The sequence below is a fragment of the Triticum aestivum genome, chromosome 2A (assembly GCF_018294505.1).
Source record: "Triticum aestivum cultivar Chinese Spring chromosome 2A, IWGSC CS RefSeq v2.1, whole genome shotgun sequence".
In the NCBI taxonomy this organism is placed as follows: domain Eukaryota; kingdom Viridiplantae; phylum Streptophyta; class Magnoliopsida; order Poales; family Poaceae; genus Triticum; species Triticum aestivum.
In genome coordinates this window covers 655,213,814-655,285,598 of record NC_057797.1, presented here as the reverse complement: position 1 = coordinate 655,285,598, position 71,785 = coordinate 655,213,814, and the positions used below count along the sequence as shown (strand labels likewise).

The 71,785-nt window shown below is 43.7% G+C and overlaps 4 protein-coding genes across 4 annotated transcripts; 2 read left to right on the top strand and 2 right to left on the bottom strand.

Annotated features, from left to right (window-relative positions):
- The first annotated feature begins 17,481 nt into the window (after positions 1-17,481).
- LOC123190012 (ankyrin repeat and zinc finger domain-containing protein 1) lies at positions 17,482-21,862 on the top strand. The gene is made up of 7 exons (XM_044602555.1): positions 17,482-17,831; positions 18,860-19,323; positions 19,906-20,020; positions 20,174-20,806; positions 20,898-20,996; positions 21,277-21,399; positions 21,494-21,862. Exons 1-7 carry the CDS (start codon positions 17,535-17,537, stop codon positions 21,764-21,766), a joined length of 2,004 nt encoding a protein of 667 aa, XP_044458490.1. The 5' UTR covers positions 17,482-17,534; the 3' UTR covers positions 21,767-21,862.
- A 141-nt stretch (positions 21,863-22,003) lies between these two features.
- Positions 22,004-24,442, top strand: LOC123190013 (guard cell S-type anion channel SLAC1). Its single transcript, XM_044602556.1, has 3 exons — positions 22,004-22,922; positions 22,997-23,802; positions 23,894-24,442. Exons 1-3 carry the CDS (start codon positions 22,386-22,388, stop codon positions 24,276-24,278), a joined length of 1,728 nt encoding a protein of 575 aa, XP_044458491.1. The 5' UTR covers positions 22,004-22,385; the 3' UTR covers positions 24,279-24,442.
- On the bottom strand, positions 24,419-27,725 carry LOC123190014 (4-hydroxy-tetrahydrodipicolinate synthase 2, chloroplastic-like). The gene is made up of 3 exons (XM_044602557.1): positions 27,465-27,725; positions 26,471-26,551; positions 24,419-25,536 (listed from the first exon to the last, which is right to left on the bottom strand). Exons 1-3 carry the CDS (start codon positions 27,587-27,589, stop codon positions 24,609-24,611), a joined length of 1,134 nt encoding a protein of 377 aa, XP_044458492.1. The 5' UTR covers positions 27,590-27,725; the 3' UTR covers positions 24,419-24,608.
- A 2,248-nt stretch (positions 27,726-29,973) lies between these two features.
- On the bottom strand, positions 29,974-38,859 carry LOC123190011 (ankyrin-1). Its single transcript, XM_044602554.1, has 11 exons — positions 38,722-38,859; positions 38,583-38,648; positions 38,309-38,485; positions 37,131-37,262; positions 35,818-35,957; positions 34,262-34,348; positions 34,062-34,184; positions 32,807-32,950; positions 31,705-31,806; positions 30,671-30,930; positions 29,974-30,294 (listed from the first exon to the last, which is right to left on the bottom strand). The coding sequence occupies exons 1-11, from the start codon at positions 38,741-38,743 to the stop codon at positions 30,243-30,245; spliced, it is 1,305 nt and encodes a 434-aa protein (XP_044458489.1). The 5' UTR covers positions 38,744-38,859; the 3' UTR covers positions 29,974-30,242.
- Positions 38,860-71,785: the final 32,926 nt, after the last annotated feature.

Sequence of the window (71,785 nt, the reverse complement as noted above, 5' to 3'; positions counted from 1 at the left end):
CAGCTATTTTGGTTTGGTGCAGTGACTTGTCGATGCAGTGCCGCATATCGACGCTGTCAAGCGGTCGGCGTGCATAGAAGGTGCCCGGATGGCCTTCGCCCGCGTCAAGATGTACTGGACAAAGATGAAGGCCACCGATGTTGCAGCTAAGGGCCCACCCGGAGGCAAGGACCATCGCACGCCGGAGCATTATTTGGAGGACGCCCCAGAGGGCGCTCGCTTGATAGAGGGTCAGTGCTCGAAGGATATTATGTTCGAATAAATGCACCGGAATTGTGAGAACAATATTATGATACATTAAGGTTGTGTTATATTCGTTTCTTTGCCTAAAAGTTATTTCCTCCTGTGCGATCGTCTTTTGTAATCTGAAAGTTTGCCAATCGTCGGCTTCGGCCCCCTCGTATATAATGTGGGGGTGTTCGGAATAGCACCTAATTACTCTTGACCCAATGTCTTGGTCCGTAACGGAGGTGTCAGTGCGGCGAACTAGGCAATTGGACTATAGGGCTTTAACACTTTCACTTAGCCATAGGAGTTTTACGGTGGGTCTACTATGTAGCCCCTGGTATGTACGCGGTTATCCTAATACGGTCGCGTTACATAGGTGACCAAAAAATAAAGAACGGTCCTTCATGTAGCATGGAAGAAATCGCAAAAGATTCTAATAAGTCTCCGAGTGGTTGACCAGCTCTCGTTGCATCATGACAGTCAGTTTTCAGCTTTCTCTACTAAGGCGTTTAACCAGGTGAACTGGAAACACAATCGCAGTAGTTCTCCCTTTACTACCCTAGCCAATAAGACAAAATGTAAGGTAGTAAGCACAGGAGCCGGGCAACCCAACTATTGACCAAAGACATGATTCGGAGCTGATGCATATAATGTCAAACTCGTGACGCCGAAGTATGCCATAGAGCTGTTCGGACTTTTTGGTAACCCATATGTTGCCGTATCAAGCCCCTGGTGATTTGTGTCGAGGTGTGTGCGTGAAACAACCGAAAAATGCAGTTCTATGAGGAAAAGCAAATGCTGAAGACGGATTATGTTCATTGGAATCTGATTGATACGTCGAACACAATCTTACAGATTATAACACCACTACCTAGGCCATTTTATATGCCAGGGGTCGAAGGCAGAGGAAAAAGGCTCTATACCGGTTTTAAATAGAGTGTTTGGTCTACAGAAAATCTTTTGGACCTCCTGTCGCACGTCTGCGCTGCCATTGCCTCAGCGAAAAGTATTCCTTAAAAGGAGTAATCTTTGGTTATTTGTACGAAACCGGGCTCAAAAAGAGTCCGTGTAGGTCAGTAGGATGAACCGTTTTTGATTCACCTATGGCAAGAGATAAGATATAGTTAGAAAATAGAAAAAGGTTGTAGGAGGGCGAACCGCATTATAGGCCTGCTCGTATTGTGCCTCCGCCGATGACCAAGGTATTTAAAGTGCATAATTATGCATGCACGATACGAACTTCGCGGGTATATGTGGCGAACGGAGGCAGAACTGCTAATCCAACTCTAGAATTGGCCGGTCCTGTGTAATAGAGGCCAGCGGCTTAATGGCCGATGAGATATGCGGCTTGACGGGGCCGCTTTGTACTTCAGCTGTGATGGCCGCGGTATGCTCCTCGGCATGGAGGGAGCATTTCATGTTTCCGTTGATCGTGATAATGCCGCATGGACCGGGCATCTTAAATTTTAGATAGGCGTAGTATGGGACCGCATTGAAACGAGCAAAAGCGGTCCGCCCGAGCAGTGCATGGTAGCCACTGCGGAATGGGACAATATTGAAGATCAAGTCTTCGCTTCCAAAGTTGTCTGATGAACCGAAGATGACTTCCAATGTGATTGAACCCGTGCAGTGAGCTTCGGCGCCAGGTATTACTCCCTTGAAGGTAGTTGTGGTGGGCTTGATCCTTGAGGGGTCAATGCCCATCTTGCAAACAGTGTCTTGATAAAGTAAATTAAGGCTACTACCGTCGTCCATAAGGACACGTATGAGATGGAATCCATCGATAATTGGATCGAGGACCAGAGCTGCCAAACCTTCATGACGGATATTGGTTGGGTGGTCCTTGCAATCAAAAGTGATCGAGTAGGCCGCCCATGGGTTAAATTTTGGGGCGACCGGTCTTATGGCGTAGACGTCTCATAGTGCGTGCTTGCGCTCCCTTGTAGGGACATGTGTCACCAGGGACGATTTCAAGGAGGGGCGAGCGGGGGGGGGGGGGGCGAGACCCCCCCCCAACGATCATGTTGGCCCTTGATAGCGATTAGGTTGCAGTAGTTTTTTGTGTACGCAACGATTTGTGGCTTATGTCGCCCCCCTGTGCCTCCCATAGTCAAAGCCCATGTAGACAGCAGGTCAAAGGCCCAAATACAAGGAGAAGGAAAGAAGAAAAACAGCCCACCGTGAATGAGAAGGACACAGGCTCAACCATGATGCATGCACACAGCAGTTGTTCTTTCTCCTCCGGTTGCTTGGTTTCCAATCTATTAGTTCCTGCATCGGAAACAACCTCCTCGCTGATGCCGCCCATCTAGTAGATTGTATACTGTCGAGAAGGGAAGGAGACACGCAAGAGCCGTTGCGCCGATCCACAGGCGCGTTTCGACCGGCCGGCGACACGGATGAGCGCCCCAACAAGAAAGAAAAGGTCAGTTTATTTTCAGGATTAGATTACTTTCTGCCTTATAATGTAATTGTAGACATTGCAAAGTAATTAAAAAATTCAATTGTATAATTGTATCTATGTAGAGATGAAGAGGAAGAGAGGGATTGGGGGAAGCACGGTCACCATGAACGACCATGGATTTAAGGATGCATGAGCATGACCGTCCTCTATGCCTCCATGGTACGCCAATTTTTTTTTGCCTAACATGAATGATCATTGATTGATGGAGATGAAAATTGGATTGGAATCAATTATTTATACTACAGTGTAGCGAATTTGGCTATATAAACTAACAAACTGAATATGTCTTGGCAAAGATTGATAATTTGGTAGTCTTCTTCTGGTACATACTAGATTGATGAAAACATGATTTCAGTTTAGGCCTTTTTCATGGTCAAAATGTTTTATGGTTGGGTCAATCAAGTGTAGAACTTGCCCCCCCCCCTATACCAAATTTCTGGCTCCGTCCCTGTGCGTCACATATACTTCGTTTACTGTTTTGACTTCCTGGGGAAATTGCTTCTGTCCATCGTTCTTTGGTTGGCGAGTCTCTTCGTCTTTGTTGTCACTGGGCGACCCTTTCCCTTTGTGTTCGGCATTGAGCTTGCTGGCTTGTTTGAAAACCCAACAATTTCTGTTGGTATGGTTAGCGGGTTTGTCAGGGCTGCCATGAATCTGACAAGGCCGATCCAGTATCCTGTCTAAACTGGATGGACCATCTCTGTTTGCCTTGAATAGCTTCTTCCGTTAACCGGATTTGGGGCCATTGAATCCGACATTGACCGCCGTGTCTTGGGTTCCTGCAGTATTGTTTCGACGCTTGTTTTTATTGCGTCGTGGCTTGCCGTTGCCTCCTGGCTTTAGAGGTGCCGGGATTGAAGGAAATATGCCCTAGAGGCAATAATAAAGTTTTTATTTATAGTATTTCTTTATATCATGATAAATGTTTATTATTCATGCTAGAATTGTATTAACCGGAAACTTAGTACATGTGTGAATACATAGACAAACAGAGTGTCACTAGTTTGCCTCTACTTGACTAGTTCGTTGAATCAGTGATGGTTATGTTTCCTAACCATAGACATGAGTTGACATTTGATTAACGGGATCACATCATTAGAGAATGATGTGATTGACTTGACCCATCCGTTAGCTTAGCACGATGATCGTTTAGTTTGTTGCTATTGCTTTCTCCATAACTTATACATGTTCCTATGACTATGAGATCATGCAACTCCCGAATACCTGAGGAACACTTTGTGTGCTACCAAACATCACAACATAACTGGGTGATTATAAAGGTGCTCTACATGTGTCTCCAATGGTGTTTGTTGAGTTGGCATAGATCGAGATTAGGATTTGTCACTCCGATTGTCGGAGAGGTATCTCTGGGCCCTCTCGGTAATGCACATCACTATAAGCCTTGCAAACAGTGTGACTAATGAGTTAGTTGCCGGATGATGCATTACGGAACGAGTAAAGAGACTTGCCAATAACGAGACTGAACTAGGTATTGAGATACCGACGATCGAATCTCGGGTAAGTAACATACCGATGACAAAGGGAACAACGTATATCGTTATGCCGTTTGACTGATAAAGATCTTCGTAGAATATGTGGGAGCCAATATGAACATCCAGGTTCCGCTATTGGTTATTGACCGAAGATGTGTCTCGGTCATGTCTACATAGTTCTCGAACCCGTAGGGTCCGCACGCTTAACGTTCGGTGACGATCGGTATTATGAGTTTATGTGTTTTGATGAACCGAAGGTAGTTCAGAGCCCTGGATTTGATCATGGACATGACGAGGAGTCTCAAAATGGCCGAGACATAAAGATGGATATATTGGAAGCCTATGTTTGGACATCGGAATGGTTCCGGATGAGTTTGGGCATTTTCCGGAGTACCGGGAGCTTACCGGAACCTCCGAGGGAGTATATGGGCCTTATTGGGCTTTAGGGGAAAGAGAGAGGGGCTGCCTAGGGCAGGCCGCGCGCCCCCCAAGTCCAAGTCCGAATTGGACTAGGGGGAGGGGCGGCCCCCCTCCTTCCTTCTCTTCTCTCCTTCCCTTCCTTCTCTCCTACTCCTACTTGGAAAGGGGGGAATCCTACTCCCGGTGGGAGTAGGACTCCCTAGGGCGCGCCATAGTAGAGAGCTAACCCTCCCCCTCCTCCACTCCTTTATATACGGGGGAGGGGGGCACCCCATAGACACACAAGTTGATCATTGATCTCTTAGCCGTGTGCGGTGCCCCCCTCCACCATAATCCACCTCGGTCATATCGTAGCGGTGCTTAGGAGAAGCCCTGTTCCGATAGCATCATCATCACCGTCATCACACCGTCGTGCTGACGAAGCTCTCCCTCGACACTCTGCTGGATCGTGAGTTCGTGGGACGTCGCCGAGCCGAACGTGTGCAGATCGCGGAGGTGTCGTACTATCGGTACTAGGATCGGTCGATCATGAAGACGTACGACTACATAAACCGCGTTGTCATAACGCTTCTGCTTACGGTCTACGAGGGTACGTGGACAACACTCTCTCCTCTTGTTGCTATGCATCACCATGATCTTATGTGTGCGTAGGAAATTTTTTGAAATTACTGCGTTCCCCAACAGTTGCATCTGAGCCATGTCTATGCGTAGATGTTATATGCACGAGTAGAACACAAAGGAGTTGTGGGCGTTGGTATATACATATTGCTTGCCATCACTAGTTGATTCTTGATTCAACGGTATTGTTGGATGAAGCGGCTCAAACCGACATTACGCGTACGCTTACGCGAGACTAGTTCTACCGACGTGCTTCGCACACATGTGGCTAGTGGGTGTCTGTTTCTCCAACTTTAGTTGAATTGGATTCAATGAACATGGTTCTTTCTGAAGATCGAAAAGCAATCATTATACCACGTTGTGGTTTTTGATGCGTAGGTAAGAACGGTTCTTGCTCAGCCCGTAGTAGCCACGTAAAACTTGCAACAACAAAGTAGAGGACGTCTAACTTGTTTTTGCAGGGCATGTTGTGATGTGCTATGGTCAAGACATGATGCTAAATTTTATTGTGAGATGATCATGTTTTGTAACACAGTTATCGGCAACTGGTAGGAGCCATATGGTTGTCGCTTTATTGTATGCAATGCAATCGCCATGTAATTGCTTTACTTTATCACTAAGCGGTAGCGATAGTCATAGAAGCAATAGTTGGCGAGATGACTGCGATGCTTTGATGGAGACCAAGGTGTCAAGCCGGTGACGATGGTGATCATGACGATGCTTTGGAGATGGAGATCAAAGGCACAAGATGATGATGGCCATATCATATCACTTATATCGATTGCATGTGATGTTTATCCTTTATGCATCTTATTTCACTTAGTTCGACGGTAGCATTATAAGATGATCTCTCACTAAATTTCAAGGTATAAGTTTTCTCCCTGAGTATGCATCATTGCCATAGTTCGTCGTGCCGAGACACCACGTGATGATCAGGTGTGATAAGCTCTACGTTCACATACAACGGGTGCAAGCCAGTTTTGCACACGCGGAATACTCGGGTTAAACTTGACGAGCCTAGCATATGCAGATATGGCCTCGGAGCACTGAGACCAAAAGGTCGAGCGTGAATCATATAGTAGATATGATCAACATAGTGATGTTCACCAAGGAAAACTACTCAATCTCACGTGATGATCGGACATGGTTTAGTTGATATGGATCACGTGATCACTTAGATGATTAGAGAGATGTCTATCTAAGTGGGAGTTCTTAAGTAATATGATTAATTGAACTTTAATTTATCATGAACTTAGTCCTGATAGTATTTGCATAACTAGGTTGTAGATCAATAGCTCGCGGTGTAGCTCCCCATTTATTTGAATATGTTCCTAGAGAAAAAATAAGTTGAAAGATGTTAGTAGCAATGATGCGGACTAGCTCCGTGATCTGAGGATTATCCTCAATGCTGCATAGAAGTATTATGTCCTTGATGCACCACTAGATGACAGAACTGTTGCAGGAGCATATGCAGACATTATGAACGTTTGACAAGCTCGGTATGATGACTACTTGATAGTTTGGTGCACCATGCTTTACGGCTTAGAACCGAGACTTCAAAAATGTTTTGAACGACGTGGAGCATATTAGATATTCCAAGAGTTGAAATTGGTATTTCATGCTCATGCCCGTGTCAAGAGGTATGACACCTCTGACAGTACTTTTCCTACAAGATGGAGGAGAATAGCTCAACAAGTGAGCATGTGCTCAGAATGTTTGAGTACTACAATCACTTGAATCAAGTGTGAGTTAATCTTGCCGATAAGATAGTGATTGACAGAGTTCTCTAGTCACTATCACCAAGTTACTAGAACTTCGTGATGAACTATAATATGGAAGGGATAATGGAAACCATTCCCAAAGCTCTTCGCGATGCTGAAATCAGCGAAGGTAGAAATCAATAAAAAGCATCAAGTGTTGATGGTTGACAAGACCAGTAGTTTCAAGTAAAAGGGCAAGGGAAAGAAAGGGAACTTCAAGAAGAATGGCAAGCAAGTTGTCACTCCCATGAAGAAGCCCAAAGCTAGACCCAAGCCTGAAACTGAGTGCTTCTACTGCAAAGGAAATGGTCACTGGAAGTGGAACTGCCCTAGATACTTGGCGGATAAGAAGGATGGCAAAGTGAACAAAGGTATATTTGATATACATGTTATTGATGTGTACTTTACTAGTGTTTATAACAAAGCCCTCGGTATTTGATACTAGTTTAGTTGCTAAGAGTAGTAACTCGAAACGGGAGTTGCAAAATAAACAAAGACTAGTTGAGGACGAGGTGACGAGGTGTGTTGGAAATGATTCCAAGGTTGATAAGATCACCATCGCACACTCCCTTTACCTTCGGGATTAGTGTTGAACCTAAAATAAATGTTATTTGGTGTTTGCGTTGAGAATAATATGATTGGATCATGTTTATTGCAATACAGTTATTCATTTAAGTAAAAGAATAATTGTTATTATGTTTACATGAATAAAACCTTCTGTGGTCATACACCCAAGGTGAATGGTTTATTGAATCTCGATCGTAGTGATACACATATTCATAATATTGAAGCCAAAAGATGCAAAGTTAATAATGATAGTGCAACCTATTTGTGGCATTGCTGTTTAGGTCATATTGGTGTAAAGCGCATGAAGAAACTCCATGCTGATGGACTTTTGGAATCACTTGATTATGAATCACTTGATGCTTGTGAACCATGCCTCATGGGTAAGATAACTAAGACTCCGTTCTCCGGAACAATGGAGCGAACAACTGACTTATTGGAAATAATACATACTAATGTATGCGATCCGATAAGTGTTGCGGCTCGCGGCGGGTATCTTATTTTCTGACCTTCACAAATGATTTGAACAGATATGGGTATATCTACTTAATGAAACATAAGTCTGAAACATTTGAAAAGTTCAAAGAATTTTGGAGTGAAGTGGAAAATCATCGTAACAAGAAAATAAAGTTTCTACGATCTGATCGCGGAGGCGAATATTTGAGTTACAAGTTTGGTCTTCATTTGAAACAATGTGGAATATTTTCGCAACTCGCGCCACCTGGAACACCACAGCATAATGGTGTGTCCAAACGTTGCAATTGTACTTTATTGGATATGGTGCGATCTATGATGTCTCTTACCGATTTACCACTATCGTTTTGGGGTTATGCATTAGAGACAGTTGCATTCACGTTAAATAGGGCACCATCTAAATCCGTTGAGATGACACCATATGAACTATGGTTTGGCAAGAAACCAAAGCTGTCGTTTCTTAAAGATTGAGGTTGCGATACTTATGTGAAAAAGTTTCAAACTGATAAGCTCGATCCCAAACCAGAGTAGTGCGTCTTCATAGGATACCCAAAAGAAACTGTTGGGTACACCTTCTATCACAGATCCGAATGCAAGATAATTTGTTGCTAAGAATAGATCCTTTCTAGAGAAGGAGTTTCTCTCGAAAGAAGTGAGTGGGAGGAAAAACTTGATGAGGTAATTGTACCTTCTCCTGAATTGGAAAGTAGTTCATCACAGAAATCAGCTCCAGTGATTCCTACACCAATTAGTGAGGAAACTAATGATGACGATCATGAAACTTCATATCAAGTTACTACTGAACCTCGTAGGTTAACCAGAGTACGGTCCGCACCAGAGTGGTACGGTAATCCTGTTCTGGAAGTCATGTTACTAGACCATGACGAACCTACGAACTATGAGGAAGCGATGATGAGCCCAGATTCCGCAAAATGGCTTGAGGCCATGAAATCTGAGATGGGATCCATGTATGAGAACAAAGTATGGAATTTGATTGACTTGCCCGATTATAGGTGAGTCATTGAGAATAAATGGATCTTCAAGAGGAAGACGGGCGCTGATAGTAGTGTTACTATCCATGGCTTCAGAGGTGCCGGGATTGAAGGAAATATGCCCTAAAGGCAATAATAAAGTTGTTATTTATATTTCCTTATATCATGATAAATGTTTATTATTCATGCTAGAATTGTATTAACCGGAAACTTAGTACATGTGTGAATACATGGACAAACAGAGTGTCACTAGTTTGCCTCTACTTGACTAGCTCGTTGAATCAATGATGGTTATGTTTCCTAACCATAGACATGAGTTGTCATTTGATTAACGGGATCACATCATTAGAGAATGATGTGATTGACTTGACCCAACCGTTAGCTTAGCACGATGATCGTTTAGTTTGTTGCTATTGCTTTCTCCATAACTTATACATGTTCCTATGACTATGAGATCATGCAACTCCCGAATACCCGAGGAACACTTTGTGTGCTACCAAACATCACAACGTAACTGGGTGATTATAAAGGTGATCTACATGTGTCTCTAATGGTGTTTGTTGAGTTGGCATAGATCGAGATTAGGATTTGTCACTCCGATTGTCGGAGAGGTATCTCTGGGCCCTCTCGGTAATGCACATCACTATAAGCCTTGCAAGCAATGCAACTAAAGAGTTAGTTGCGAGATGATGCATTACGAAACGAGTAAAGAGACTTGCCGGTAATGAGATTGAACTAGGTATTGAGATACCGACGATCGAATCTCGTGCAAGTAACATACCGATGATAAATGGAACAACGTATATCGTTATGCGGTTTGACCGATAAAGATCTTCATAGAATATGTGGGAGCCAATATGAACATCCAAGTTCCGCTATTGGTTATTGATCAGCGACGTTTCTCGGTCATGTATACATAGTTCTCGAACCCGTAGGGTCCGCACGCTTAACGTTTGGTGACGAATTTGATCATGTGCATGATGAGGAGTCTCGAAATGGTCGAGGGGTAAATGTCGATATATTGGAAGCCTATGTTTGGACATCGGAATGGTTCCGGATGAGTTCGGGCATTTTCCGGAGTACCGGGAGGTTACTGGAACCTCCCGGGGAGTATATGGGCCTTATTGGGCTTTAGGGGAAAGAGAGAGGGGCTGCCTAGGGCAGGCCGCGCGCCCCCTCCTTCCTTCTCTTCTCTCCTTCCCTTCCTTCTCTCCTACTCCTACTTGGAAAGGGGGTGGAGTAGGACTCCCTAGAGCACGCCATAGTAGAGGGCCGACCCTCCCCCTCCTCCACTCCTTTATATACGGGGGAGGGGGCACCCCATAGACACACAAGTTGATCATTGATCTCTTAGCTGTGTGCGGTGCCCCCCTCCACCATAATCCACGTCGGTCATATCGTAGCGGTGCTTAGGCGAAGCCCTGTTCCGATAGGATCATCGTCACCGTCATCACGCCGTCGTGCTGACGATGCTCTCCCTCGACACTCTGCTGGATCGTGAGTTCATGGGACGTCACCGAGCCGAACGTGTGCAGATCACAGAGGTGTCGTACTTTCGGTACTAGGATCGGTCGATCGTGAAGATGTACGACTACATCAACCGTGTTGTCATAACGCTTCCGCTTACGGTCTACGAGGGTACGTGGACAACACTCTCCCCTCTCGTTGCTATGCATCACCATGATCTTGCATGTGCGTAGGAATTTTTTAAATTACTGCGTTCCCCTACAGGGATCGCTGGTGCTATTGCTTCTACGAGCAAGCCAACTATCTTCTCCCGCGCAAAAGCGGGTCATCAGTGAGGTAAGAGCTGCCGTGGACTTAGGTTTTTCTTGGCCGAGGTGACGGGCGAGCCACTTATCTCAGATGCTATGTTTAAAGGCCGTGAGGGCTTCGGTGTCTGGACAGTCGACAATTTGGTTCTTTTTAATTAGGAACCTAGTCCAGAGTTTCTTGGCTGACTCTCCGGGCTGCTAGATGATGTGACTGAGGTCATCGGTGTCTGGGGGCCGGACATATGTACCTTGGAAGTTGTTGCGAAAGGCGTCTTCCAAGTCTTCCCAGCTGCCAATGGAGTTCTTTGGGAGGCTGTTTAGCCAGTGCCGGGCTGGTCCCTTTAATTTTAGTAGGAGGTATTTGATGGCATGGATATCATCACCGCGGGCCATGTGGATATGGAGAAGAAAATCCTCAATCCATACTGCAGGGTCCGTTGTTCCATCATATGATTCAATATTCATATGTTTAAACCCTTCTGGGAATTTGTGCTCCATTACTTCCTCAGTGAAGCACAGGGTGTGTGCGACGCCTCTATAACGGGCGACATCACGACGGAGTTCGGCGGACGTCCCTATGTGGTTTTCACCCTGAGTGAGGTTGTGTTGATCACACCGGGCCTGATAGCCGTCCTCTCGTGTTGGGGGCACATCCCCTTGACCCGTAGATTGATCTGGCTAGGCCTACCTTAGTGTCCAGGTTCTGTTGTAGGTCGTAGGTGTAATCCCAGGCCACTATCTCCCTGCCTTTATGATGGGGTAATGTGGGCTGGTGTTTGGCTTGGGTAGCCGTTCTGTCTTGGCCACGCGGTGGCCGATCTGGTTTATCGGTTGTGTTACGCGCTGATGTTAGGGGCTCCCGCGCCTCAACGTCGAATTGGGGTAACAACTTGCGCTTCGGGTAGCTTTTGGTTGGTCGTGCGAGGCCGTATTCCTCAGCTGCCAGGACATTATTCCATCTGTCGTTGAGCGTATCCTGTTCGGCTTGAAGCCGTTGTTGTTTCCTTTTTAGGCTCCTTGCGGTTGCTATGAGTTGTTGCTTAAAGCGTTCTTGCTCGAGGGGTTCCTCTGGCATGATGAAGTCTTCGTTGCCGAGGTTATTTCGTCTTCGGAGGGTGGCATATAATTGCTGTCCTCCGAGTCCTCATTTCTGACTGGCTCGTCAGGGTTACCCTGCCCCTCCTCCCTATCGTCATGTTCGGATGTTGGTTCGGCGGGGGCGTCTGGGTCTTCGGCATTCTCCAGAGTGTTATTGTTTCCGTTGCCGGTATTGCTTTCTTTGTCGCGGCGTGATTTTGAACGGCACCGCTGGTGCCACCGCTTTGATGGTTCATCAATGTTATTGTCCTTGATTGGATCCTTGTTGCCTTCATCGCCATCCTCTTTTGGCGTATCCACCATGTATACGTCGTATGTGGAGGTGGCCGCCCAACATCGGGTATGCGGCGGGTTTTGGCTTTGTTGGTTTGTGGCATCGACGTCCATACCATAGATGTCTTCGGAGGTACGGTCAAGCATATCGGTTAGATCCTCGATAGTGGCTATGAAGTGGGTGGTGGGTGGGACGTAAAACTCCCCGCTCTCAGCCCCTAGTCTAGGCTGGGCGTAGTTCGGATGTTGCCCCTCTATAATGATGAGGGATCGCATTAAGTCTAGAGCCTCGCTTAAAGGCGAGGTTTGGCTAGGGAGAAGAGAGTCCGTGGAGTATGGCGGGAAGGAAACTCCTTGACCGAGCTCACACGATGCTGACTCCGAGGGTCCGGAGCCAGTGTTCGGAGAAGAGTCCGGCTTCATGATGATTGCCGGTGACACTACTTCCTCCGGCTCTCCCATACTAGGCTCAATAGCCGCAGGGAGTCCGGCGGGCTCGGACATCCCGTCTTCGGACATGGTAATGCGCTCCAGATCTCAGGCCAGAGCGGAGGTTGGGGTCGCGAACCCTTGGAAGACCAAATCTCCTCGGATATTGGCGACATAATCTAGATTTCCAAAACTAATCTGGTGACCTGGGGTGTAGCTATCGATTTGCTCTAGATGGCCAAGCGAGTTGGCCCGCAGTGTGAAGCCGCCAAACACAAAGATCTGAACGGGGAGAAAGTCCTCCCTCAGGGCTGCATTGTTGTAGATGACTGATGGGTCCATTGATCCTTTCGATGACGACACAACGAAACTCTCAATGAAAGCACCAATGTCGGTGTCAAAACCGGCATATCTCGGGTAGGGGTCCCGAACTGTGCGTATGAGGATCGAAGGTAACAAGAGACAGGGACACGATGTTTACCCAGGTTCGGGCCCTCTTGATGGAGGTAATACCCTACTTCCTGCTTGATTATCTTGGATGAATATAGGATTTACAAGAGTTGATCTACCTCGAGATCGTAATGGCTAAACCCTAGTCGTCTAGCCTATATGATTATGATTGCCTCTACGGACTAAAGCCTCTGGTTTATATAGACACCGGAGGGACCTAGGGTTGTACAGAGTCGGTTTACAGAGGAAGGAATCTTCATATCCGAATGCCAAGCTTGCCTTCAACGTAAAGGAGAGTCCCATCCGGACACGGGAGGAAATCTTATGTCTTGTATCTTCATGGCCCATTAGTCCGACCCACGTCACATAGCCCGGACGCCTGAGGACCCCTTAATCCAGGACTCCCTCAGCCTCCCCCTCCCTCCTTTATATATGTGGGGAGGGGGCACCCTAGAACACATGAAAGTTGATCTTGACCGTGTGCGGTGCGTCCCTCCACAGATTTCCACCTCGGTTATATCGTTGTAGTGCTTAGGCGAAGCCCTGCGTCGGTAACTTCATCATCACCGTCACCACGCCGTCGTGCTGACGAAACTCTCCCTCGGCCTCAGCTGGATCAAGAGTACGAGGGACGTCACCGAGCTGAACGTGTGTAGATCGCGGAGGTGCCGTGCGTTCGGTACTTGATCGGTTGGATCGTGAATACGTTCGACTACATCAACCGCGTTTCATAACGCTTCCGCTTTTGGTCTACGAGGGTACGTAGACATACTCCCTCCTCTCATTGCTATGCATCTCCTAGATAGATCTTGCGTGATCGTAGGAATTTTTTTAAATATTGCGTTCCCCAACAATAGGTGTCCCTGTTGGATGGCAAAAGTGATCCGAACACTACAGTCCAGATGTATAGGGGAGGTTTGAGGGTGAGATGCCCTAAAGACCATTTAGGGAAGCTAATCACAGATGGATGGGTTGTTCTTGGAGGATGTGCACGATAAGGAACTTGGGGGGTATTATTCTCAGTGCATGTCGTCATTTATTGTATTGCCATGAAGCTCTTGAGGCTGAACTATGTGCTATAAGGGATGGTTTCTTGCTTTTATCAAAAAACGGAGGGTTTCTTGCTTGCATTGCAATGGAGTGATCAACGTGCTGTCATTGAATCAGGTTGCCAGGAAGCCACTAAAATGTTGATGAAGGGAGATAAGGATAGATCTTAGCGTGGCCTCATTGTTTGTGAGATCAGACAACTCATGGAACAATGAAATTCTTGTATTGCTCACGTCCTGTAGACCGAATTTTCTGTAAGCCATGTGATGACATCTTATGGTAGAACTAGTGGTTGTGCATGGTATGACTTGGTTGAGGGCCTAATGAGGTCATAAACCTATGTAATGATGATTGTAGCAAAATGGGTGATACAAGTAATTTTCACCAAAATAATAATATGGATAGCACCGCGAATGCTAGACCCCCTTAGGGATCTTCTTTATGTTGTTCACATCCATCCTACAAACATCTATTTTCACTATATTTTAATTTGTTGATCTTCTTTTCCATTGATCCCACCCATAACAACACCTTATGGAAACTTCAATTTCTAAATAGTTACAACCCACTAGCTATTTTTACTAGACATGCAAGCATGCCACATAAGCAAGTTGTGCATGTAAGTAAAAACAATATATTGTTTTTGCATTAGTCTCTATGCGTGCAACACGTCACATCATCAATTCATGCATGTTAGTCATAAGTTATTTTTTCGTTAGATTTTTGTATTTGATATGTGGGTTGGGTGATTGCAACATACATATGTAGTTAACCCTTCATATTTTTGTTAGAAATGATATTCTTGAAACGTAACTATAGTTCTTTCCTTTATACCATTTGTGTTTTATTTTTTATTCTTTAAGCTTACATTTGCTTCCCACTAGTTTTAGATGTTTTAGTAACTTTCTTGCATTCTCTTTTTAGCAAGGTACCCGCATCAACACGCGTGGCATCATTTAGTTAGGGCGCCTGCTAGGCGTCATCCGGTTGATAACTTGCAGTTATAAGCCGCATTATCTACCGTCCGATATGATTAATCAAGGCCATCAGTTTGTATCCCCGCATCACAGCACGCCCACAGCCCCGCGACATTAACTGATACAAACCGTTCAATGGCAGACGCTACCGAGATCAGAGCGAGCAGCGCTTGTCGTCGGCCGCATGCAACACGGTCGGTGTCGTGGTGGAGCTGCAATGGAACATCGCTGGAGGTCGCCGCTGCTGTAATGGAGCATCACTTGGCTGACGGTGCCGTGGTGGAGCTGCAATGAAACATCACTGGGGGTCGTCGCTGCTACGGTGGAGCGTCGCCGGACTGTCGATGTCGTGGTGCTGTGATGAAGCATTGTCGAACCGCCGACGTCGGCGGTGCTTCATTGCAACCTCACCGGAGCTTCCAACGACCGCCGCGACGCTTCACTGCAACCTCGTCGGAGCTTCACTGCAACCTCGCCGGAGCTCCAACAACCGCCGTGGCGCTTCATTGCAACCTCGCCGGAGCTTCATTGCAACCTCAGTGCTCCATGGTAGCACCCCGACGGCCGCCGGCGAAGCTTCATTGCAGCGTCACCACCACCACGCGGTCGTGCTCCATCGCAGCACCGCTGCCCGCCTGCTCTGTCAAAGCTCCACCGCAGCACCAGACGGGTGCTGGCGAAGCTTCAGTGCAGCGCAACGCGATGGCGTCGAGGTGCTGCGGCGAATCAGGCGACCACGATGGCGGATGTTGTGACACAACAGTGCGGCGAGCCGGCGACGGCGATGCTGCGATGCAGACGCGGTGGCGACAGAGCTCTCGAGGCCCGATGTTGTGATGCTCCTCTCCTCAACCTCCTCACTGCAGCATGTGCGGCGAGTGGTGACCCGCCTCCAACACCATCGTCTTCTGCAGCTCCGGTGGCCACACCGTACCCTCGCCCCCCTTTGGAGCAGCGATGCCCTGCGATGGATCTCTCACATGGGTCCTAGGATTTGTGTTGGAGCTTTGCCGGAGGGAGAGAAGGTGAGCAGGAAGGTTGTTGGCGCCGGCGGCATGGCTCCGGCGGTGGGTTGGATGGGATTGAGGGGTGAGAGAGAGAGGGAGGAGATGGAACAGAGAAGAGATGAGGATGAAGAGAAGCGCTCCAGGGAAGACCAGATCCTTCGGCAAAGAGATAAGGTGGAGGACGCGTGGGCATGTGGGCCTGTGGGACACGTGGCGTGCTGTGAAGGAGGTTTACGAGAGATAGAAATCATCCGGTTAATTGTAAACGTTTTCCTTTAGTTAGCCTAATACTCTTAGCTAAATCATTTCCGACATTGTCTCGGAGAGACAATGCTCATAAGTCACCTTACATGTATCTTTTTGTCTTCCAAAAAGTACATCCAAAATATATTTTAGATTAGAAAACTATCAAGTAAAATAATAGCCAATACAACAGAGGAAAAAACATGACACAAAAATTAACGAGCGAAAAACAAAATTACATTGAAAACCATACCAACCATCCTTTTTCTTCGGTCATTTGCCGCTTGACGGATATTGAAAATTGCACTTAAGTGATAGCAAGGGGAGGGGATACTTGCTGAACACCCTTGTTATAGTAGACTTTGAAGAGTGCAGCGCTAACCGTCACATGAAATAATATTTATAAAATATTGAAAGAATCTTGACTAGGGCATCACCCCAGGCAACACATACTTGCCTTCACTACCGGCCCAAATGGTTGGAGAAATAGGACCATGCAATGGAACAAAATCAAAAGAAGAGGTCGGAGTCATCGCACCAAAATCCAACCAACAACTTCGCTTGATTGACACGTCAAATGCCAAGATTCGAAGAGACACAACAAATCTGATGACAAATACCCTCATTGGCCATTCGCTAGTGTCAGATCAGACGTCGTCGAGGTAGGGAGAAGTCTTATTCCAACTCGTCTTTGCAACCACCACCTTATCATCACAGACGGGGAAACAAGACCATACTAACACTAATAACAACGCAACGGGTGAGTCCCTACTCCTCTAGCCGATAACGAGGCCACTAGAAGAGAGAAAGGAAGGGGACCGAGGCAACGACATGGGAAAACTTTTGTGGCGGCTAGGGTTGACAAAAGAGCAAGTTACTTAACAAGTTGAGTCGATGAGAAATAACAATCTACCGGGCGGCGGACCTGATTAGCAATCTCAAACCTTGATATATGCAAAAAAACAAACAAGAAATGGCAATCTTGGAAATATCCTTTTTAATGGCGTGAATAAGAATTTGCAACCAGGACTAATCTGCAAATAAGAGAACCGACGTTTTTATTGTCTTTGCGAAGGCTGACTAGTTGCTCTGCGACGTCGATTTCTGATCCGACGGCAAACCTATCGCACAAGCCTTTGGATGACTGGTTGATGAGGCAGATCCGCCTCCACGCGTACCGCACGAGACGGCACGGGCACGAAACGTCGGATCCACAGCCATGGCCTCCTCCGCCCCCCAGATGGCGGCGGCCGCGCCGGAGAATAGACCTCCCCGCTCGCTCTTCGACCTCCCCTCGGACTTCTTCGACTCGTATGTACTCTTCCGGTCCCACCCCGCCTTGGCCCCTTCCCCAGCGGAGCCGTCCGAACCCTCCCGGCCGGCGCCGGCGCCGTTGCAGCAGCAGCAACCGCCGGAGGCCGCGGGGTTCCGGTGGACGTGTAACACCTGCGCAGGCGAATTCGATTCACTGCAGGAGCAACGGGAGCACTTCAAGTCCGATCTCCACCGCCTCAACGTATATATCCTCATCCCTCTTCTTTACCTGACATCGCATCTTCCTTCGTGTATATAATACGTGATTGATGTGGTAAGAAACAACTGAAGAAAAAGTGTGAATGGTGTTTAGATGCTAGTGTTGATCATAGGACACATTCTTCAGCAGATGGAAATACGAACCTGCAGCTGTATGTGCTGTTCAGTGGAGTACCTGAGAACGACAGCAGATAGTAATCAATTGAGCCTCTAGATTCATCCAATCATTCAGTTGTACCTAGGAATAGCTAACTAGAAGCCTCTTATGTTGCACCGGAGCCCCAAATTCTAGATGTTAGAACTTGAAACCCTATCAGGGTGAGTTTAAAATTGCCGTCTTTGGCTACACTGTTCTGCGAAAGCTCCTTACTAACAGCTTATTTGTTTAAGTAACTATAAATTGGGCGCCATCACATAATATAACTGATATAGCCTCCACAAACTCGACATGGAAGATTTGTTTGTTACATGTGTTTGACGTTTTCTACCAAATTCAGATATTTCATAGGAATCAATCCACTCTTTGTTGCCCTTCCTCTTGCATTGGTGCATATCTTACATCCACATGGCGTCACTCGTATCAACAGCGAAATGTTCACTAAAAAGTACACTGTTCATGTTCTACTAACTGGAAATGTTTATGCCGTCATTACTGGTCCACTTTGCATTCTTTTATTTATTTATTTATTATCTACTTTACTACTCTGGTGACCCACCTGACTAAACTGGTTAGTTCGTAATCATTAATTTGATCTTGGGGTAATTTTATTTCAACATTATCTTGATGCTGTGAAGATTCAATGCAAAACTTTCTACTTGCTACATACTTGAAAGTAAAACGGTTATTGTTTAGTGTAACTTTGGATTTAAAAGCATGAATCTCCTCCCGATGTTGTTATATTTAGTCTAATTACTGTGGGGTTTGTGTAGTCATTCTCAAAAACCTATCCATGCTACATGTTTCTCATCTTATTGACACTCTTGAATCTGTTTTTCTGGCAATCCTGTCAGGTTAAGCTGAGTGTTGCTGGTAAATCTATTATCAAGGAAGAAGACTTGGAAAAAATTGATTCTGATTCTCTATTTGACGATTTGGAGGTATCTAGTGTATCTGGTTCTGAGGACGAAAGGGAAGATGTGCCTGCATCGGATCACCGGCTCTCAGTTAAAGGCAAGGAAGACTTCAGGAAGAAACTTTTTTTTCATGGTCATTCTGGTGACATAGTTTCTTTTTGGAGATGCGTGCTGTTCAAAGAACATGAAGAACCATTTTTTGACTGCAAATCTGGAAAAATGGAAAGTCACGGGTCTACATCATATGTGCATGAAGATGAGATGATAAATAGAGTGAAGCAGTTGGCATGTGAACCTCGCAATGCATCACATTTGAGGATCATTATATTAACAAGTGGTGGACATTTTGCTGGATGTGTTTTTGATGGAAACAAAATATTAGCAAATAAAACTTTTCACAGGTAACAAGATTGTCAGTCCCTAATATTATCCATGCTTGTTAGCCATATTTTCTTTATCGACATTACCGTGATGAATTTCTGTGTACACCCTGACATGATAAAGAACATCAACACTCTCAGTTTTATGACAACATTCAGTAATTTTGCCGTATGCAGAATAAATTATTTCTAAAAAAATGACAGAGATGTTTTTCTCATTGGAACAGTAAGAAATGCTCCTAGACAATAAATATTAAAGTACTCCCTCCGTTCACTTTTGTAAGACGTTTTAGGCATTTAAGATAACACCCAAAACAGTTCAATTTCAGCTGTCTTAAACGTCTTACAAAAGTGAACAGAGGAATAGTAAAGTTTGACTGAATTAAACTAGATAATCTAGCCACTATCATTTTCCTGTCGCTTTTGATAACCATGTCAAGTTCACCTTGCAGAATAAATTTTATTCTTTCAGTCAGCATAGTTGTACCTCTGTGACTGGCAAAATTAGTTGGATTTTTTGTTTGTCAAGCAAAATTAGTTGGCAATACTGTTTCTAACTTAATGTTAGTAATAACTGATAATTCTTACTTATTTATGTGTTAGGTATGTTGTAAGGGCAAAGGCTGGAAAGAGGCAGTCTGGAAAAGATGCTACCGGAAAGGTTGCACACTCAGCGGGCTCCTCTCTCCGCCGCTATAACGAAGCAGCATTGAAAAAGGTAATGCGCAGCTTAGAGCATAAGTTTATTTGGGTGCTTTTTCACTGGAACTCTAGTAGATGTTAGCACCTGATTACAAGTTAGTATCCAAATTTGATCATGGTTTACTTATATTTCTTTTATTTGTTGCTGTTATTGTCGGTCTAATTGCAGGAAGTTCAAGAATTAATAGTTTCTTGGAAGCCATACTTTGACGCCTGTGTTTGTGTCTATATATACGCTCCATCAAAGAACCGCCAGATGCTCTTTGATGGGGATAAGGCTCAATTGGTATTGCAAGCATGTGATATTCGTCCACTCCCTTTGACTGTTCATCGGCCCACCTTGAAAGAAGCGAAACGCGTATACAATAACCTAACACAGCTCTATTATGAGACGGAATGCTCTATTATGGGTGAAGTATTACCCCTTGTGGAAAATGTGACAAAGTTTGAGCAAAGTACAGAAGCAAGGGAAGAAATAAGTGTGTCCCCTGAGGAACCTATTTTGGACTCATCGAATTCGCATGAAGCAATGGCTATACCATCTAATAATGCAACAACACCTCTCCATGAAGCTGCAAAGGCTGGCAATGTTGAACAAACTATGGAATTGCTCGAGCAGGGTTTGGATCCTTGTATCAAAGATGAAAGAGGAAAGACACCTTACCTGCTGGCTTCAGATAAAGAAGTCAGAAATACGTTCAGAAGATTCATGGCGCTCAACCTTGACAAATGGGATTGGCATGCTGCTGATGTGCCTAGTGCATTAACAAAGGAAATGGAAGAATCACAAGCTGCAAAACAGGTGAGTTTCATGTCCTGTGAATAAACTCTTCTTGTTCTCGTTGAATGAGGAAGAAGATGGCTGTGTAAATTGATCTGTAATTGTTCTTTAGGCAGAGAAGGATGCCAAGAAGAAAGCCAGAGCAAAGGAACTGAAGAAACAAAAGAAGGCTAGAGAGAAGGAAAAGGAAAAGGAAAAGGAAAAAGAGAAGGTTGGTAATGGTTTCATTATTATGATTGTTGTGAGTAAATATGACTGCATGTATATCTTATACTTGGTTGCACATGAATGCAATACACTATCTGGTGATATGTTGCAAGTACCATTCACTGGTTGCCCTTTTTTTAAACACCATTCACTGGTTGCCCCAAATATAGTGCTTTGCTTTGCTGGCGTTTAATTTGTTACTTATGCCAGTATACATTCATCACCCCTAGATATGTTTTTGATCTAGCTGCTTATGTCTGACATTTAATCCTTCGAAACTGCAGGTGCTAGCAGCGCAATCACAACCTGTTGCTAAAGGCACTTCAGTTGGCCAAATGGGTAAATCAACTGCTTCTGTGCCAGGCCTGAAACATAAGAATCCCCAGGCTGTTGCTCTTTCGATGCAGGTATGTACTAAAGGGCAACCATCTTAGGCTAAGCACATCTTTGGTATATTTTCAAACCACACACATATTTATATCTCGATTCACTGTTAATCAGGAGGAACGAGACCGGAAACTCGCCGACGAAAGAGAGAAGAGAGCAGCGGCAGCGGAAAGAAGGCTCGCGGCGCTAGCAGTTCAATCAGGCGGCACATCAGGGCCCCCGGCGGCGGCGGGCAGCTCCACGCAGACTACAGCAGCGGCAAACGACGCTACATGTTCATGCTGTTTCTCGTCCCTGGCAGGCAAGGTACCATTCCATAGGTACAGCTACAAGTACTGCAGCACTACATGTATGCATCTCCATTCAGAAATGCTGGAAGATGACTGAGATTTTTGTTGCCGTGGAGAAACATACCAAGATTTTGTGGTACCTTCGATTTTAATGAACTAGCCCGGAGCTGGCCCATCTGCCAGTTTTTGCTTATGTTTTCACGCCATCTGAACCGGTAGTTTTCTGGTTCTCCGTTCTGAGGTCACATGCTCGGTCGTGCGTGGTTGCTGGGTACCTACACGTGAGCTTTTGCCGAAATGACAGCCCCGAACACACTAGGCAGGGCTCCTCGACCGACCCCCTGCTTTTCACGCATCGTCGTGGCTACAAAACCTCCGAGCTTTTTCGCCGATTTTGTGACCGGCGCGACGGCAACGGCAGCGCACACCCAGTGGATGCCACGGCCCGTGACCTCGCCATGGCCATCTCCCCTTTGGCGCAAAAGGCGTGGCTGGCAGAGATCCATGGTGTCCTCGGCATCGGCCAACCACTTGGACAGCAATGGCCTCTCCGTGTGCATGCATGATCGCGGCGACGGCACACGTGAAAGCACCCGCTCACGGCTCACGTTGACATCCTCCCCGGAGCCCGGAGCTTTTATATCGGCGCTGGACGGCGACGCCGCCAACATTTCGAGCACCTGAGTTCTTGCTGCCGTCGAGTAGCTAGCCGCGGGATGTCGGGAGCGGAGCCATCGGCGGCGGGCAATGGCCAGCACGCGGCGGTGGACATCCGCGCAGCGGCGGCGCAGCACGAGGAGCCGAGGCAGACGTCCATGAGCGGGCCGCTCAACCTCCGGAGCGACCGGAGGCCGCCGCCGGCGCAGAGGGCCTTCAGCCGGCAGGTGTCCCTGGGCAGCGGCGTCACGGTGATGGGCATGGACAGAGGCGGGAGGAACGGCGGCAGGCCCGGGCAGCGCGCGCTCCCGCGCAGCGGCAAGAGCCTCGGTGTGCTCAACCACAGCGGCGGCCTCGGCCCGGACGGCGCCCCGCGCAGGGGCGGCGACTTCAGCATGTTCCGGACCAAGTCCACGCTCAGCAAGCAGAACTCCATGCTGCCGTCGAGGATCAAGGAGGAGCTCGACGGCGTCGACCTGGACCGCGTCGAGGGCCAGCCCGCCGGCAGGCCGGCCGACGTGGACCCTCTCAACAAGAGCGTCCCCGCCGGCCGCTACTTCGCCGCGCTCCGCGGCCCCGAGCTCGACGAAGTCCGCGTAAGTCATCCATCCATCCATTTGTCCTTGCCGGTCGCTGAAAAAATCATGCCGACCGAACTGTTTGCACGTAGGACTACGAGGACATCCTGCTGCCCAAGGACGAGGTGTGGCCGTTCCTGCTGCGGTTCCCGATCGGCTGCTTCGGGGTCTGCCTGGGGCTCGGCAGCCAGGCCATCCTGTGGGGCGCGCTGGCGGCGAGCCCGGCGATGGGGTTCCTCCGGGTGACGCCCATGATCAACGTCGCCGTGTGGCTGCTGGCGACGGCGGTGCTGGTGGCCACGTCCGTCACCTACGCGCTCAAGTGCGTCTTCTACTTCGAGGCCATCCGGCGCGAGTTCTTCCACCCGGTGCGCGTCAACTTCTTCTTCACGCCGTCCATCGCCGCCATGTTCCTCGCCATCGGCCTCCCCCGCGCCTTCGCGCCGGCGAGGCTGCACCCGGCCGTGTGGTGCGCGTTCGTGGCGCCGCTGTTCGCGCTGGAGCTCAAGATCTACGGGCAGTGGCTGTCGGGCGGCAAGCGGAGGCTGTGCAAGGTGGCCAACCCGTCGTCGCACCTGTCCGTGGTGGGCAACTTCGTGGGCGCCATCCTGGCGGCGAGGGTCGGGTGGGAGGAGGCCGGCAAGTTCCTGTGGGCCATCGGGGTGTCCCACTACATCGTCGTCTTCGTCACGCTCTACCAGCGGCTGCCCACCAACGAGGCGCTGCCCATGGAGCTGCACCCGGTCTACTCCATGTTCATCGCCACGCCGTCCGCCGCCAGCCTCGCCTGGGCGGCCATCTACGGCAGCTTCGACGCCGTCGCGCGCACCTTCTTCTTCATGGCGCTCTTCCTCTACATGTCCCTCGTCGTGCGCATCAACTTCTTCCGTGGCTTCCGGTGAGCACCACCCCATCCATGACCCATATCCGCTTGCACTCCACCGTCCGATCCGATCATCTGATGATCATTCGCCGTGTCAATTCAACAGGTTCTCCATCGCGTGGTGGTCCTACACGTTCCCCATGACGACGGCGTCGCTGGCCACCGTCAAGTACGCCGAGGCCGTGCCGTGCTTCACCAGCAGAGCCCTCGCGCTGAGCCTCTCCCTCATGTCGACGACCATGGTGTCGCTGCTGCTCGTGTCGACGCTCCTGCACGCCTTCTACTGGCGCTCGCTGTTCCCCAACGACCTCGCCATCGCCATCACCAAGGACCGGCAGAGCGGCGCGGGGAGGCCGCACGGCAAGGGGAGGAAGGCCGGCAAGAGGGTGAACGACATCAAGCGGTGGGCCAAGCAGGTGCCGCTCTCAGTCGTCTCCTCCATCACCAAGAGCAACTCTGCAGACAAGGAAGAAGAGGAGAAAACAGACTAGTTGTGCATACTATGTGTGATTAAACAGCATTACAGCATTCCATGGCTTGATCAGCATAAATAAGACACTTATAATACTATGTTAATTGTTGTAAGCTAGAGCTAGAAGGAACACTATCTATGGATTGATCACAAGAGAGCTGTACATCTCTTAGCTTATTCTCATTTCTCAGTAGAACTGGCATTATAGGGTGCAAAGAAAGCCCACAGGGTTCCACGTTAACTTCCAATCACAGAAAAGATAAACATACGACTCTTGAACAAATAAAATGTCTAAAAGGAGAACCGCCGCTGTTCGTCAACGTACATTGCGCACAATGAACTCACTTATTTAATACCTGCTGATCAACACAAAATCATCATCATCCAGAACCTGCACCTCTTTCTGTCCCACAAAGTTCTCCCGCCCGATTGCTTCAACAATCCGGACAAACTCGGTCCTCTTTTCAAGAGAAAGAGGGGCATACGGCCTCCTGAAAACTGGCCGCACTACACCGAGCTGAGCCAGGGCAGTGTTGAGACCAATCGGATTAGGCTCAGAAAATAACCATTTCATCAGAGGCTGTAGCTTCTCATTTAGCGTTGTGTTCTCCCCTTCAAACATGAGACTGCACATGAGACCAGGAACAAGGTTGCTAGTTACAGAAATGACTCCAGTAGCACCATATTTCCACCTTGAATCATGGCATTCGTCATCATTGCCACTCCATATTGCTATACCTTTGTCAGTGTAGCACTTCACCCGTTCATGTCCAACACATTCTTTCACTCCTGCCATGTTTGGATAACCTGAGAGAGCCTCAATGACCGCAGGAGGTATGTCCTGACCAGTCCTGGCTGGCACATTGTAAATGATTGTTGGACCCATCGGGAGTACTTCGTCGAAATGAGAGATCAGTCCTGCAGTTGAGGTCTTCCCATAGTAAGGATTGACATGGAGAGCTGCATGCATGCCAACAGCAAATCCCTGCTCTGAAGCGTGAATAGCTTCTCTAGTTGAGTTACTTCCCGTGTTGCCTATCACTTTAATGTTAGTTCCAAAGCAGTTAACAGTGTGCCCGATGAGCATGATGTGTTCATCCCAGCTCATAAGATGACCTTCTCCTGTTGTACCACCAACTATTACACCTTCAGCACCCCCGTTTATTTGTGTGTTTATCAAAGAATCATATGCTTCAAGATCAAATCTCCCATCTGGCAAATAGGGGGTTTTGACTGCTGTGATTAGTCTGAGACTTTTGATTCCATCCACTGATGTCCTGCAGGCAGGGAAAGATCAGATATAAGCAGCAGACATCGACATGTATCAAAGTCATCAAATACTTGTGTGCAAACAAGATGGTCCATGTTAGTCATGTGGCTACTAAGCAACTAAATCCCTCGGTTAGCCATTCACTAGGATTGTACAAGCATCATTTGTTTAGCAGAATGAACCAAGCATATAATATGCTTAGTTTAGACTCTCATATCTACAACAATTGACTAGATTATCGAGACAAGGGATAATTCACAAAAACTAGGTTAGTTTTACAGAATTGGCTTAATAAAGGAAGATAATAAGAAGTTAAGAACATCCTTTGTTTCTCTATTAGCAAAACAATAATTCAGGGGCTATACCTGGACTTATTGTAATTCGCTAGAGAAATGGTGCAGAAGTACATGTGGCAATTTAGCAAAAGGTACAAACTGCAGAAGATAATAGTTATGCCAGTGGGCCCTGATGTTACAACAATAAACCGAGTGATGGTTGAAACAGGATTGATCACACAAACACAATAACTTTGACTTGGTAAACATCTTCTCCCAGTATGTTTTCATCCCTTGTCTCTGAGACAATAAATTTAACTTCACATTTCTACTTCTCAGTAGCTTTGGGGAGTTGTCATATTCCTCCCATGCAACAGAAAACAGAAGGAAGCAAACATGATCATCAATTGGTGTGCCAGTAAAGCATCTGGCCCTCAAGACTTTATCCAGGCTGCCATAGTACCATGCCATAAAAAAAGGGCCAAATTGATGTAATCTCCGTCAGTTTAAGTAAGAATATATTTCTTGTTTGACCTAACTCAATGAACAGCGATATCAAAATTTACAGATACTGACCATTGCAAGAAGTTGCCCAAGACATTCTAAATTTTGAAATGAATAAAACAAGAAACCAAGGCTTTCTAAATTTAGAGATAGAAAAGTCACCGATTTTTCACTTCAGTACTTCGCATTGGAAGATAATCATCAGTAGTGATGGCCGCAGCTGAAAACTTTCCTCTGCCAACCCTGTACAAGCACTTTTTGGCGTTAGTGTGTTGCTTTTGGAAGTAGAGCAGAATATCAGGCAGAATAGACAGGCTGAAACAAGGGTGCAAAAATGAAAGCTAAAACCCATGTCCAGTTCTAACAATGGAAGGAAAACTGCACATTACAGAAGGATGACAATCCTGAATAATCAAGATGGGAAGCTGTGCATATTGTATGACAAATGAAACATATTATAAACACAGCCTCTTGAATAAAACAAGTGCAAAATATAACACTGCAATGGAACCTTCTTGAGTACCTACCAAGATGTGTGTGGCTCAGGAAATACGTTGGCGCCGCCTACTGGTACTACTTATTTCTTGTTTTTTCCTTGAGAAAGAGGCTTCATAGCTACTGATTCTATTACTAGAAACAAAGGATTTGCAAAGATTGACTAATTATAGCTCAAATACAGACTCGGTCCACCCACCACATTGTCTGGTGCCTCCTATTTGATAAGTTGCTAGTATAAAATCTGCTTCCTTAATAAATAAATAAAAGGCAACCATCACACTGGAATAGTTTTACAGCCAAACAGCTCCCCACATGTTTGGTGCCAACTAAAGTAAGAGCAAACACGCTGTCATTATCCTTAATTTAGCACTCAAAACAAAATACACTAACTATTCTGAGGTCCAAGTCTAGAACTACAGCTAAATAACTAATCCAGTTCTGTTCATTTCTGCCGGGGGGAAGCCAATTCTCGCTGGCCTTCTATTCACTATCCACCCAATCTCACTGTCTCACTGACTAGTATCCAATGGCCGAACAAATCCAGGAATCTCAACCGAAATTCGCACATAAGTACTCTCATCAGACTGTTCCGATTTTAGTAATCAACAAATCGGTTATATACACTAAAAAAACGTAGTCACAGAGACCGGGGGGCAACCTGTGTGACGCGAGCGCCGCGGCGGTGGAGCGAGAGAGCGCCAGGCGCGGCGGGGACGCTAGAGCGCCAAGGCCCTTCCAGCCGAGGCGGACCCCCGGGGTAGCCGTCGGCTGCGCCGCCATCATTGTTTCGTCCCTCGAGTGAAACCAGCGAACCAGGCGAGGGTTTTGGAATTTGGGTGTGGGCGTGGCTGACGCGGTGACGCCGTAGGCAGACGGGACTAACGGCTTCTAACCCGTCTGGATGCGCTGGGCTGGGTTGGGCTGGTCACGTCTGGACGGCACGGTACGGTGTGGCCTGGGCCCCTTTTTTATAGAACAGTGGCCTGGGCTTTTCGACTCGCCCGTGGAAGAGGGAAAAGAGGGAAGTACATAGTTTTTTTCTTGCGAAATGTGGAAGTACATAGTAGTTTTCACTCCTGATTCTCAAAAAAAAAACTCCATTCTAAAAAAAAAATCACTTCTGATGAAATCCTCTGTGATGAATCACATCCATAGTGGTTTTGGGGCTGTTTGGATGGGACCCAGAGCTGCCCTGCCAATTTTTTGGTTGTTGACCGATGGGCTGGTAGGTGTTTTGAAGGGCAGTTTGGATCGTGGCCCACGGTCACCACGCCAAAATCTTGGCGTTGACTAACTGCATGGGTGAATGTTGGATTAAAGCCTAGCTTCCCTTTCCACGCCAATATTTTGGTCGTCTAGATTAGATATGATGCCCATGCGCCGACGAAGCGCGGGCGGTCGATTCCTCCGGCAAATTTTTGGCTCACTCTAATTTGGCGTGGTCATCCTAGGTGTAATCCAAACATCCCCCTATTTTTTCATATCCTTACCATTTTTTTGGTCATCTCTTGAGATTCTGCTGCAACCTATGGGTGAAACCCTGGTAGCAAAATCTTGTGCCAAAATTTTGGCAAACCCTCGTTTTTGTAGGGGTGGCATGGGCACCAACCAAGTAGCCCCATAGTTTTCACTCTTGAAATCCCCTGTGATGAGTCACATCCATAGTTGTTTTGGGGTTGTTTGGATGGGTGCCTAGAGCTATCCGGGCAATTTTTGGTCGTTCACCGATGGGTTGGTAAGTGTTTGGATCGCGCCTATCACTGCCAATTATTTTGTCACCCCTTGAGATTCTGCTGCAACCTGCGGGCGAAACCCTGGCGATAAAATCCTGTGCCAAAATTTTGGGGCAAGCCCTCGTTTGGTAGGGTTGGCATGGGCACCAACCAAACAACCCCTTTGACTCATTATGCTGACTGGGTTGTGACATGTTAGATGACGTGGCAGCGAACGGGTTGGGATGAAATTTCCTCATTTGTAGGCATGCAAATTTGAAACACGTGCCCTCAAATCAAATGAAATTTGGAACACGTGCACTCAATTAAATCAAATGAATTAAAATTTAAATATAATGTGAATTTTAGTTCATTTAGTCGAACTAAGGAGAGTCAAAGGGTACCTTCAAGATTCCAGATTTGCATCCTACCCATTTGCTCGATGAACCCTATCTCTACTCCTCTCCTCTCACGCACAGAAGGCAATTTGTGACAACCCTAGTTCCCATCACGCGCAACTCTCTCACTTTTAGAGATGACATTGTTCCTGCTAAAATCTCCACAAAGAACATTCTGCAAGTTTTCTCTCTTTGCATTTTTTGGTTCAAAAACTTGGACCAAAGGGACGCAGCTAGGTCCTAGCTGCTGTTCCTCACTTCCCATCTTGGTGCTCTATAGTAGTATGTTGATGCAATATGTTAAAATAAGAGCTACAAAAGACAAACATATGGCTTTTTAGCACATACACCGTTCATCATTCACATATATAATTTTTTAGCGATATTTGAAACAGAAAATTTTCAAACTGATTTATTTTCATTAACAGGCTCCATGAAGCTGCCGTCCGAAACACCTTACTAAAATTTTCCCTATTCCTGGGTTTGCAAACAAAGGACGCCCTTCCCTAAAAAAAGAAGAGGCCCGACGTGGGCATCATATGCGCATAACTACGGCCATCGCCAGCGCCCAGCGAGCTAGATAGCGAGAGAATGTTAGGGCATATACAATGGTTGATAAGATAGTCTTATCTTAAGTTTTGCATGTAAATTAGAGATGACAAAAAGACATGTCTACAATGAGTCATCTTTTAGTCTTATCTTCAATAATTAGTTGTTCCTAAAAACATAGTGAAACAAATTGTGCTAAGAGATCATCTCTTGTCTTCTCTTAAATAAGATAAAACAAGCCTTTTCTTATCATTTCTCTCTCCTTCACCTCATCATTTATCCTACCTGGCACTCTTAAGATAGAACCATTGTACATGCCCTTACAAGAGACTGGCTTGAATGTTTTTTTCTAAACAGAGACAAACAGATGCAGCGACCAGTTGGTCAGGTCTTGCTTTTTTCATGACACCACATCTACCAACCTCTGTGGACGAGATTAAATGGGTCAGTGAGTTTCGTGCTGAGTTCTTGTAGGTACTTTCGGAGGCCTAAACAAATACTCCCTCTGTGAAGACAATAGGTTTCAGTAATTGTTGTTTCGTTATGCAGGGAACTCCCAAGCTTGCCCAAACTGCTCGGCCTCATCTGACATGAGATGACGTGAAGCCGTGGACAACGCTCTTGGTGCAATACTGAATTTAAGCGCTCAACTTTTATATTCTTACATTGGAGGCCACAGCGCACTGCAGAGTGATCGAATCACATAATCTGCTTGTCGAGATCAGTTAATTTCTTTTAACATCATAGAAGTTTTCCTTTCTTGGGGCAGATGACACTTCAGTGGCCCTTCTTGACAGCATGTGATACCTCCAGGGAATGTAAAGCCTCCCTGAAAAACCATATTCCAACAATTACAGCGTATACAAAAGCATATAGCATATGCATGGTGCATGTTTAGATAATGCTCTTGTGTATTCAAGCACTATTTAGCATACAGGAGTTTCATAGTAGACGGTTCGGTTCAGCTTCCCTAGGAGTTCTGGAAACATCTCACGTCCCAAATGACAGGAAATAAAATCATCTACAAACTACTGGCTAGAAGTTCTTTGCAGATAAAAGAAGTCACCAGCAAGTCAATTAATGTGTTTCTAGATGACAGCTACAGATGATATGTACGTATTTGATTGAATTATTGTGCCGCACCGAATCTAGTGAATTTTGTCCTTCCAAACTAAGAATTCAATGGACGGGGAAGAGTAGGCTACCTCAAGGCGTTCTCAATCTCAGTGTTCAATGGGTCTAATTTGAGGCCATCAAGGAATGCATCACATGCCTTTTCATAGTCCTGAAGACAGAAGGACCACGGCATAATGACTCCTTCCCGGAAGCAGGCCTTCGGCCAGTCACGACGCAGTGCCCTGCAAATTTGAGCATCCCGCAAAGCTTTGTCTCCTTCACCCATGTTAAGCCAGCAAACGCTTCTATTTGCAATCAATGTTACATTCTCTGGGTAGTCACCTTCTGCCTACACCAACAAATCAAACCAGTAGTTATCACTTTTGCTAACTGGTACCACTTAAATAAAAATTCATCAGGGGCATTTGTATGAGTACAATTAAACTGGCAAAACTTTTTTGAAAGGGGTAAGTGCTAAGCTCTGCATAAATCGTATGATAAACCCACATACAGATTAGATAGGATGCAATTTTACTTTGTTATTAAGACTTTAAGCCATCCAAATTAGAGCCTTTCTAACCTACCTAAATTAAAATGGCAATTTGGTACGTATATGGCATGGCACCATATAACTCGTCAGCAAATCGGGCAGAAACATTCCCGAGGGGGTCCAATAAACCCTGGGATAATTTACGATCATTCAAGTTCACCACATTCTGAAGATCGTACCAAGCCACAACAAATGGCTGCCTTTTTTCTCCTTTTAAGCAAACAAAAGAGAAGGTAGAAGTTTAGGGCAACCTGCTTTTTAATTGACAGTACTGACTAAGGCAACAACACCTAAAGCAGCAGCAGGAAGTATGAAATACTGACAGCCAGATTGCACAAAGTTCAAGTGGCAGGAAAGGCTTTTCCTCTAATCACGATAAAAATGGCTTTCCATAGCATCCCAATCAAGAGACTGGCATTATTAACGTTTGGCAGATACCATGAACACACGTGTAAGCCATACAATTGCCGATAGATCACAATAATATTGATTTTTCTGAAACTACATAACTTTCCTTAAAATATCGCGCAATTGTAAACTAGGAGTGATAAGACAGCATCGTGGAAAATATACCATGGTGTAGAGCCTTGCTGCAGTAATATAGTCTTTTCTCTTGTATGCTTTGTTTCCTTCTATCTTCATATTAGATGGATTCAATTTTAAAATAGGGTCATCCTGTACAATTGGAGTATATCAGATACATATGGTTAAGACATATATGGAAAGGTAGCAGATATAATCAGCCAACTTAATATTAGCTTGACCTATGCGACTTGTTTATTTTTACATATCCCCCACTGGCCCACCCCCACCCAAACTCCGAACATGCACATAACGCATTCACAACTGCTTCCAAAACAGTGAAAGAACCTGTGTTACCCAATGCTGATACTTCTGCCGAGAAGCCATATCCGAAAATCTTGACCATTTAGGAATTACCACATAAACGTGGAATGGGAACACATTCAGTCATATTTCACAATTTCAGTGCTATTGTGCAAACTTCCAACTTCCCACTCGAATTATTGAAAAAGGGATGAACACACTAGGTAGCTAGACGTGACATAGTTTGTTAAATTTTAAATAAGCCACCTCACGCATTGAAATTACACCTTCTCCATGACCACTAAACTGCCGCATCCACCATCCAATGTGGAACTATCCGAGGTAAACATATGACTACACATTCATTTCTCATAGCTTTCACAAGTATCTATTTGAGATCAATTATGTGCTTGATTTGCCCCCCCCCCCCCCCCCCCCAAAGAGACAAGTAGCTCATAATTGCAACTACAGAATGTAATGGAACTAAATGTGATATATTTAGAGAAAGCATAAGTCAAATTGATAGTATTCCTGTTCCTGCTACTAGACCCTTAAATCTCGATGAATTTATGGATTTACTAATTCATAGTTCATAGCAAACCAATTGCAATGCTGCCTTCAAGAAAGGTGAATGGAAATATGTGCTACTTTTGTCTACATGCTTTCAGCTCTTGAACTCAGGGGTAATAATTGAAGAATGAATTGAATAGGAAATGCTCTAGTGCAACAAATACTTTCTTTCAAGTGAGGGTACACATTGATTATTGAAGAATCTACAGAATACTGCAAGAACTGTTAAGACCAAATAATAATAAAATCTTAGATATGACAATGGTGTTCTAGTTTGTACCTTCTCTTTTGATTTTACGTAAGCCATTATCCCATCAATGCTCCAATCACGCACCGATGGAATGCGAGAAGTTACTGGAAATAGGATCTCAACGTCTTCCCGGCTATTGTAAGATGCAGCAACTTCAATTGGCAGGCGTCCAAACTGTTATGAATAAACAGAGACATATTTTACTTGAAAGGGCCCACCAGTGTCATGACGGTATCACAGTAACAACTTAACATAGCAGCCATAGGTGGCATACAACATCTGGCTAGAGCTGAACATGGCAATAATGAAAATTTCACTTATTATACTGCCTTTAAATTACTACTCCCTCTGTTCACAAATGTAAGACATTTTGGCAGTTTAAATTGAACTGCCAAAACATCTTGCATTTATGAACAGAAGGAATACTTCCATCCACAAGGATAGGTCTGCATGGGATCTGTGCACTGAACCTTTGAGCCTTTGGCCACTAGTTTATGAAAATAAATAGTAGATAAAGTTATGAAAATAATGTCATCGGATTTATTGCGCAAAACCCTGTCATAACATGACTGGAAACCATAGTTAAAATCTTGCATCGAAGACCGTAAACATTAAAGAACCCGCCTTTGTGCGTGCAGGGAACATCTAGTAGAGTATCGACCTATTCTAATGTATGTTAAATGCCACCCATTAACCTTGAGGTTTTGGTTGTCCTCACAAGCACTTGCAGTGTCAAGGTGGGTCTAGCAGACATAACTGATACATCATCTAAGTGCTTGATTCATCACCAAATGCAACAAAGCGATGCTATGGCGGCCACCTCAACTATGTCATGCTAGAAGGTCTCTAGTCCATCATCTAAGGCCAACAAGGGTCGAGCACACCTGACCTTGCGGATGTTCCAGATCTCAGACAGCTGTATGTAAGGGAGGGAAGTGTATACCACTACCCTGGGCATGTGGCTGTCAGGACTTTTCCCGGAAGGCATGTCAGAATGAAGACACAGCAATGCATTACAGTCTGAGTCCTAATCTTGTAATAGCCCCAGTTTGAATGGTATATGCCTAGTTACAAGGGAATTACTACTACAAAGGTCGAGTGTGCATCCTTCTCCTAGGACAAGGTTCCTAAGGTCCTAATAGCCCTGCAGATCATAACAAAATACTTCCGCATTGTGAGCAAGAACATCTTCTAGATATCTGAATGTCAACAAGAATTAGTCGTCAATTCAATTTCCATTGTGAAGAACATGCACTGGTAACTGAATGAAAAGGTCAAAACTTACATCATCAAGGACATTGGGAACAGCGCCAGCATTTAGTAAGCACTTGAGACAATCAGTTAAACCCTCATCTATAGCAACTATTACGGGATCAGCACTGCCAAGACCCTTCAAATCAGCACCGGCCTACACAGAAAATATTGCAGATGCCTCTAAATAAGACTGGCATAACTTCAGTTGGTTGCACAAACAATGTACACCACCTTAATCAGAAGCTTCACACATTTCTGCCGGTGAGCTCGGAGAGCAACAATGAGAGGTGTATCGGCGATGCAAACTGATTTGTTACACTGACAGTGAAGGTGAAGAAAATTAGCACTTCAGCTTGTTGAAAGTTGGCACATGTGGAGAACAAAAAAAGTGGTATGCACACAGAATATGAACAGGTGGAACCAAATTGGCAGAACACGGTTACAAATAGGTGGGCATAAGGAAATTAGCACCCTTACATGATGAAAGTTTGCAGACATGAGGCAAGCAAAGAAGTGGTAGTAACAGAACCACATAAAGAACCATATTGCTAAAACACGGTTACAAATTTGGAGTCACATATTACATACAAACATATAAACCTATGCACACTGTTAGTGAACACATGACATTAATTAGTCAAACCATAAGCACGCAACGAGTTTAGGAATAAGATCCATTGACTTACCTAATACGAACCAAATTTGTTCCTAATCTACTCCATTTATTTCAAGCACTTCCCTCCAATGAGCCACGGAGTATCAAGAAAAAAAAACTAAAGTGTGTGTCTTACGATCTTCTCTTTCCAGATAGCAAATATCACAGCCAGGACAACTTGATTTAGATTTGGCACTGTGCCGGTCAGATATATCTAATCCATTGATACCCTAAATTGTACAAGTCTACTCAGTTCCAACCCCAGAAGCGAAGTTACAGCAATTGAACTTCAACATAAATATGCTATATAGCAGCATATTCATGGAGTGGATTGTGCAGTACTTGGTGCGTTAAGTATAAACCTGAGAATGGTTATTAAAAAACTGGGTGAAACGGTTCGGTTCTTACTTTGGGTTTGATTGGTTCAGGTTTTATTGGGCTGAATCTTTTTTAGTTTGGTTTTGGTTTGGGTATGTGAAGAAACCAATTTGGGTATAGTTGGTTATGGGCTTAAACAATTTGGTTATTAACGGCTATAAACTATGGGTCCAAACCGGTTTCTGGGCATTGGTTATGTGCAATAAGCAAGGACGCATCAACAACGAATATCTTTGATCCGCGTACATGCTGCGATGCACTATGTAATTCTGTATTATGGGGAAACACCACATGCAAATCGAATGTGTTTGCTTGTGCTTTAGCCAAGCAATTGGTTTTAATACACTTGTCAGTGAGCTTTTCATTCGTGGGCATTGTCTTTTTGACTCTTGCTATGTGTTGACCGTATCTCAATGATAACTTTGTTCCCAAACTATTGTAGATGCACTTATGCCTTTTCTATGTCATTTGCTTCTTAACATGTTGATTTGTGCAATCATATATACATTGAAGCAAACCCATAGTTATGTATTGGGTTTAAACCCACGGTTATGCATTGGGTTTAAATTGGTTTGGGTGGAAAAAATAGAGGGTTTGGTTTTGGTTGGGCTGAAAATGGCATTAAACGGGTATGGTTCAAGTATGGTTTTGAGAGATACATGCACGGGTATGGTTCAAGTATGGTTTAAGTATGAAACCATTCTCAGATTTAGTTAAGTACAAGGAGCAAACAAGGTAAAATAGTGAGACTTGCATCTGCATGGTGATCCAACAAAATCTTCATAGCACCATCTAACCCAAATACAGCAGCAATATGCAGTGGCGTCCCCGAGTCAGAATAACAATTGACATCAGCTCCTTTTGACAGCAAAACCTTTACTATTTCACAATTCCCTGAATTAGAAATACAGATCATGCAATAGGTCAGTATTATTACTCTTTCACAGTTTTCTTAATTAAAAGTCAGACCTTGCAATAGGCACTGTTATAGACAAGTATGATAATATAGCATATCCATAATGTAAATGTTGGTTCTATTTCCCCTTTGTGAATAGGCAATGCTCCTGCCAGTTAAAATATAAACCTCCCTGTATCTTATCACACCAGCATGTGAAAGGAACAAAAGAACTTCTTGCATGTCTGAATGTGATGTGCACCATCTCAAATGGCAAGAAAGATATAATAACAGCAAACCTGGAAAATTCTAATGACTCTGGTGATAACTGCAACACTAATGAGGACTAGCAAATCCAGATGGTCAAAGGAAGTATATGACAGCAATTCATCATAGATGTGTCATGTTCAGAGTTGGTTCAGATAGTTGCTGCAATCGAACTTACAGATTTATTTTCTTTCCCCGATAGGTATATAAATTAGTAGATCATTTTCAGCCTTAAGTAGGAATGGAATTGTTGTCTATACATCTCAAGTTCTGATCAAATTCAACTCAAATAAACAGGAATTCTGATACTACCTAGCAAAGATTTAGAAACCGGTTGCAAAATATTCTGACGAATAACAAATTTTCCTGGCTGATATTGCTAGGAAATAGTTTCCTCCTGCCTCAATCGTAAATTTAAACACAAAATTTAATTGAGCTGATATCGGTTGAATACAAAGGTTTGACCATTTTCAGACGAGAATTATTGTTCTCAAATTTAAAATCAAAATACTCAATTATCAATTTGTATTGGTAAGTCTTAGAACTACAGGATGGTCAGTTGGTAACTCTTAAAGTTTGAATGGCCACTGCTTAGGTCCAGACTTTCAGATGTTATCTACTCGGTTTATACTGAAACACATCATTTACTTGCACAAACAGAAAAAAAAACACCAAAATCACTCACCCACCCGACCCATTCATCGTGGAGAAATCTCTACAACAAGAAGCATAAGTGAATAACCATGTCAACCTTGAATAATAACTATGCACAACCTTGCTACTGCATGGGTAGTTCCCTGTTTTCCAACATATAATGGTTATCCCACAATTATTTACATTCAGCGAAAACAGATAAGGAAACAATTTATAAATAGTCCCAACTGAAATAGAAAATAGATAGAGACCTTGTCCAACTGCCATGTGGAGAGGAGTACGGTTTCCCGGACCAGACTTATCTGGATTGGCACCGTGATCAAGAAGATAGCGCACAACATTCACAATTCCATTAACAGCTGCATAACTCAGAGCTGTCTCGCCTATCAAAATCATCAAAAGAAAAGGCTTGTCAAAACAGAGATTTTTGCAGCAAAGCATCTTTGCTTTGCTATAATACATGAAAAGTACCTTGACTAACGACGCATGGCATAAACATACTTCATTTTGATGTGGCTCTCTAAATGAAGTGCATAGTGCTGATTTCAGCAGGATAAGTACCAAAACAATGCAATAAAAATATTAACACAAAACTAGGATAGAGATGTCAATGTGCACATAACCAATCATCCTCGTATGATTCAGCTTTGACAAATTGGCATGTCAGTCTGCTACGCAAGTCTACTAAAAAATTGTTCAGTTGTATCAAATTGTAATTTATGCTATGCTTCCAAATCAGGAGTACCGCCCCCCCCCCCCCCCCCCCCCCTCCCTTCCTGATTGTGTGTTATAGGCTGAGATTACGCATGCAGTCTTCATGTCTAATCCAATAAGCTAAAATCTAGGAAACAACTTATTTATCCGTTCTAGTGTATGAAATCATGGCACCAGTCTTTTCAAAAAAGGTCATGGCAGCAGAGACAATGATATCATGGGAAAATGGTTCTCCATAATCATGCATCATGCAGATCAGATTTAATTTAGATTCGATCGAGCAAGCAACCTAAGCATGCAGGTAACACTTACCTTGATCAGAATTCAGAAACATGAAATAATTGGTCGATTTATTACAGTTTACAGTAAGATACACCGACGCTAAAGCAACTACCAGTTAACCAAATTTGCCACTGAACCACAACGCTAGCAAATTCAGTATTACAATCCAGTTAATTACAATTTCCCTGCAGAACTTGTACTCTTGCCTAGTGAAAAACATACCATGAGATAAGCCAAATCAAATCGCCAGAAAAACTGAAACCAACAAGTATACTCTATATATACCTACAGGGTACAGGCAGCGTACAAACTTGGAGAAATCTGATGCGCGGCTGGAGTGCTGCTCAGTCACCCAGATTTCCCAACGTGACTAGACATTCATTTCTGACAACGGAGTGTTTCGCTTAGCACGAGATGGAACACAAGGAACAACCTGACTCGTCGGTGGCATCGACATTCACCTGGAGGTCCTCGACCAGGTAGGCGCACACGGGCATCCTCCCGTGAACGGCGGCGACGTGCAAAGCCCGAGCGCCGCAGTTACTCGCGGTCGCGCCCTCCACCGCCTCCCTCAGGCGGCCTTTCCCGCCGTCCAGCGCCCTCGCCGTCCCTGCGAGACGGAGCGAAAACCCCAAATGAGCGTCCGAGCGAGTTTAACAGAGCAGGCAGGAGGAGATAGTATCGTAGGCCGCAGCGCGCGTACGTACTCTTGAAGAGGGGGAGGTCGCCGTCTTCCGCCGCCTGGAGGAGCCGCGCCTGCAGCACGGCGAGAGCTACACGGGCGAGCGGAGTTCGGTAAGAGCCCGCACTTGGGGGGTGTTGGGGCTAGGGTTTGGGGGTGCTTACCGTACTCGAGAGGCGACGCCATGGCGATGGATTTGCGGAAGTTGGGGTTCGAATTTCGATTTTGCAAAAAATAAGGAGTCGGCTAATATGCGGGAGGGAATCAAGGAACGACGAAACGGACGATACGGTGGACTGGACGGGAACGAGTGTTGACTGATCTTGGGCTTTTTGGGCTTTGATGAAAGGGAGAAAATTACTCCCTTCGTAGATAAATCTATATCTATACTTCTATACTAATATAAAAAGAGCCAAATAGGCAGATTCAATTAATTTTGATCATTAAATCATGTCAATCCAACGACCTAGATTGCTTCAATGTCGAGTGTTCAACATATTTAGCATGTAGTTAATTTTATGCCAAATATAGTATTAATCACATAATAACACGCAAATAATATCTTATTTAATATCCGCGTGCATTTAATGTACTTCGAGACTAACGTGCATTGCACGTACACATTGACTAGTATAGAAAGGGAGCAACTAGTTGACGACCGCTTCTTCGAAAGCCTCACAATGATCAGCGTCACTTAGCGCGCTCTCAGCCGCCCGTCACGTGTCGCACTCTGAATGCTCCCTTCGAAAAAAAATATTTTCTGCACGCGTTTTTGGCTTTTTAAATGATTTTTTTTGTTTTTTTCGACGTTTTGGTTTTCACCGGTCTTAGCTTTTGTCCCAAAAAAAATTGGAAAAAAATTTACATGAAAAAACACGCTTTTTTTGCTTCAGCGAGATGCGCGGTTTTGCTTTTGAGAGAGGCACAACCATGCATCTTGGAAATAAAAAAAAAACGTGTTTTCTAACTTTTTTTCCTTCTGCCACAGCACGGTTTTGCTTTCGTCGGAGGCACGACCGTGCCTCTCGGAAAATGAAAAAAAATATGTTTTTAGTTTTTTTTTCACTAGAGGCACGGTTTTGCTTTTGCGAGAGGCACGGTTTTGCTTTCACGAGAGGCACGACCGTGCCTATCGGAAACGGGAAAAAACACGTTTTCTGTTTTTTTTCCTTCCGCGGGAGGCACGGCCGTGCCTCTCGAAAATGGAAAAAATGTGTTTTTTGTTTTTTTTTCCTTTCACGAGAGGCATGGTTTTGCTTTCACGAGAGACACGGTTGTGATTTCGTGAGAGGCATGGCCGTGCCTCTTTCACAAAGAGAAAGAATCGTGCTCCCGGTTCAGTTTGTTTTTCTGGTTTTTTCATGAAAAATAAGTTCGTTAAAATCTATCAACATGGGATCTAGTTTTGAAGAACTCGACGCGAGAAATCCAACGATGATAATGGTTCGAGATTTGGACGCACGGTTTAAGAGATAAAACGTTTTGAATAAATGGATCTACGAAAAAAGGAAAACTCCCAGGTTGCGACAAGTGGCCCGCATGCAGCGTGCCACTTGTCATAATCTGGGAAGGTGGAAGTGATCTTTGCGAGGAGTACTCCTCAATTAGTGAATTCGAGAAATATAAAAGTGTTTAGATCACTAAATCCGTAAAGAAATATAAGAGCATTTAGATTACTAAAGTAGTACATGTTTGGTCCTCTAATTCTCTGGCACAAAAAAATAAAAAATGGTACCGCAACTCGAGAAACGCTTCAATACGGCCCCTATACACGAGAATACATTACATTGACGTTATCTCTATGGTCCCCTCGACGGTAGAGCGCCCTGGTGCCGTCGCGTGGCGCACGCTTTTGTGGAAAAAAACTCGCGTTTTTCGAAAACAACCCACGCTCCCCCGATACACGTTCTCTGCCTCGTCGTCTTCGGGCACAATTGTCGGCCTCCCGCGCGAAGTAGTCAAATCGTGCAACCTTATTCGGTAAGCCAGTCGCCTCCACTCCACCACTCTGAGCCAGCCGCCTCCACACCACCACTCCTCTCGATCCGTCTCTTCATCATCTCTCCGAAATCCATGACCCGAGCTTGCCCAAATCCCTAACCCTTCTCACCCTAGTCAATCGATCTTCCGGACATCCTCATCCAATCTCCAATCCTCAATCCGTTGGTGCAAATCCTTGTTCAGGTGGTCGCCGGCAATGCGGAGAAGCTCGCCCGGCTACGCGAGATATGTGTGTGGTTCCCTAACCTGGCGATGATCTACAAGGAGGCGGTCGGCATCGTCAGTTGTCTCACGGCGCAAGGAGAAGGCCAGCATGCTCCCGAACCGCGCTCTTCCGATGAGTACCTCTACTGGGCGATGATGGAGGCGGAGAGCGACCATCCAATGCAGAGGGACCGCTGGAGGGGATGAACTTTGTGGATTATTTAAGATTGCATATATGTCGAGGGATGAAATTAAAAATAAATTATTCCCTTTATCTTTGGAGGGAAAAGCATTGGCATGGTATAGGCTATTGGATGATTCTGATTCATTGGACTAGAACCGATGGAAGCTGGAATTTCATCAAAAAAATATCATATGCACTTGGTTCATCGTGATCGAAATTTTATCTATAATTTTTTGCCACGTGAAGGAGAAAGTATCGCTCAAGCTTGGGGGAGGCTTAAGGACTTAATGCTTAATTGCCCCAATCATGAGCTTTCGAGAGATATTATTGTTCATAATTTTTATGCTAGGCTTTCTCTTCATGATAAAGAAATTTTTGATTCATCTTATGAGGGTTTTTTGTTAAGAACAAGTATTGAAATCAAATGGGATCTTATTGAAAGAATTAAATGCAACTCTAAAGATTGGGAGGCGGACAAAGGTAAAGAGTCAGGTATAAATGATGAATATTATTGCATTAAGTCTTTTGTAGAAACAGATGTTTTTCATGAGCTTACTGCAAAATATGGACTTCATTCTGAGATAGTAGCTACATTCTGTAAATGCTTTGATGTTCATGTTAATCTTCCTAAAGAGAAGTGGTTTAAATATCATGAACCCATTAAAGATGCTTGTGAAGAACCTATCATTGCTAATACTGAAATGCTAGGTTATACTACTAATCTTGTTGTGCCTACTGCTTATATTGAGAAGCTCCCTTTCCCTGTTAGAGTTAAGGAACATGTTAAGGTTGTTGGGAAATGTTGCATGGAAAACAAAAAAATTCTACGCACACGCAAGATCTATCCATGGAGATGCATAGCAACGAGAGGGGAGAGTGTGTCTACGTACCCTCGTAGACCGTAAGCAGAAGTGTTTGTTAACGCGGTTGATGTAGTCGAACTTCTTCACGCTTCAACCGATCGAGTACCGAACGTACATCACCTCCGTGTTCAGCACACGTTCAACCTGGTGACGTCCTCCGTCTTCTTGATCCGACAAGATGGTGGGGTAGTGGATGAGTTCCGGCAGCACGACGGCGTGGTAACAGTGATGGTGAAGCTATCTCCGCAGGGCTTCGCCTAAGCACTACGAAAATATGACCAAGGGTGTAAACGGTGGAGGGGGGCGCCGCACACGGCTAAGATAATGTTGTAGTTGTGTTGCGCCCCCCTCCCACATATATATAGGTGGGGGAGGAGGGAGTAGCTAGGGGGCACCCCCAAGTAGGTCGAATCCTACTTGGGGTCCCTTCCCAAGTGGCGCCCCCCTTCCTTATTTGGAGTGCGGGAGGAAGGAGGAGGTGGCGCCCCCTTCCTTTCTCTCATGAGGAGGGAAAGGCAGGAGGGGCCACCCTTTCCTTCCCCTAGGGTCGTCCAGCCATGTCGAGGGGCGCACCAGCCCCCTGGTGGGTTGGTCTGTCCCCCCCCCCCCTTTGGCCCATTAGGCCCATACACTTATCGCGGGTGTCCAAAACCCCTTCCGGTGACTCGATGACTATCCGGTGTACTCTGAAACTCTTCTGATGTTCGAATACCATCGTCCTATATATCAATCTTTACCTCTCGGCCATTTTGAGACTCCTCTTCATGTTCGTGATCTCATCTGGGACTTCGAACAACATTCGGTCACCAAATCATATAACTCATATAACACTATATCATCAACGAACGTTAAGCGTGCGGACCCTACGGGTTCAAGAACTATGTAGACATGACCGAGACACCTCTCCGGTCAATAACCAATAGCATAACCTAGCTGCCCATAGTGGCTCCTACATATTCTACGAAGATCTTTATCGGTCGAACCTTATGACAAAATAAGTAATTCCCTTTGTCCATCGTATGTTACTTGCCCGAGATTCGATCGTCGGTATCTTCATACCTAGTTCAATCTCGTTACTGGCAAGTCTCTTTACTCGTTCTGTAATACATCATCTTGTAACTAACTCCTTAGTCACTTTGCTTGCAAGGCTTCTTATGATGTGTATTACAGAGAGGGCCCAGAGGTACCTCTTCGATACACGGAGTGAAAAATCCTAATCTTGATCTATGTCAACTCAACAAACACCTTCGGAGATACCTGTAGAGCATCTTTATGATCACCCAATTATGTTGTGACGTTTGATAGCACACAAGGCGTTCCTCCAGAATCTGGGAGTTGCAAAATCTCATAGTCGAAGGAATTATTTAGCAGACTAAGGCATAGCCTAGTGGTGGGAAGGGGCTGATGCCTTCCCACCCACCCAGGTTCAAGGCATGGTACTTGCAATTTGGGTTTGTTGCACCAATTATAATGTAAAGGGTTCCCTTACAGTCTTTCTGTCAAAAAAAGGAATATGTATTTGACATTAAGAAAGCAATAGAAATAAACTGAACGATCAAATGCTAAGCTAACAGATGGGTCTTGTCCATCACATCATTCTCCTAATGATGTGATCCCGTTATCAAATGACAACTCATGTCTATGGTTAGGAAACCTTAACCATCTTTGATCAACGAGCTGGTCTAGTAGGGGCTCACTAGGGACATGGTATTTGTTTATATATCCACACATGTATTTAAGTTTCCGGTCAATACAATTCTAGCATGAACAATAAATCTTTATCATGAATAAGGAAATATAAAATAACAACTTTATTATTGCCTCTAGGGAAAATTTCCTTCAGTTTCCCACTTGCACTAGAGTCAATAATCTAGTTCACATCGCCATGTGATTAACACCCATAGTTCACATCGCCATATGACCAACACCTAAAGAGTTTACTAGAGTCAATAATCTAGTTCACATCGTCATGTGATTGACACCCAAAGAGTACTATGGTGTGATCATGTTTTGCTTGTGAGAGAGGTTTAGTCAACGGGTCTGCCATATTCAGATCCATATGTATTTTTGCAAGTTTCTATGTCAACAATGATCTGCATGGAGCTACTCTAGATTATTGCTCCCACGTTCAACACGTATCCAGATTGAGACTCAGAGTCATTCGGATTGGTGTTAAAGCTTGCATCGATGTAACTCTTTATGATGAACTCTTTATCACCTCCATAATCAAGAAACATTTCCTTAGTCCTCTTTTAGGTACCTAAGGATAATTTTGATCGTCGTCCGGTGGTCCACTCCTGGATCACTATTGTACCCCCTTGCCAAACTCATGGCAAGGTGATAATCCCCAAGTGTAGGGAATCATCGTAGCAATTCCCAAAGGTGGAAGTGATAAGTATGGAGTGTCGAACCCACAAGGAGCTAAAGGTAAGATCAATATTCTCTCAAGTCCTATCTGCCACTGATACAACTCTACGTACACTGAATGTTTGCTTCCAACTAGAAACGAGAAATAAAACTACGTTGTGGGTATGAAGAGGATAACTTTGCATGATATCGGAGAGCTAAAATATAAAAGTAGGTGTTGTTGTCATAAAGTTAGAATATATTACTAAATATTATAAATAGCGAGTGTGGAATAATGATGGGTCGGTGTGCGGAATTATCCTAAGCAATCATTAACAAGACCGATGGTCGTCATTGCAATTTCATATGAGGGAGAGGCATAAGCTAACATACTTTCTCTTCTTGGATCATATGCACTTTTGATTGGAACTCTAGCAAGCATCCGCAACTACTAAAGATCATTAAGGTAAAACCCAACCATAGCATTAAAGCATCAAGTCCCCTTTATCCCATACACAACAACCCCCTTACTCGGGTTTATGCTTCTGTCACTCAAGCAACCCACTATAAGCGAATCATGAACATATTGCAACACCCTACAGTGGGAATCCCTTACGCTTGCGCGGCACGGAGGGCACAATAGGACAGCACCAAAAAAACATACAACTCATACCAATCTAGATCAACAATCAACCCAAAGATAAAGGATATCTACTCAAAACATCATAGGATGGCAACACATCATTGGATCATAATATGTGGCATAAAGCACCATGTTCAAGTAGGGATTACAGCAGGGTGCGGGAGAGTGGACCGCGTAAAAGAGATGAGGATGGTGATGAGGACGGTGATGATGATGGTGATGTTGATGAAGATGATCACCGCGGCGATGATTCCCCTCCCGATGGCACTCTGGTGCCACCGAGAGAGAGGAGGAGAGGTTCTCCCCCTTGTGCTTCCTCCTCCATGGCCTCCCCCTGGACGCAGAGAGGTTCTCCCTTTGGTCCTTGGCCTTCATGGTGATGATGGCCCCTCCGAGATCCTCCTCCATAGCCTCTGGTGATGATGGCCCCCTCCGGCAGGGTGCCAGAGAGGGCCTAGATTGATTTCTCGTGGCTACAGAGGCTTGTGGCGGCGGAACTTCCGATCTAGGTTATTTTCTGGAGGTTTGGGCATTTGTAGGAGAGGTTGGCATCGAGAACAAGTCAGGGAGCCCCATGGGAAGTCCACGAGGCACAGGGGCGAGCCCCCCACCCTTGTGGGGCCCACGGGACTCCCCTCTAGTAGATTTTTGTTCTGGTATTTTTTATATTTTCCAGAAAAATTCTCCGTTGATTCTCATCGCATTCCGAGAACTTTTATTTTTGCACAAAAACAACACCATAGTAGTTCTGCTGAAAACAGTGTCAGTCCGGGTTAGTTCTAATCAAATCATACCAAAATCATATAAAACTATTGTAAACTTGGCATGAATACTTCATAAATTATAGATACGTTGGAGACGTATCAGCATCCCCAAGCTTAATTCATGCTCGTCCTCGAGTAGGTAAATGATAAAAGAAATAATTTATGAAGTGTGAATGCTAGCAAGTGCATAAGTTTGATCAATGATAGTTCCAATCACTTTCTCTAGCATCATTATATATCATAACAGTAGCTCAACTCATGAAACTTCTCATGATCAAGTAACAAGCTATTCACATGTTAAAGTATAGATCATAAACTTTCTTGAAAACTAACAAACCGTGCTCTTAGTCATCAAAAAACTGCAATTCATCTTGTTTTTGGGAAGGGTCTATGTAAGAGCTTTGATTCAGCAAACTCCACATACTCAACTATCATTTAATCTTTCACAATTGCTAACACTCATGTGATATTTATGGGTTCAAAGTTTTAATCGGACACAGAGAAAGATAGGGGCTTATAGTTTCGCCTCCCAACCTTTTACCTCAAGGGTAATGTCAACAATAATAATTTATGAAAACCTACATCCAAGTGGATATATATATCCGGATTGCTCCAACACAAAGTGCTTGCCAAAGAAAAAAGTGTAAAAAGGAAAGGTGATGACCACCATGACTCTTGTATAAAGTATAGGACAAAATAAAAGATAGGCCCTTCGCATAGGGAAGCAGAGGTTGTCATGTGTTTTTATGGTTGGATGCACGAAATCTTAGTGCAAAAGAATGTCACTTTATATTGCCACTTGTGATATGGACCTTTATTATGCATTTCGTCGCTTTTATTTCTTCCACATCACAAGATCGTATAAAGCTTATTTTCTCCACACTAATAGATCATACATATTTAGAGAGCAATTTTTATTGCTTGCAACAATGACAACTTACTTGAAGGATCTTACTCAATCCATAGGTACATATGGTGGACTCTCATGGCAAAACTGGGTTTAAGGATATTCGGAAGCACAAGTAGTATCTCTACTTGGTGCAAAGAATTTGGCTAGCATGAGGGGGAAAGGCAAGCTCGACATGTTGGATGATCCAAGACAATATAACGTTTCAAATATAGGAAAACATAACCCATTAAGTTGTCTTCCTTGTCCAACATCAACTTTTTAGCATGTCATATTTTACTGAGTGCTCACAATTACAAAAGATGTCCATGATAGTATATTTATATGTGAAATCTCTCTTCCTTCAATATTATTTCATGAATTGTTCAAGTGACCAATTCTGCGTTTGCTAACTTCCAATAAGTTTACTACCTACACTTATTATGTGTGAAGTCATTACTCCCCATGTTGTAAGCATATGAAACGTATATAAATTCAGATTTATGATATTCAATTCATTCAACCATTTACTCATAGGATATATGTGAAGCACGTGAGTAAATGACAAACTACTCCAAAAAGATATAAGTGAAGAACACTGAGTAGTCAAATAATTAACTAGCCATGGGAGGATTCTTTTTCATTCAAGATTTCAGATCCAATGATTTTATTCAAATAGCAAGTAAAATTTAAAATATGCTCCAAGCAAAACACATATCATGTGATGAACAAAAATATAGCTCCGAGTAAGCTATACCGATAGTTTTGAAGATGAAAGAGGGGATGCCTTCCGGGGCATCCCCAAGCTTAGGCGCTTGAGTATTCCTTGAATATTACCTTGGGGTGCCTTGGGAATCCCCAAGCTTAGGGTCTTTCCACTCCTTGTTCTCCTCGTATCGATATCTCACCCAAAGCTTGAAAACTTCAATCACACAAAACTTAACGGAACTTCATGAGTTAGGTTAGTATGATAAAGAGTAAACCATTCACTCTGGCACTGTCAAAGACAAGGTTCATAATTGTTCTCACACAATGCCTACTGTACCATATCATTTCTACAATTTATATTGAGAAATATAAGCCATAGAAACTAGAAAACAACAAAACTATTCAATGAACACAGAATCTGTCAGAAACAGAACAGTCTGTAATGATCTGAACAGCAACCATTCTTATTCTACTCCAAAAATTATGAAATAAATTGGTGAACGTGAGGAATTTGTCTATTAATCTTCTGAAAAAAGAGTCAACTCAATCGCACTCTTCTGTAAAAAAATGACAACTAATCTCGTGAGCGCAAAATTTCTGGTTTTTACAACAAGATCACATTAACTTTCACCCATGTCTTCCTAAAGGTCTTGCTTGACACTTTATTGAAACAAAAGCTATAATACATGATTACTATAGTAGCTTAATCATGAGAACACACAAAAATAGTAAGGGTAAATATTGGGTTGTCTCCCAACAAGCGCTTTTCTTTAATGCCTTTTAGTTAGGCTTGATGATTTCAATGATGCTCACATAAAAGATAAAAATTGAAACATAAAGAGAGCATCATGAAGAATATGACTAGCACATTTAAACCTAACCCACTTCCTATGCCTAGGGATTTTGTGAGCACACAATTTATGGGAACAAGAATCAACTAGCATAGGAAGGCAAAACAAGTATAACTTCAAAACTTTAAGCACATAGAGAGGAAACTTGATATTATTGCAACTCCTACAAGCATGTATTCCTCCCTCATAATAATTTTCAGTAGAATCATGAATGAGTTCAACAATGTAATCATCACTTAAAGCATTATGTTCATGATCTACAAGCATAGAAATTTTACTAGTCTCCACATAAGCAAAATTCTTCTCATTCGGAATAGTGGGAGCAAACTCAACAAAGTAACTGTCATGTGAGGCATAATCCAATTGAAAATTAAAATCATGATGACAAGTTTCATGGTTAAAATTATTCTTTATAGCATACATGTCGTCACAATAATCATCATAGACAATAACTTTGTTCTCATAATCAATGGGAACCTTCTCCGAAATAGTGGAATCATTACTAACTAAAGTTGACACTCTTCCAAATCCACTTTAGATTATAGTATTATTCATACTCCAAAAGATATAAGTGAAGTTCATGGAGCATTCTACAATTAATATAGACTAACCAATATCCAAGCTCAAAATATATAAGTGAAGCACACGAAGCATTCTATAAAACCATACTCAAAAGATTTAAGTGAAGCACAAAGAGCAATTCTATAAGATCATAGTTAAAAGATATAAGTGAAGCACATGAAGCATTCTATAAATAAATGAAGGGCTATCTCATACTAGCATGGTTCTTAAGGAAAAACAAAAAAACACAAAGGACACAAATCATGTGAACAAAACAAAAACCGAGGTATACCGATAATTGTTGAAGAAGAAAGATGGGATGCCAACCGGGGCATCCCCAAGCTTAGATGCTTGAGTGTCCTTAGAATATTTACTTGGGGTGCCTTGGGCATCCCCAAGCTTGAGCTCTTGCCTCTCTTTATTCTTCTCACATCGGTAACTCCTCATTCTTCAAACACTTCATCCACACAAAACTTTAACAAAAACTTTGTGAGATCCTTTAGTATAATAAAGCAAACCACTACCTTTAGGTACTGTTGCAAACTCATTCCAATTTCATATTAGAACTATATCTACTGTATTCCAACTTCACCATGGTTCATACCCCCACCCCCGATACTACCCATAGATTCATCAAAATAAGGATCAACACATAGAAAACCAAATCTGTCAAAAACAAGACAGTCTGTAGTAATCTGGAAGTTCAGTATACTTCTGTAACTCCAAAAATTCAAAAAAACATGTCAATATAAACAATCTGTACAAAAGTAATGTGCAAAAAAATTCAGACCCATTTGACTTTCCAGTAAAAAATGTAAATTCACGCGCTAGAGCCAAAGTTTCTGTTTTTGTACTGCACAAAGTAAACAAGCAATCTAATCATCCTAAAACCAAGGCTTGGCACATTATTTTTATAATACAATAGAACAAGGGGATAATTATTTTCAGAGAAGCTTCCATGATTTTTTTACATTGTTTCCATGAGCATGAACACAAGTGTTCAAGGTCGACCCTCACTTCTCCAATGTATAACCTTCCAATCACTTCTCTTATTGAAAAACTTTTTAGGTATGAGAGGCAACTATTTTTTTTGTTTTCTCACTGTTTTTTTATATGTTTCACCCACAACTAAACAGAAACAAATAAAGGAAAAACAAAATCTACTTAGTGAAGAAAGCAAACAAGCACACACGAGAATATCAACCCCACGCTATTGCTCCTCGGCAACGGTGCCAGAAAAGAGCTTGATAATCCCCGAGTGCAGGGAATCATCGTAGCAATTCCCAAAGGCGGAAGTGATAAGTATGGAGTGTCGAACCCACAAGGAGCTAAAGGTAAGATCAATATTCTCTCAAGTCCTATCTGCCACTGATACGACTCTATGTACACCGAACGTTTGCTTCCAACTAGAAACGAGAAATAAAACTATGTTGTGGGTATGAAGAGGATAACTTTGCATGATATCGGAGAGCTAAAATATAAAAGTAGGTGTTGTTATCATAAAGTTAGAATATACTACTAAATATTATAAATAGCGAGTGTGGAATAATGATGGGTCGGTGTGCGGAATTATCCTTGGCAATCGTTAATAAGACCGGTGGTCGTCATTGCAATCTCAAATGAGTGAGAGGCATAAGCTAACATACTTTATCTTCTTGGATCATATGCACTTATGATTGGAACTCTAGCAAGCATCCACAACTACTAAAGATCATTACGGTAAAACCCAACCATAGCATTAAAGCATCAAGTCCCCTTTATCCCATACGCAACAACCCCCTTACTCGGGTTTATGCTTCTGTCACTCAAGCAACCCACTATAAGTGAATCATGAACGCATTGCAACACCCTACAGCGGGAATCCCTCACGCTTGCGCGACACGGACGACAAAATAGGACAGCACCAAAATAAAACATACAACTCATACCAATCTAGATCAACAATCAACCCAAAGACAAAGGATATCTACTCAAAACATCATAGGATGGCAACACATCATTGGATCATAATATGTGGCATAAAGCACCATGTTCAAGTAGGGATTACAGCGGGGTGCGGGAGAGTGGACCACGTAAAAGAGATGAGGATGGTGATGTTGATGAAGATGATCACCACTGCGATGATTCCCCTCCCGATGGCACCCCGGTGCCACCGAGAGAGAGGAGGAGAGGTTCTCCCCCTTGTGCTTCCTCCTCCATGGCCTCCCCCTGGATGGGAAAAGGTTCTCCCTCTGGTCCTTGGCCTTCATGGTGATGATGGCCCCTCCAGGATCCTCCTCCATAGCCTCCGATGATGATGGCCCCCTACGACAGGGTGCCAGAGAGGGCCTAGATTGATTTCTCATGGCTACAGAGGCTTGCGGCGGCGAAACTTCCGATCTAGGTTATTTTTTGGAGGTTTGGGCATTTATAGGAGAGGTTGGCGTTGAGAACAAGTTAGGGGTCCCCACGGGAAGTCCACGAGGCACAGGGGCGCCCCCACCCTCGTGGGACCCACGGGGCTCCCCTCTGGTAGATTTTTGTTCTGGTATTTTTTTATATTTTCCAGAAAAATTCTTCGTTGATTTTCATCGCATTTCGAGAAATTTTATTTCTGCACAAAAACAACACCACGGTAGTTCTGCTGAGAACAGCGTCGGTCCGGGTTAGTTCTAATCAAATCATACCAAAATTATATAAAACTATTATAAACTTGGCATGAATACTTCATAAATTATAGATATTTTGGAGATGTATCACAAGGCACACAACAGGTTTGGTACACAACATGGCATACTTTATAGAACCTATGAAAGAGGCATGGGGAATTACTTTCATGCTCTCTCTATCTTCTGTCGTGGTCAGGCTTTGAGCCTTACTCAACTTCAGTCCTTGCAACACAGGCAAAAGAACCCTTTCTTTGACTAATCCATGTTGAACTTCTTCTAAACGTTCTCAAGGTATGTGCTTTGTGAAAGTCCTATTAAGCGTCTCGATCTATCCCTATAGATCTTGATGCCCAATATATAACCAGCTTCACCGAGGTTTTTCATTGAAAAAATCTTATTCAAGTATCCTTTTATGCTATCCAGAAATTCTATATCATTTCCAATCAACAATATGTCATCCACATATAATATCAGAAATGTTATAGATCTCCCACTCACATTCTTGTAAATATAGGCTTCACCGTAAGTCTGTATAAACCATATGCTTTGATCACCTCATCAAAACATATATTCCAACTCCAAGATGCTTGCACTAGTCCATAGATGGATCGCTGGAGCTTGCACACTTTGTTGGCACCTCTAGGATCGATAAAACCTTTTGTTTGCATCATATACAACTCTTCTTTAAGAAATCCATTAAGGAATGAAGTTTTGATGTCCATTTGCCAGAGTTCATAATCATAAAATGCGGTAATTGCTAACATGATTCGGACAGACTTAAGCATCGCTACGGTTGAGAAAGTCTCATCATAGTCAACTCCTTGAACTCGTTGAAAACTTTTCGGAACAAGTCAAGCTTTTTAGACAGTAACATTACCATCAGCTTCAGTCTTCTTCTTGTAGACCCATTTATTTTCTATGGCTTGCCGATCATCGGGCAAGTCCACCAAAGTCCATACTTTGTTCTCATACATGGATCCTATCTCAGATTTCAGGGCCTCAAGCCATTTATCAGGATCTGGGCTCATCATAACTTCTTCATAGTTCAAAGGTTTGCCATGGTCTAATAACATAACTTCTAGGACAGGATTACCGTACCACTCTGGTGCGGAACGTGCTCTGTTCGACCTACGAGGTCTAGTAGTAACTTGATCCAAAGTTTCATGATCATCATCATTAGCTTCCTCTCTAGTTGGTGTTGGCATCACATGAACGGATTTCTCTGATGTGCAACTTTCCAATTAAAGAGAAGGTACAATTACCTCATCAAGTTGTACTTTCCTCCCACTCACTTCTTTCAAGAGAAACTCCTTCTCTAGAAAGGATACATTCTTGGAAACAAAGATCTTGCTTTCAGATTTGTGGTAGAAGGTGTAACCCATTGTTTCCTTAGGGTATCCTATGAAGACGCACTTCTCTGATTTGGGTTCGAGCTTATCAGGCTGAAGCCTTTTGACATAAGTGTCGCAACCCCAAATTTCAAGAAATGAGAGCTTAGGTTTCTTGCCAAACCATAGTTCATACGGTGTCATATCAACGGATTTAGATGATGCCCTATTTAACGCGAATGCGACCGTCTCTAATGCATAACCCCAAAACGATAGTGGTAAATCGGTAAGAGACATCATAGATCGCACCATATCTAATAAAGTATGATTACGATGTTCGGACACACCAATACGTTGTGGTGTTCCAGGTGGCGTGAGTTGTGGAACAATTCCACATTGTTTTAAATGAAGGCCAAGCTCGTAACTCAAATATTCGCCTCCGTGATCAGATCATAGAAATTTTATTTTCTTGCAGCGATGATTCTCCACTTCACTCTGAAATTCTTTGAACTTTTCAAATGTTTCAGACTTGTGTTTCATCAAGTAGATATACCCATACCTACTCAAATCATATGTGAAGGTCAGAAAATAACGATACCCGCCGCATGCCTCAACACTCATCGGACCGCATACATTAGTATGTATTATTTCCAATAAGTCATTAGCTCGCTCCATTGTTCCGGAGAACAGAGTTTTAGTCATATATCCCATGAGGCATGGTTCACAAGTATCAAATGATTCATAATCAAGTGGTTCCAAAAGTCCATCCGCATGGAGTTTCTTCGTGCGCTTTACATCAATATGACCTAAACAGCAATGCTACAAATATGTTGCACTATCATTATCAACTTTGCATTTTTGGCATCAATATTATGAATATGTTTATCACTATGATCGAGATTCAATAAACCATTCACATTGGGTGTATGACCACATAAGGTTTTATTCATGTAAACAGAACAACAATTATTCTCTGACCTAAATGAATAATAGTATTGCGATAAAAATGATCTAATCATATTCATGCTCAACATAAACACCAAAATAACATTTATTTCGGTTCAACACTAATCCCGAAGGTAGAGGGAGTGTGCGATGGTGATCATATCTACCTTGGAATCACTTCCAACACACATCGTTACCTCACCCTTAACTAGTCTCTATTCATTCTGCAACTCCTGTTTCGAGTTGCTTAGCAACTGAAATGGTATCAAATACCCAGGGGCTAGTACGAACACTAGTAAGGTACACATCAATAACATGTATATCGTATATACCTTTGTTCACTTTGTCATCCTTCTTATCCACCAAGTATTTGGGGCATTTCCGCTTCCAGTGACCATTTCCTTTACAGTAGAAGCACTCAGTTTCAGGCTTGGGTCCAGCTTTGGGCTTCTTCATGGGAGCGGCAACTTGCTTGCCATTCTTATTGAAGTTCCTTTCTTTCCCTTGCCCTTTTCTTGAAACTAGTGGTTTTATTAACCATCAACACTTGATGCTCTTTCTTGATTTCTACCTTCACCGATTTCAGCATCGCGAAGAGCTCAGGAATCGTTTTGGTCATCCCTTGCATATTATAGTTCATCACGAAGTTCTAGTAGCTTGGTGATAGTGACTAGAGAACTCTGTCAGTCACTATTTTATCTAGAAGATTAACTCCCACTTGATTCAAGCGATTGTAGCACTTAGACATTCTGAGCACATGCTCACTAGATGAGCTATTATCCTCCATCTTGTAGGCAAAGTACTTGTCAGAGGTCTCATACCTCTTGACACAGGCATGAGTCCAAAATACCAATTTCCAGTTCTTGGAACATCTCATATGCTCCGTGGCGTTCAAATCATTTTTGAAGTCTCGGTTCTAAGTCATAGAGCATGGCGCACTAAACTATTAAGTAGTCATCATATCGAGCTTGCCAAACATTCATAATGTATGCATCTGCTCTTGAAATAGGTCTATCACCTAGCGGTGCATCAAGGACATAATTCTTCTGTGCAGCAATGAGGATAATCCTCAGATCACGGACTCAGCCCGCTTTATTGCTACCATCACCTTTCAACTTAGTTTTGTCTAGGAACATATCAAAAACAGGGGAGCTATATCGCGAGCTATACATTGATCTACAACGTAGATATGCAAAACTATTAAGACTAAGTTCATGATAAGTTAAGCTCAATTAATCAAATCACTAATGAACTCCCACTTAAATAAACATCCATCAAGTTTATGTAAGTGATACCTGATTCAAATCAACTAACCCATGTCCGATCATCACGTGAGATGGGGTAGTCATCAATGGTGAACATCTCTATGTTGATCATATCTACTATATGACTCATGTTCGACCTTTCGGTCTCTAGTGTTCCGAGACCATGTTTGTACATGCTAGGCTCGTCAAGTTTAACCCAAGTATTCTGCATGTGCACAACCGTCTTACACCCAATGTATGTGAACGTAGAGTCTATCACACCCGATCATCATGTGGTGCTTCGAAACGATGACCTTTGGCAACCGTGCATAATTGGGGAGAACACTTTTATCTTGAAATTTAGTGAAGGGGTCATCTTATAATGCTACCGTCATTCTAAACAAAATAAGATGCATAAAGGCTAAACATCACATGCAATCAAAATATGTGACATGATATGGCCATCATCTTGTGCTTTTGATCTCCATCTTCAAAGCATCATCATGATCTCCATCGTCGCCAGCTTGACACCTTGATCTCCATCGTAGCATAGTTGCGTCGGGGTTGTCTTGCCAACTATTGCTTCTACAACTATTGCTAACGCATAGAGATAAAGTAAAGCAATTACATGGCACTTGCATTTCATACAATAAAGAGACAACCCTAAGGCTGCTGCCAGTTGTCGATATTACAAAACATAATCATCTCATACATCAACATATATTACATCATATCTTGACCATATCACATCACAACATGCCCTGCAAAAAAAAACAAGTTAGACGACCTCTACTTTGTTATTGCAAGTTTTACGTGGCTGCTACGGGCTTCTAGCAAGAACTGTTCTTAACTACATAAAAACCACAACGGTGATTCATCAAGTTTGATGTTTTAACCTTCTTCAAGGACTGGCCATAGTCAAATTCGATTCAACTAAAGTAGGAGAAACAGGCACCCTCCAGCCACCTTTTATGCAAAACTAGTTGCATGTCAGTCGGTGGAACCGGTCTCATGTGCATGGACATGTAAGGTTGGCCCGGGCCGCTTCATCTTACAATAGCACTGAATCAAAATAAGACGTTGGTGGTAAGAAATATGACTATCACCACCCACACTCTTTGTGTTCTACTCACGCATATCATCTACGCATAGACCTAGCTCTGATGCCACTGTTGGGAAACGTTGCATGGAAAACAAAAACAATTGTAAGCACACGCAAGATCTATCCATGGAGATGCATAGCAATGAGAAGGAAGAGTGTGTCTACGTACCCTTGTAGACCGTAAGCGGGAGCGTTTGTTAACGTGGTTGTTGTAGTCAAACTTCTTCGCGCTCCAACCGACTGAGTACCAAACGTACGATACCTCCGCGTTCAGCACACATTCAGCTCGGTGATGTCCTCCTCCTTCTTAATCCAGCAAGACGGCGAGGTAGTGGATGAGTTCCAGCAACACAACAACGTGGTGACGGTGATTGTGAAGCTTGTTGGGGAACATTGCATGGGAAACAAAAAAAAATCCCACGCTCACCAAGATCAATCTAGGAGATGACCATCTACGAGAGGAGAGATTGCATCTACATACCCCTGTAGATTGCTAAGCAGAAGCGTTAAGAAACGTGGTTGATGTAGTCGAACATCTTCGCGATCCAATCACGATCCGTCCAGCGAACTCCGATCCAAGTGTCGAACGGACGGTGATACATCTCCAACATATCTATAATTTTTTATTGTTCCATTCTATTATATTATCCATCTTGGATGTTTTATATGCATTTATATGCTATTTTATATTATTTTTGGGACTAACCTATTAACCTAGAGCCCAGTGCCAGTTTTTGTTTTTTCCTTGTTTTTTAGTTAAAAGAAAAGGAATACCAAACGGAGTCCAAACGAGCTGAAACTTTACGGTGATTTTTTATGGACCAGAAAAAGCCCCCGAAGCACAAGAGTTGGGACAGAAGAGTCCCGAGTCGATGACAAGGGTGGAGGGCACGCCCCCCTACCTTGTCGCTGACTCGTGGACCCCCCCTGGCGTGAAACCGATGCCAAAAAATCATATAAATCCAGAAACCCCCAGAAATAAACCTAGATCGGGAGTTCCACCATCGCAAGCCTCTGTAACCACAAAAAACCAATCAGGAGCCCATTCCAACACCCTGCCGGAGGGGGAAACCATCACCGGAGGCCATCATCATCTTGATGCTCTCCATGATGAGGAGAGAGTAGTTCATCCTCGGTGCTGAGGGTATGTACCAGTAGCTATGTGTTTGATCTCTCTCTCCCTTTCTCATGTTCTTCATATGGCACGATCTTGATGTACCGCAAGCTTTGTTACTATAGTTGAATCATATGGTGTTTCTCCCCCTCTATCTTCTTGTGATGAATTGAGTTTTACCTTTGAGGTTTCACTATTATCGGAATGAATACTATTATGTATTTGAGAACACTTGATGTATGCCTTGCATGGGATACCCGTGGTGACAATGAGGTATTCTATTGATTCACTTGATGTATGTTTTGACACTCAACTCGCGAATTCCCGAGGTGACATTGGGGTAATCTATGCATTGGGGTTGATGCATGTTTTCGTCCTTGTTTCTCCAGTAGGAATCTTGGGGCGCTCTTTGAGGTTCTTTATGTTGGATCGAATATTATGAATCTGAAGTTGTTTGATGCATATCGTATAATTGACCCACGAATACTTGTGGTGACATTGTAGTATCTAGGTGACATTAGGGTTGATTGATGTGTGTCATATGGTGTTATTTTACTACGAACTCTAGGGCTATTTGTGACACTTATAGAAATAGCTCAATGGATTGATCGGAAAGAATAACTTTGAGGTGATTTCGTACCCTACAGGCAATTTCATATTATGTTCTCCGTGATAGGAACTTTGGAGTGACTTTTGTTGCACGTTGAGGGATTATTATATGATCTAATTATGTTATCATTGTTGAGAGAACTTGCACTAGTGAAAGTATGAACCCTAGGCCTGGTTTCCAAGCATTGCAATACCATTTTCGCTCACTTTTGCTACTAGTTACCTTGCTGTTTTTATATTTTAAGATTACAAAAACCTATATCTACTATCCATATTACGCTTGTATCACCATCTCTTCGCCGAAATAGTGCACCTATACAATTTACCATTGTATTGGGTGTGTTGGGGACACAAGAGACTTTTTGTTATTTGGTTGCAGGGTTGTTTATAGTTTGGGTCTTGTCCATCACATCATTCTCCTAATGATGTGATCCCGTTATCAAATGACAACTCATGTCCATGGCTAGGAAACCATAGCCATGTTTGGTCAACGAGCTAGTCCGGTAGAGGCTTACTAGGGACATGTTGTTGCCTATGTATCCACACATGCATTTGAGTTTCTGGTAAATACAATTATAGCATGGATAATAAACGATTATCATGAACAAGGAAATATAATAATAACAACTTTATTATTGCCTCTAGGGCACTTCCAACAGTCTCCCACTTGCACTAGAGTTAATAATCTAGCATTAGATGGTAATAAATCTAACACCCATAGAGTTCTAGTGTTGATCATGTAGCGACCCAACCTCAGACGGTCAAGTCTCTGTGCTTCAGTGTCATCCCTGGATCGGTAATGCTGACACACACAGTACTCGAAGGATTTATAACAGAGTAGCAATCACACACTTATTACATCGAATGTATCCAAAGGAGAACTTATTACAATAGTATGGCTTAAGGCCATCTAATACGATAATAGAGGAAGGCTTGGAAGAAAAAGTGAGTCCTTCAACTCCAACGGCATAGCTGAGCTGCACGGCAACGACCTAGCTAACCTTACTCCTCGTCTGAAAAGTCTACAACATGATACGTTGCATCCCGAAAAACGGGTCAGCACATGGAATATGCTGGCAATGTAACACAGTAGAGCAATGAACATAATAATGCTAACTCTATATGCAATATGGATGGTGGAGGTTGTATGGTTAATATGTTTTTGCGAAAAGCCAATTTTCCCTACAACAAAGGAATAAGTTTTATTTTAACTATCATGGTAGTTGAAGCATCATTGATAAGGTTCCTCCAACTCAATTCCAATTAAAGTAATTCATTAACCCATCCAATTAAATTAGGGTGATGAGATACAATATGATAATCCAAATACTAGATACTCAAGATGTCCATAACCGGGGACACGACTAACCATGATTAGATTGTACACTCTGCAGAGGTTTGCGCACTTTTCCCCGCAAGACTCGATCTCCCCCGTTGGATTTCTTGCACTACATGGTGTTTGAGAAACGGATGACCGAGACACGGTCTTTCAGAAGCATTAACTCTTTACTCTGGGTGGACAGTTACACCTACATTCCCTCTACATCTGCTAGCCCACCACTGAAAGAGGTCACACAACCTACTCATACTATGCCAGAGCCCATAATGGCTTGTGGCTGCACACAGAAGTTTCTAGCATGAATAGTCTTATGATCCCTTTGAGCCTGGGTGGCGGACCGTAGGATGATCACACGGGTACTCCGGGATATCCTAGGACAACACTGGATTCTCCATGTGCCCAAACAAGCAATCCACCCAGATGTGTATTAAAGTTGCCACCTTAAGTTTAACCATTAATTAACAATCTCACATCTGTCATGGATACACTCGAACCCAATCCACATCTACGAGCATAGCATAGCAATAAAGGCATAACGTAGAAGTAACTCCCGAGGGTTTGATAATAAAACATGTATTAGGTTCTACCTCATCATCTACTTCCCAATACCCACAAGTTAATCACTTCCTAATCATGCAATGTTTGAGGATTGGAACTATTGTATAAACACTGGGTATGAAAAAAGTATGATTAATGTGTTACTTGCCTTACTGATGATCCGCAAAACCTAGGGACTCGTAGTAGCACGCTTCGCACTCCGGGTATTCTATCGCAAACAAACAATAGCATACATAAGCAATCAAGCAAAGATGCACGGGTAAAACTCAACCAAGAAGATCTAACTAGAAAGTTCAACTTAAGAACTCTGGTTTGCAAAAAGAATCAAATCAAATGCAGCAACGAAACTCAAACTGCAAAAGAAATAAGATCCGATTACTAATCTGAACTAAAGTCAAATTTTACAGTACCAAAATCTTGTTCAAGTTAGTTAAACGGAAAGAGGGTTTCGAGACGAAGATCTAGGCGCTTGAATCACCTGATTCCGATAAACGAGCGAAAAGATAAACTAAAACGAAAATCGGATCAGAAATCATGATCGAAAATAATCACAAAAAACCCGAGAAAAAGAAAAACTGACGAACAAGCTAACGAACGAACGTTCATTGTTTGTGACTAACGGGCGAAAACCGTTCGTTAAAACGAATGTACGGACGAACGTCCGCTAAATAACTAAACCGAAAAAACCGATCTAAATAAATAAACCGAAAATTTTAAAAAACTGGATCTAGATCTAGGGTTTACCAGAAAAAAAACCAGCAAGGAAAAAAAACAGCGGCGGCTCCGGCGAAGTCGGCGGCGGCGGCTGGCGCGACGCGCGGCTAGGGTTTGGGAGGCGCGGGCGGGCTGGCGGCGGGGTGGGCTGCGGCTCGGGGCGGCTCAGGCGGCTTATAAGGCGGCCTGGCCTGGGGAGTCCGGGCCGGACACGGCCCGTAGGTCGGTTGACTTAAAAAAAATCCGCCATGCAGAAAAAAAAGAAATACTAAACGGACTCCAAAAATCCCGAAATAAATTTTTCCCGTCCTCTAAAAATATGCAGGACAAGGTGAACATTTATTTGGGCCTAAAATGCAATTTTGAAAAACGCGTATTTTCCTATGCAAATAAAATAGAAATAAAATCTGAATAAAATCAAATATTTGATTTTAATATTTTTCCTCCAATATTTCATTTATTTTGGAGAAGTCATATTATCTCCTCTCATATCTTTTAGTATGAAAATATTTTGGAGAGAAAAATAATAAAACCAATGATCCTCGTTTCGATATTTGATAAAATTCAAATATGAAAACGGTGAAATCCCCAACTCTCTCTGAGGGTCCTTGAGTTGCTTAGAATTTCGAGGATCGCGAAACGAAATGCAAAAAAATATGATATGCACGAATGACCTATGTATAACATTCCAAATTGAAAATTTGGGATGTTACAAACCTACCCCCTTAAGATGAATCTCTCCCTCGAGATTCGGGTTGGCTAGAAAATAGGTGTGGGTGGTCTTTGCGAAGATCATCCTCTCGTTCCCAGGTGGCTTCATCCTTGGTATGGTGGCTCCACTGAACTTTGCAAAACTTGATAACCTTACTACGAGTGACTCGGCTGGCAAACTCAAGAATTTTGACTAGTTTCTCTTCATAGGTCAGATCACTGTCCAACTAAATTGCTTCTAGGGGTATTGTATCTCTCAGTGGTATATCGACCATCTCAGCATGACACTTCTTCAACTGGGAAACATGAAACATATCATGAACACCTGACAGTCCTTTGGGTAACTCCAACTTGTAGGCAACCTCTCCCATGCGTTCCAAAACACGGTATGGTCCCACAAATCTCGGGGCTAACTTTCCCTTAACTCCAAAATGTTTAACACCTCGCAAAGGCGAAACTCGCAGATATGTTCTGTCTCCGATTTCATAGACTACCTCCTTGTGTTTTGAATCTGCACAACTCCTCTGCCTTGACTGAGCTACCTTCAGTCTATCTTGAATCAATTTAACCTTCTCTTCGGATTCCTTAATCAAATCTGGTCCAAACAACTGCCGGTCTCCAACTTCATCCCACATCAACGGTGTTCGACATCTTCTCCCATACAAGGCTTCGAACGATGCCATCTTCAAACTGGCCTGGTAGCTGTTGTTGTACGAGAACTCTGCGTAGGGCAAGTTGTCATCCCAACTAGAGCCATAGTCTAGTGCACAAGCTCTCAACATGTCCTCCAGAATCTGATTGACTCTCTCGGTCTGTCCATCCGTCTGCGGATGAAATGCTGTGCTGAACTCCAGTCTGGTGCCCAAGGTCTGGTGCAACTGATGCCAAAATTTTGAAGTAAACTGCGTTCCTCTATTTGATATGATGGTCCTCGGAACTCCATGCAGACATACGATCCTGGTCATGTATATCTTGGCCAACTACTCACTTGTGCATGTGGTTTTCACTGGGATAAAGTGAGCCACTTTGGTCAAGCGATCAACCACTACCCATATAGAATCATATCCTGATTTAGTCCTGGGCAATCCGGTCATAAAGTCCATGCCAAGTTTATCCCACTTCCATTCGGGTATCGGCATAGGTTGTAGCAATCCTGCTGGCTTCTGATGTTCTGCATTCACTCTCCGACATACATCGCATACGGCTACATACTCGGCAATATCCTTCTTCATACCAGTCCACCAGAAACGCTCCTTCAAATCCAAATACATCTTGGTGTTTCCGGGGTGTATCGAGTATGGTGAGTCATGAGCTTCCTGTAGTATCAACTTTCTGATCTCTGCATTATAGGGCACATATATACGGTCCTCAAACCATAGGGTGTCGTGCTCATCCTCACAAAAACCTTTGGCTTTGCCTTCACTCATCTTCTCTTTTATCTCAGCGGTCTCTTTGTCATCCTTCTGAGCTTCTCGAATCTTTTCCAATAGTGTTGACTGAACTTCCAATGTTGCCAAAAAGCCTTTAGGAACTATCTCTAATCAAAGTTCCCTAAGATCCTCGGCTAACTCCTTTGGCATCTCTCCGCGTACGAGGGTGTTAACATAACTCTTACGGCTCAAAGCGTCTGCTACGACATTGGCCTTTCCTGGATGATAATGCAGCTTCATATCATAATCCTTTATGAGTTCCAACCATCTCCTCTGCCTAAGGTTAAGCTACTTCTGTGTGAAGATGTACTTCAAACTCTTGTGATCCGTGTATACGTCGCAACGGTTTCCAATGAGAAAATGTCTCCATGTCTTGAGTGCATGCACTACGGCTGCTTACTCCAAATCATGCGTGGCATAATTTAACTCGTGCGGTTTCAGTTGTCGTGAGGCATACGAAACAACTCTTCCGTCTTGCATCAATACTCCTCCAAGTCCTAAGCGTGAAGCATCACAATACACTTGGAAGTCCTTGCGTATATCCGGTAAAATCAGCACTGGGCTGTAGTCAAACACTTCTTCAACTCCTGGAAACTTGCTTCACATTCATTTGTCCAATGGAACTTAGTCCTTCTTCAACAATGTCGTCATAGGCTTTGCAATCTTAGAGAAATTTTCAATAAATCTCCAATAATATCCCGCGAGTCCAAGAAAACTGTGGATCTCTCCAAGTGAGGTGGGTGCCAACCACTCAGTGACTGACTGAACCTTGGTGGGATCTACTGCTATACCCTCTCCTGATATAACATGTTCAAGAAATCCAACTTCCTTCAACCAAAACTCACATTTGCTGAACTTGGCATACAACTGATGTTCCCTGAGCTTTTGTAGAACCATACGCAGATGTTCCTTGTGCTCCTCTTCACTCTTCGAGTATACCAAGATGTCATCAATGAACACCACAACGAACTTATCCAAGAACTCCATGAACACCTTGTTCATCATACTCATGAAATAGGCAGGGGCGTTAGTCAATCCAAAAGACATGACCGTATACTCATACAACCCGTACCTTGTGGTGAAAGCTGTCTTAGGTATATCCTTCTCTCGAATCTTCAGCTGGTGATATCCTGATCGCAGATCGATCTTCGAAAATTCTTTAGCTCCTGTCAACTGGTCGAATAAATCATTTATCATCGGCATGGGGTATTTGTTCTTAATCGTCACTTCATTCAACGCATGATAATCAACAACCATTCTTAGAGATTTATCATTCTTCTCAACCAATAGCACTGGGGCTCCCCATGGTGATGAACTCCGTCGAATGTAACCTTTCTCCAACAACTCCTTAATCTGCTTCTTGATCTCTTCTAGATCATTTGCGGGCATCCGGTAGGGTCTCTTAGATATTGGCCCGGTGCCTGGCAATAGCTCTATCAAAAACTCGATGTCTCGATCTGGTGGCATGCCTGGTAACTCCTCTGGAAAAACATCTGGGTAATTCTTTACTACAGGCACTTCCTCCCGAACAACTCCCATGAGGGTATTTACTTGGCTCCTCCTAGGCGCATGCCTAGATACAGACTTGATCCTTTTTCCCTCCGGGGTGGTGAGCAATATCGACTTACTCGCGCAATCAATGTTTCCCCCATACATCGATAGCCAATCCATTCCTAGTATCACATCCAGTCCTTGTGACTCCAAAATTATCAGGTCTGAGGGGAAAACATGGCTTCCAATGGTTAGTGGCATCTGAAAACATTCACTGTTTGCCATATACTCAGCTCTGGGTGAGGTTACTAGCATAGGTGTCCTAAGTACTTTAGTGGGCAGTTTATACTTATCCATGAATCCCCTTGATATGTATGAACGCGATGCACCAGTGTCAAAAAGAACGATTGCGGTAAATGACTTAACCAAAAACTTACCAATAACGGCATCAGGTTGCTCCTCAACCTCCTCCACGTTCACGTGGTTCACTTGTCCCCTGTTGAAAGGGTTGGGCTTCTTCCCAGTGCTTCCATTGCCATTCCCATTCTTCGCTTCAGGGCACTCAGTGGCATAGTGTCCCATCTTCCCGCACTTGAAACAAGTAATGTGACTTAGGTCCTTCTTGGCGGGTGTGGCTGGGTTAGTGCGGTTCTGATTACTACCTGCTCCGTTCCCGTTTCCATTCTTGGGGCCACTGTGGTTGTGAGAACTCCCTCCATTGTGGGTGTAACCTCCATGGTTATGGACAAGTCCTCCCGAGTTCGGGGTTAAATGAGGATTTTGCTGAGTTCCTGAGTTGTACCTCCCTTGTCCATACTTCCTTTTGCGGCTCTCAATCTGCTGCTGCTTCCCTTCAATCATAAGAGCCTTGTCTACCAACTCCTGGTAGTTGTTGAATGTTGCCACCATCAATTGCATGCTCATCTCATCATTCAGCCCTTCCATAAACTTCTCCTGTTTTGTGGCATCGGTGGCCACTTCATCAGGGGCATAACGAGATAGCTTACTAAATTCATACACGTACTGCCCCACAGTACGGTTCCCTTGGCGTAAGTTGCGAAACTCACGCTTCTTCATGCTCATAGCTCCTGTTGATACATGGGTCGTGCGAAAAGCATGCTGAAACTGGTCCCATGTAACAGTGGCTATAGGATAGGTGACAGTGTAATTCTCCCACCATGAGGCTGCTGGTCCATCCAACTGATGTGTGGCAAAAGGCACCTTCTCAGCATCCGTGCATCCTACAGTGGTTAACTCCCTTCCAATCATGCGGAGCTAATCATCTGCCACTATCGGCTCGGTGCTGCTGGAAAACACCGGCGGCTGCAGCCTCAGAAAACGGGCTAAGTTGTCAACTGGTGGTGGTGGTGATGGGTTGTTGTTGTTGTTGCCCTGATTCTGAACTAACAACTGTATCAAGGTATTCTGCTGCTGGATCAACTGAGTGAGCTCCAGTGGAAAGGTAAGTCCGGGGTCACATCTCAGAGGCATCTGAGGGTTTAGAGGGAAGAGAAACAGAATAGAATGAGGTCTAGTGAGAAAACACTACCCATATGCACATGAGACAAACACAATCATATCACACAATCAATCAAGCAAGGCATACAATCGGTCTAGAACTATCGTTACAAAAGGGCTCAGACTATACTATACACATGGTGGAATTCTACTACTGATATGGTGGTCATCTAGAAAAGTTGATCGGTGGAAGACTCCATGATATCCGCGCCAGCTTCATCAACATAGTCATCATCACTATTGTCGGGGTCCGAGTCAGTGTCGTCGATGAGAATGTAGTCTTCAGAACGAATCTCCTTGGGTTCGTCGTCTTCTCCTCCTGGCGCGGGGTCTACCATGAATACTCCTAGCTTCTTTGTCAGATCGTCATTCATCTCCACTAGTATCATCATCTCATCCTCGTATCCATCGCGTGTAGACTTGAGTTCTTCTTCAAGCTCAGAGATCCTTGCCATTGCCTTCTTCAGATCTATCATGCCTGTGCACATCTGGTTCTCCTGGCATCGAATGTGCTGGTTTAACTCCTGGATGAAAGCTGCAATGGATCTATCCTTCCTGGTGCTGATCATCTCCCATTGCTCATCTTGGTGCCCACAAATCTAGTAGATAGTATCCTTAAGATCCTTCTTGTAGACTTCTCCAATGCGTCCCATGGTGATGTGGGCTGCCATACTCTTTCCTAAACTCCAGGTTGGTGCACCGAAGGAAAACTCTATGGGCTCAGTGACTAGCGTGAATGTCCTTCCTGTAACTTGAACTCGAATCATCCATTGCTCCTCTTCTGGTAAAGTGGCGTTGTAAGTCCCGGTGAAGCTTGGTATTCCGATGTTCAAGTACTTAGTGACTTCCTTCAAGTGTCGTCCAACAGGTGCTTCTTTATCCAGTTGTGCAAACTTGTTCCTTGCGTCCGCCATCCTAAAGAGTAGAAAATGGAGAGGAGTCAGAAATGAGAAGAGAGTAGTGATCTAGGGCTTATCTTAGTGGTCGTGTCCTACACTCAATGTATGCTCTGATACCATCTTGTAGCGACCCGACCTCAAACGGTCAAGTCTTTGTGCTTCAGTGTCATCCCTGGATCGGTAATGCTGACACACACAATACTCGAAGGATTTATAACAGAGTAGCAATCACACACTTATTACATCGAATGTCTCCAAAGGAGAACTTATTACAATAATATGGCTTAAGGCCATCTAGTACAATAACAGCGGAAGGCTTGGAAGAAAAAGTGAGTCCATCAACTCCAACAGCATAGCTGAGCTGCATGGCAACGACCTAGAGAACCTTACCCCTCGTCTGAAAAGTCTGCAACATGATACGTTGCAGCCCGAAAAATGGGTCAGCACATGGAATATGCTGGCAATGTAACACAGTAGAGCAATGAACATAATAATGCTAACTCTATATGCAATATGGCTGGTGGAGGCTGTATGGTTAATATGTTTTTGCAAAAAGCCAATTTTTTCCTACAACAAAGGAATAAGTTTTATTTTAACTATAACGGTAGTTGAAACGTCATTGAGAAGGTTCCTCCAACTCAATCACAAGTAAAGTAATTCATTAACCCGTCCAATTAAATTAGGGTGATGAGATACAATATGATAATCCAAATACTAGATACTCAAGATGTCCATAACCGGGGACATGGCTAACCATGATTAGATTGTACACTCTGCAGAGGTTTGCGCACTTTTCCCCACAAGACTCGATCTCCCCTGTTGGATTTCTCGCACTACATGGTGTTTGAGAAATGGATGACCGAGACACGGTCTTTCAGAAGCATTAACTCTTTACTCTGGGTGGACAGTTACACCTACATTCCCTCTACATCTGCTAGCCCACCACTGAAAGAGGTCACACAACCTACCCATACTATGCTAGAGCCCATAATGGCTTGTGGCTGCACACGGAAGTTTCTAGCATGAATAGTCTTATGATCCCTTTGAGCATGGGTGGCGGACCGTAGGATGATCACACGGGTACTCCGGGATATCCTAGGACAACACTGGATTCTCCACGTGCCCAAACAAGCAATCCACCCAGATGTGTATTAAAGTTGCCACCTTAAGCTGAACCATTAATTAACAATCTCACATCTGTCATGGATACACTCAAACCCAATCCACATCTACGAGCATAGCATAGCAATAAAGGCATAACGTAGAAGTAACTCCCGGGGGTTTGATAATAAAACAGGTATTAGGTTCTACCTCATCATCTACTTCCCAATACCCACAAGTTAATCACTTCCTAATCATGCAACATTTGAGGATTGAAACTAATGCATAAAAATTGGGTATGAAAAGAGTATGAGCAATGTGTTACTTGCCTTGCTGATCATCCGCAAAACCTAGGGACTCGTAGTAGCACGCTTCGCACTCCGGGTGTTCTATCGCAAACAAACAATAGCATACATAAGCAATCAAGGAAATATGCATGGGTAAAACTCAACTAAGAAGATCTAACCAGAAAGTTCAACTTAAGAACTCCGGTTTGCAAAAAGAATCAAATCAAACGGAGCAACGAAACTCAAACTGCAAAAGAAACAAGATCTGATTACTAATCTGAACTAAAGTCAAATTTTACAGTACCAAAATCTTGTTCAAGTTGGTTAAATGGAAAGAGGGTTTCGAGACGAAGATCTAGGCGCTTGAATCGCCTGATTATGATAAACGAGCGAAAAGATAAACTAAAACAAAAATCGGATCAGAAATCACGATCGAAAATAATCGCGAGAAACCCGAGAAAAAGAAAAACTGACGAACAGGCTGACGAACGAACGTTCGTTGTCTGTGACTAGCGGGCGAAAACCGTTTGTTAAAACGAACGCCCGCTAAATAACTAAAACGAAAAAACCCCGATCTAAACCGATCTAAAGAAATAAACCGAAAATTAAAAAAACGGATCTAGATCTAGGGTTTACCAGGAAAAAAACCCGACGAGGAAAAAAATGGCGGCGGCGGCTAGCGCGGCGCGCGGCTAGGGTTTGGGAGGCGTGGGCGGCTCGGGCGGCTTATAAGGCAGCCTAGCCTGGGGATTCCGGGCCGGACACGGACCGTAGGTCGGTTGACTTTTTTTTAATAATTCCGTCGTGCAGAAAAAGAAAGAAAAGAAATACTAAATGGACTCCAAAAATCCCGAAATAAATTTTCCTCGTCCTCTAAAAATATGTCGGACAAGGTGAACATTTATTTGGGCCTAAAATGCAATTTTGAGAAACACGTATTTTCTATGCAAATAAAATAGAAATAAAATCTGAATAAAATCAAATATTTGATTTTAATATTTTTCCTCCAATATTTCATTTATTTTGGAGAAGTCATATTATTTCCTCTCATATCTTTTAGTATGAAAATATTTTTAGAAAAATAATAAAACCAAAGATCCTCGTTTCGATATTTGATAAAATTCAAATATGAAAACGGTGAAATCCCCAACTCTCTCCGAGGGTCCTTGAGTTGCTTAGAATTTCGAGGATCGCGAAACGAAATGCAATATGATATGCATGAATGACCTATGTATAACATTTGAAATTGAAAATTTGGGATGTTACAGATCATGTTTTGCTCGTGGAAGAGGTTTAGTCAACGGATCTACAACATTTAGATCCATATGTATCTTGCAAATGTTTATGTCTTCCTCCTTGACGTAAGCACAGATGGAATTGAAGCGTCACTTTATGTGTCTGGTCCTCTTGTGAAACCTTGGTTCCTTGGCCAGAGCAATGGCACTAGTATTGTCACGGAACATAGTCATTGGGCCCGGTGCACTGGACACAACTCCAAGATATGTCATGAACTGCTTCATCCAGACACCTTCCTTCACTGCCTCTGAGGCAGCTATGTACTTCGCTTCACATGTAGAATCAACTACCATGCTCTGCTTGGAACTGCACCAGCTTACCGCTCCACTGTTCAAAACATATATGTATCCGTTTTGAGACTTAGAGTCATTTGGATCAGTGTCAAAGCTTGCATCGACATAACCCTTTACGACGAGCTCTTGATCACCTCCATAAACAAGAAACATTTCCTTAGTCCTTTTTAGGTACTTAAGGATATTCTTCACCGTTGTCCATTGATCCACTCCTGGACTACTTTGAAACCTTCCGGCCATAGTTATGGCAAGGCTGACATTCGGTCTTGTGCACAACATCGCATACCTGATGAGAGCCAATGGCAGAAGCATAGGGGATGACACTCATCTTTTCTCTATTCTCTGTAGTCACTAGGCATTGAGTCTGACTCAACTTCACACCTTGCAAAACAGGCAATAACCCCTTCTTGGACCGATCCATTTTGAACTTCTTCAAAATCTTATCAAGGTATGTGCTTTGTGAAAGTCCCATTAAGTGTCTCGATCTATCTCTATAGATCTTGATGCCTAATATGAAATCAGCTTCTCCTAGGTCCTTCAATGAAAAACACTTGTTCAAATATTCCTTCACATTTTCCAAAAGTTCTATATTGTTTCCAATCAGCAATATATCATCCACATATAATATTAGAAATGCTATAGAGCTCCCACTCATTTTCTTATAAATACAAGATTCTCCAAAAACTTGTATAAACCCAAACGCCTTGATCACCTCATCAAAGCGAAGATTCCAACTCTGAGATGCTTGCACCAGTCCATAAATGGATCGCTGGAGTTTGCACACTTTGTCAGCATTCTCTGGATGATACGTCAAAACCTTTTGGTTGCATCATATACAACTCTTCCTTAAGGAAATGATACGTCCATTTTGCATCATGCTTTTATATCGATATTTATTGCATTATGGGCTGTTATTACACATTATGTCACAATACTTATGCCTATTCTCTCTTATTTTACAAGGTTTTCGTAAAGAGGGAGAATGCCGGCAGCTGGGATTCTGGGCTGGAAAAGGAGCAAATATTAGAGACCTATTATGCACAGCTCCAAAAGTCCTGAAACTTCATGGAAGACGTTTTCAGAATATATATATATAATACTGAGCGCAAGAAGTCCACCAGGGGGGCCACACCCTGCCCACGAGGGTGGGGGGCGCGCCCTACCCCCCTGGGCGCGCCCCTACCTCATGGGCCCCCTGGTGGCCCTCCGATGTCCATCTTCTGCTATATGAAGTCTTTCGATGAGAAAAAATTCATAAGCCATCTCCTCGGACGAAACTCCGCCGCCACGAGGCGGAACCAATCTAGGGCTCCGGCAGAGCTGTTCTGCCGGGGAAATCATCGCCATCGTCATCACCAACGCTCCTATCATCGGGAGAGGGCAATCTCCATCAACATCTTCATCAGCACCATCTCCTCTCAAAACCCTAGTTCATCTCTTGTATCCAATTCTTGTCTCCAAGTCCGGGATTGTTGCTAGTAGGTTGCTAGTAGTGTTAATTACTCCTTGTAGTTGATGCTAGTTGGTTTATTTGGTGGAAGATCATATGTTCAGATCCTATATGCATATTAATACCCCTCTGATTATGAACATGATCATGCTTTATGAGTAGTTACGTTTGTTCCTGAGGACATGGGAGAAGTCTTGCTATTAGTAGTCATGTGAATTTGGTATTCGTTCGATATTTTGATGAGATGTATGTTGTCTCTCCTCTAGTGGTGTTATGTGAACGTCGACTACATAACACTTCACCATGATTTGGGCCTAGAGGAAGGCATTGGGAAGTAATAAGTAGATGATGGGTTGCTAGAGTGACAGAAGCTTAAACCCTAGTTTATGCGTTGCTTCGTAAGGGGCTGGTTTGGATCCATATGTTTCATGCTATGGTTAGGTTTACCTTAATATATTTGTTGTAGTTGCGGATGCTTGCAATAGAGGTTAATCATAAGTGGGATGCTTATCCAAGTAAGGGCAACACCCAAGCACCGGTCCACCCCACTTCAAAAAAAAGACACATCCGTGACATTTTGGGCCGAACGAATTTTTTTTCTGTCATACATATGACACTTCTATGACGATAATTGTGACAAAACCCGGTATCATCATAGATGTGGTTGGCTCCTACTTCTATGACAAAAAATCATGACAGAAAATGGGCTTTTCGTCCTGGGCGGGCCGGAGACGCAGCTGCATGACATTCTTTGGGCCGTCCATGACGGGAAAAAGCCGTGGTAGAAGCGAGGGGGAGGAAAATTTCGAGGAGTTCCCGGTTACGGTGGGAGGTCGGGGCCGAGCGATGCGCATTTCTCTCGTACACGTATGCTTGCAATAGAGGTTAATCATAAGTGGGATGCTTGTCCAATTAAGGACGGTACCCAAGCACCGGTCCACCCACATACCAAATTATCAAAGTATCGAATGTGAATCATATGAGCGTGATAAAAACTAGCTTGACGATATTCCCATGTGTCCTCAGGAGCGCTTTTCTCTATATAAGAGTTTGTCCAGGCTAGTCCTTTGCTACAAAACGGATTGGGCCACCTTGCTGCACTTTATTTACTTTTGTTACTTGTTGCTCGTTACAGATTAT

What these genes read in the sequence shown, in the direction of transcription:
- LOC123190013 (XM_044602556.1), top strand. Translation starts at nt 22,386, where the DNA reads ATGTCGGGAGCGGAGCCATCGGCGGCGGGCAATGGCCAGCACGCGGCG. An exon ending in CCGAGCTCGACGAAGTCCGC is followed by an intron (nt 22,923 to 22,996) that starts GTAAGTCATCCA and finishes GTTTGCACGTAG; the next exon opens with GACTACGAGGACATCCTGCT. An exon ending in AACTTCTTCCGTGGCTTCCG is followed by an intron (nt 23,803 to 23,893) that starts GTGAGCACCACC and finishes TCAATTCAACAG; the next exon opens with GTTCTCCATCGCGTGGTGGT.
- LOC123190011 (XM_044602554.1), bottom strand. Translation starts at nt 38,743, where the DNA reads ATGGCGTCGCCTCTCGAGTACG. An exon ending in GGCGTCGCCTCTCGAGTACG is followed by an intron (nt 38,649 to 38,721) that starts GTAAGCACCCCC and finishes TCGCCCGTGTAG; the next exon opens with CTCTCGCCGTGCTGCAGGCG. An exon ending in GAGATTGAGAACGCCTTGAG is followed by an intron (nt 30,295 to 30,670) that starts GTAGCCTACTCT and finishes ATGGTTTTTCAG; the next exon opens with GGAGGCTTTACATTCCCTGG.
- LOC123190012 (XM_044602555.1), top strand. Translation starts at nt 17,535, where the DNA reads ATGGCCTCCTCCGCCCCCCAGATGGCGGCGGCCGCGCCGGAGAATAGA. An exon ending in AATCACAAGCTGCAAAACAG is followed by an intron (nt 20,807 to 20,897) that starts GTGAGTTTCATG and finishes ATTGTTCTTTAG; the next exon opens with GCAGAGAAGGATGCCAAGAA. An exon ending in CTGTTGCTCTTTCGATGCAG is followed by an intron (nt 21,400 to 21,493) that starts GTATGTACTAAA and finishes ACTGTTAATCAG; the next exon opens with GAGGAACGAGACCGGAAACT.
- LOC123190014 (XM_044602557.1), bottom strand. Translation starts at nt 27,589, where the DNA reads ATGATGGCGGCGCAGCCGACGGCTACCCCGGGGGTCCGCCTCGGCTGG. An exon ending in GCGGCGCTCGCGTCACACAG is followed by an intron (nt 26,552 to 27,464) that starts GTTGCCCCCCGG and finishes GTGCTTGTACAG; the next exon opens with GGTTGGCAGAGGAAAGTTTT. An exon ending in AGTACTGAAGTGAAAAATCG is followed by an intron (nt 25,537 to 26,470) that starts GTGACTTTTCTA and finishes CCCTGCCTGCAG; the next exon opens with GACATCAGTGGATGGAATCA.